The following is a 72,089-nucleotide window of genomic DNA, read 5'->3' as shown; positions in this document are numbered from 1 at the left end:
GGTTGATGTTATCCCCCAGTATTTCCTCTTTCATCCCTTTCTCCCTTTCCTTTGAACTCCTACATCTTTTTTGTATCTACATGGTATTTTTGTGAGATTACCCCCCCCTTATAATTCTTTTTTTTAATCTATAATTTCTGCATATGAGGGAATATTTTTGGTCCTTGGCTTTCTGAGTCTAGATCATTTTACTTAGCATGATTTTCTCCAGTTTCATCCATTTACCAGCAAATAACATAATTTCAGTCTTTTCTATGGCTGAATAAAATTCCATTCTGTAGAACTCCACATTTTTTTATTCATTCATGTATGAATGGACACCTAAGCTTGTTTCATAACTTCACTATGTGGATTGAACATCTATAAACACTAGAATGCATGGATCATCATAATTTTCTGATGTATTTTGTTTTGTTTTCATTCAGTATTAAATAAGAAGAATCTTAAGGGAAATCTGCAAAAATTTGGAAGTTTGATTTGTTTTGGTTTGCATTTTGTTGTTTTAATTAACAGAAAAAATCTTAAACATACTTAAGTAGGGACAGAATAGGGTGATTTATGTTTCTTCAGTATTTTCTATTTCTCTTGCACATCAATTCTAGTTCTAAACTCCAGTTTAATTTATCTACAAAGTATAACGCCCATTTATCCACCTTCATTCATCTCCAAACTCTGCACCCTACTTCAAGTTGCCACTATTTTGTCCACAGGAATTTTTGAAACGATTTTATCTGGATCTCCTACTTTTTTCCTCCCTATTTCTAATCATCCATTGCCTACAAGGTAACCAGACCCAGCTTTGTAGAATGTAAATAATGTTGATGCCACATTCCTGCTCAGATCTCCTTATGAGTGATCATATCCTGACTCGGCCTCCATGACCACGGCTGTTCTAATCTCTTACCTTATTTACTCAACTGGCTTTTCTATTCCTTCAGTCCTTGCTCTGCTCTCGGTACCCTTCCATGGTGGCAAAGGACAAAGAAGCTCCCTAGGGCCCTGCCCTTGTGACCTAGTCACCTCCTATACCATCACATTGTATTTTAGTTTCAAAATATAAATTAGTATTTTGACTAGTAAAATATATTTTCAAACTGATATGATATGAAGAAATACAAAAAAGTTGTAGTAGAAGAAAACATTATAAATGACTTTCATTTTCTAAAATATTTAATATAGTTGGTATTTCATTTTTATAAAGAAGTTTCTACTATGCAAGAAAATATATACTGGTAAATGGACCTAGTAGTATGCATCTATAGTTCCAGCTTCAGGGGAGGTTGAGACAGGAGGATCACTTTAGCTCAGAAATTCCAAACCAGCCTGAGTAACATGGAGAGACTCTCTCTGAAATACACACACACACACACACACACGCATGTGTGTGTGTGTGTGTGTGTGTGTGTGTGTGTGTATATATATATATATATATGTTTCATCCTTTGCCTTGATTTTAAGCTTCAAGCTTTAGAACTTTCTCACAGTAAGACTCAATAGAAGGTATGTTTTAAAACTGGCCAATTACATGTTAACCTTTACCTCATTTGCTTAGATAGTAACTATATCCCCCCAAAGCTTGTATTTTTGATAAATTCTTCCCTTACAAATTATGCAGAGAAACCAGCATTATTAAAAACTTTGGAATTTTGTTTTGAATTTTTTTTAAAGACTGTCAACATGTTATTAATAAATTTTTCCAGTTTGACATCAGGGTGTCCATATTTCCCTAATTTTGAAAGGTTTAAGAGAATTAAAAAAACTAGTCTTTATATTTAAGGAATTAACACATTCTGTGTGTTCTAAAATTTTGTTTTTCCTATTTTTTTTTTTACTTTCAGAGAAAGTTCAATATAATTATAACATTCAGGGTGGCTAACAAGGGTTTAATCTATTACTCAGATCTCAAGGCTCTTTGAAAAAGCAAATTAGCCACAGCTGCAAGTCCCTTCAGAAACATTGTTCTTATGCATGTATTCAAATTTAGAATTATACATTTTAAACATACATCTTTACAAATCCAATCTTTTTGATATTTTCTAGTAGCCAATATGAAGGAAAGAAAATTCAATTTCATCAGCATTTTAAATATACCTGATGATGGGCTGGGGATGTGGCTCAAGCGGTAGTGCGCTCGCCAAGCATGTGTGTGGCCCGGGTTCGATCCTCAGCACCACATACAAACAAAGATGTTGTATCAGCCGAAAACTAAAAATAAATAAATAAATAAATATTTTTAAAAAACTCTCTCTCTCTCTCTCACTCTCTTTAAAAAAATATATATATAGACCTAATGAGGAAGTGTAGTATCATGAGCAATGATGTCAAGTGCCCAGTAACAAGACATCATGTAGATTTAGCACTATACTCATGATAGAAGCATATTTTCAGTGAAAATGTTACAGGGGTATTTATATTATTGTTGTGCTATGTAACTCAGATTTATCTCAAAGTCTGTGCCTGACTTACTGAAAAACACAAAAATTTTAAATTCTTTTCTCAGTCTCTCAGTCCTTTTTTATTTTTAACTAAGGACAATAACATTGATCATAATATACATTGAATTCAAGTAAAATAAATAAATAAATAACTTGTTGAATTTCAATATTCAGTGTGAAATAATGAATATTCAGCAAGGGCCAGTTGTGCTTCATGGTACCAAGAACTCTGGTATTAAGACTCAAAGTACTTCATAATTTGTTGCAATGATTTGGATAATTGCATATGAACTATTTTAAATATTGAATACTTTGATAATATAATTAAGTTTGCTACAGATGGCAAAATCAGAAAGCAAACCTGAATTTTCTGGTGGAAGTGATGAATATAATTAGTTAAATTTAATGAAGATAAGCACAACATAAATGAAAGAGGCAGCTTCAATTAAGCCTGTTAGATTTGTGATACAAGAGTGAGAGCTTTGCATGGGTTCATAGATTATCTCATTTAATTTTCACCACAATCCTGGGGAGTACAAACATGTTTTATAGATTTCAAAGTCAAAGTTCTGAAGGATAAAGTACTTCTTGATATCCAAAATAAAGGTTCTGAATAGAGCATGATTTCAGAATATATTATGCACTTTGACTGAAATTCATAACTATGCAGATTATAACAATGAGTAGAAGATAATGGTTAGGTAGTAGCACACATGAAAATGGCCTAAGACAAACAACAGTGAATAAATAAAATGTGAGTCTTTACTGAGAATTCTAACATTCAAGATTTAAATGATCTTAGATAGCAAAGACCTAGACTGCAAGTCTAATCAAGGCAACTGCTATTACCTTCGGAGCCTTTGGGAGAAAAGAAATTCAAAGAAAAGTGCTTCTCCAAGGAAGGCTGAATGGCAAGAGCTGTCCTCTGCTTGATAGACCCAAAGGATGCAGTTTTTTTTTTTTTTTTTAGCAAACAGGTGGAAAAATGACAGCTTTCCTCAGGGTGGAGAGCCAGGGCATAGAACCTGAGTAGATAATCATTTACTGCATTTCATCTCTCATTCAGTGATGCTGAAATACTTCCAAAATATATGTATTGATTGAATTTGGTGTTTTGTATGGATAGGCATCTAATTGAACTTTTTTAAATTTAAGGACAATCATTTTGTCAGTACCATTTACTTACTAGTTCATCCCTTTCCACAAAGATCAGCAACAGGTGATATCATTTATAATCAAAATTAAGTTTTCAAAGTGCTAATTGCTAAACTAAATGATAACTAGTATAAACTGGACTGTCTCAGAAAAATTGAGATAAATAATTACTCTACCTTCAAATTATAATATATATCTATATATCTATATCTATATATATATATATATCTATATATATAGATATAGATATATATTATATATTTAATCTTTTCCCCTGTGTTTATCATGATTCCACACAGTCTGAACTAGCAAAGAAATATGTATGCTGGGAACTGAATGTGAGGCCTTGGTAACCTATAAGGCAAGATTTCCTTCCTCATTTTTTCTTTTCACCAGTGTCTTTGACTATTTGAGTGTAATCAATTTTTTTTTTATTTTAAGTATTTATGTTTCATACCCAAAATCGAATTTTTAATACATGTCCTCATTTTTTACTTTGTTGGGGATACTTTAGCAAACTATCACAAACTGGATAGTTTAAAACACAGAATTTTTTTTCTCTCTCACATTTCTGGAGGCTAAAAGTCCAAGATGAAGGTGTCAGGGGTTTGCTTCATTCTGTGACCTCAATAGCTGACTTGCAGGTGGCTGCCTGTCTATGTCTTCACATGGCTTTACTCTGTCAGTGGTACCCCTGACATCTCTCTTTGTATTTAAATTTCCTCTTTTTACAAAGACATCAGTCATATTAATCTAGGAATCATTCCAATGGCTTTATGTAACTCTACCACCTCTTTAAAGGCTCTGTCATAAAATAGAGACATAATCTAGAATACTGGAGATTGGGATTTCAACATACAAGTTTTAGGGGAATGTAATTCAGTCCATCAAAATTCAGTCTTCATTATATGCTTAACATGATTTTTTAAATTTTCTTTAAACACGTTGAACAAACTTTAATATTCTTTGACATTTCAAATGTCTGCAGTTTATACAGACCTGAGTCTGTTGCCTATCCTTACTTCAGCTTCATGTGGCTTATTTCTTCTATGCTCCTTTTGATTTCTCTTTGTGAGTTTGCATTTCTTAGAATTTTATGCATGAGGATTTTTGATATCCATGTTTAAGCATGGCTTGCCAAGACTGTCATTGTTTCTGCTAATATTTAGTAGATACTAATAAATAATAGATACTCCCACTAAGTAGCACTAATACGTAGAATCACCTTAAACAAAAATTTTGCTTGGATTTTCAGGGTCCTAAAAGCAGTTTTAATATAGATTCCAAAGACCTATCATGGTAGATGTGTTAATAGTTAAATCTCAGTGGATATAATTCTCAAGGTAGGTTTTTGTCCAGAGTACTCATTGCAATAAGATGTTAGGCTCCGTGGTATACAACTATAATCCCAACAGCTCAGGAAGCTGAGGCAGGAGGATCAAGGAGTCCAAATCCAGCCTCAGCAGCAAGGTCCTAAGCAATTCATTGAGACTATGTCTCTAAATAAAATATAAAAAAGGGCTGCGGATGTGGCCCAGTGGTTAAATGCTCCTGGGTTCCATCCCCTGATCCCCCCCCTCAAAAAATGATTTAAAATTCCCTAGCTTTATAAAAAATAACCATAATCTCAGCTTTTATTTTGCTTTGATCCATGTCTTTCTTTTTCCTATTAATTTGTGAGCAACAAGATTTAATCTGTCAGAAATATATATATATATATATATATATNATATATATATATATATATATATATATATATATCTCCTGTGAAAATCTACTGTGTTTCTTATGGACAATATAATTGGCTTGTTCATTTGACCCTTGTTTCTCTTATTTTTCAGATGAGTTGAACATGTATTTGTAAAGTTTTTTTTTCTTTAAATTTTGCTAACATTCTGGGTTTTCTATATCAAAAGTGTTTTTTCTGGATAGCTAGTCTACTACTACATTAAAAGAAGAATGAAAAAAAATAAAAGTGCACTTTGTTTTTTGTTTCAGCTTAACCTAATTGTTTGATAGTTCCAAATGTCTTGTAAATGCATGTATCTGGCTCCCTATTTATCCAGTCTTGATTGTTAGTAAACTATTCCACTTTCATATTAGTATTATGAAATCATAGCTCCTTTGACTTATTTATCATTGTTTAATGTGGATAATTTTCATCTAAGTAGTTCTTTTTAAGCTATTTTGAAGAACAGCAATTTTTATTGGACACTCATTAAAGGTGGGGCAACAAGCTCAGTGTTATCTGGATATTATTTCATTTACTCCTTAAACAAACTTCAAGATAAATATTGCCATCTTCTACAGTACTGGTATGTTTTTAAAGCTTCCCCCAAAGTTCCATGATCTGGAAGCTCTAGTGTAGCAGTTTGGGAGCTGTGGAAACTTTACATGGTGAGGTTTCATAGGGGGTCCCTGCATCATTGAGGCATCTGCACTCAGAAGGGAATATTGATCTCCTGGAGTTAATTCTATTGAGGGTAAGCTATTATAAAAGTTTGAATTTGGTCACTGAATTTCTCTTTGACTCCCTAGTCTCCCTATTTGGCAATGATTCTCTCTTCCTGAGCATGTTCCCATCATGTGTGATGAGGCCCTCAACAGACCTACCAAAACAAACTATTTTTTATAAAGTTAGTTCACCTCAAGTATTTCATTACAACAATGTGAAATGGACTAATCTAGAAAACTGCTATGGAGAATTGAGGCTTTCACTATAACTGTACCTGAAAATGGGTACAGAAGCAGGCTGGAAAAAAATTTCAGAGTGCACTAGGTAGAGTGTTAAGGGAAATTCTGGTGAAGGCTCAGAAGACAAGGAACCTAGGTAACCAATTGTGTTGGAAATGGGACTAAAGGCTACCCTGTTACAACATGAAAAACAGGCTGATTGAATTTTGTCCATACCCATGACTCTATGGTATGCCCAGATTAAGAACAATTTACAGTGCTATTTCAGAGCAAAAGGGAACTTAAAGGAAAGATCTGGGAAATTCACAGCCTGGCCAGGAAAGAAATTAAAAAGCATATTTGAACTGCAAGGGTATATCTAATGCTATTTTCTAAAGAAACTATTATGGATAAGAAGAAGCCAAGTGCATTGTTTTAGGACAATTGGAAAAAAGTCCTCCAAGGCAACACAATATCTTCAGGGATGCCTCTCTCATTATAGGATCAGAAATCTTCCAGGGCAGAATTGTTTCATGAAACCTCAAGGTGCTCTCTGGTAGCTAGGTACCCAGGACCTCCTTAGGATTAATTTCACATATTCAGTTAGCAAAGTATTTCATGGCTGCACCTGTAATTCAAGGGAGCCCAAGCAAAGCTCAGAAATTTGTATCCATGTACTGCTAGTTTTGCAAATATGCAGAATATTGGAATTATTGGGTCATGATGGCTTCCACTGAAATTTCAATAGAAATCCTGGGATGCTAGCAGGAAGTTCCATTTAGAGTCAAAACCCCTTCAGAGCTCCTCTGATTGGGTGATGGATATTGGTGCTGGTGGAGTAGGGCTTCTGTGCAGACTCCAAACAGGTAGAGTGACCAGCGACATGTCACTCCCATGATGGTACTTATAACCACATGCAGACCAAGAAAGTAGCCACGTGGATAGCAACCACCAAAGTCATAAGGACAGGGCTTCCCATGGCTTTGGGGCCCCAGACCTCGTCACAGTGTACACAAAATACAGGACTTGAAGTTTTAGGATTTAATATTTGTCCTGCAGGGCTGGGTTTTGGTCTTGTTTGGGGTCAATTAACCCTTTCTACTTGCCTATTTATGACCCTTTTATTGTTTTATTATTGTTGGTGGTGATAGATGTGCCACATTTTCGATGTTTTCTAATTAAAGAAACAATTAAATTAACAATTAAGCTAATATTAATTAATTACATATTGGCAGATCACAGGTACAGGCACACATGCACATGAGTGTGTATTTACATATTTAAATGTTCTACCTTAAACCCAGAGAAAATATATCATCACCAGTTGGATCCTATCCTTATTCACCAGGCAATTTCAATATAGAAATCAAACTTTTAGCTAGACCAAGAAAAATAAAATAATAGAAAACCCAAAAAAATAAGATTAAAGATGAAAAAAAAGACCTTACCTCTGATACCATAGAAATGCAAAGGATTGTTAGAGCCTATTATAAGCAACTATTTATCCTTTACCTTTCCCACCATTGTATTCTAGAAGTTTGAAATTGGGTTTTAGTTTAGTTTAGTTTTTCTTTTTTATTATAGGAGCTCACAGTGGAAATAATTTGCCTTGAGTTTCAGAAGAGATTTTAAACTTGGACTTTTGAGTGGTGCTGGAATAGCTAAGACTTTGGGTCAGTTTTAGATAGAATTATTACATTTTAATTGTGAGATGAATATAAACTGTGGAGAAGAAGGAAAGATTCTATGTTTCAAATGTGATTTATCCCTGAGATGTTCATCTGTTGAAAGATTTCTCATTTTTCCAAGTGTAGCTCCCCTTCTAGGTCTATCAGGTCTTAGAAACTTCGGGAAGGAAACTGTAAGACCTGACCTTGGTCATTGGGGGAACTGCCCTTGGAAAGGTCTATTGATCTCCCAGAAAGAGTTCTTGAGTGAACTTGTCATTACAAAAACCTATGTCTGATCTCTCTCTGCCTTCTTGTTTAGCAGTGTGATTCCATTCTACCACCATGGGCCTAGAGACATCTCAAAAGCCTGCAAGGTGTTGTTTCTACCTACTTTCTCCAAAACAGTAAGCTAAATAAACTTTTCCTTTATAAAGTCTACCTCAAGAATTTCATTTTCACAAGGAAATATAGACTAGTACTTTCTTATCTACAGGTGAGTAACTGGATGTGGCATATGTCACACTGCTAGTGGTATCTCACACCTCTTCCAATATATACCACACTGATCTTGAAATGTATTTTGTCTAAAAATACTTAAGAAGTTGTGTTTGTATTTATTAAAATTTACTGAATTTTATTCTGTACAATTTAAGGTGGGAGATAGTAGTCTTGACACCTGATTAAAATTATATAAATAAATAATGTAATACATAAAATGCTCTTTCTGGAAATCTCCTATGACATGAAAGTGTATTCATACATTTTATTGATAATAGCATAACTACAAATGAAAGATGTTTTAATATATTTTAAACGTTTCAATTCGACTGGTTAAGTTCATTTATATTAAAACATGTCATTTCTGATTTTTATTTTGTTAAATGCGGTGGTTTTGATCTTAAGAGAACTTATTTTAATAAATCAGTTTTGATATTACAGTTATTATTGCATTTCAAATTTTCAAATGCATGTAAAGATAGATGGCAAATTTGTCTTTATCCACTGAATTCTTGACAAGTTTGAATAATAAATAATCAGTGATAGAAGCCACTACAAATGTTGAAGCCCATTATCTACCATATATACTTGTAACATAACTAAAAGTTGGGAAATAGCTGGGAAGAGTGGGTTACCTGAAAAATAACTGGTGGAGGTACTTTGTGTGTGTGTACATATATATCTATATATACACATATATAAATTTTATATTCATATATGTGTATATATGCTTATTATTATTTGAGGAGTTCCAGGGATTGAACTCAGGGGCTCTTAGCCACTGAGCCATGTCCTAAGCCAATTTTCTGTATTTTATTCAGAGAAAAGATCTCAGTGAGTTGCTTAGAACTTTGATTTGCTGAGGCTGGCTTTAAACTTGTGATCCTCCTGCCCCAGCCTCCCTCCTGAGGTGCTAGGATTACAGGTGTGTGCCACCACACCTGGCAATATATATTTTTATTCTACTTACTATTTTTATTGGTTAATCCATACACTGTAATTCCTTTTTAAAAATCGTTAACGATACCAGCAGGATATGTTAGATATTAACAGGATAGTGTGAGCTTCTGCTGATGACTTGTAAGCATGCTCAGTCAGTTGGCTGAATGCAGTGGGAATGAGAGAAGGAATGTAATACAAGCCTTAGTGCTTCAAGGCACTACCCTAGGGAACACAATGAGGGAATCTCAGCTCTTAGCCTGGCTTTGTGGTATTAAGAGATAATACACAATATTAAGATTCCCTCTTAGAAAGAAAAGAGAAGATAGAGTAAAACATCCATAGAAAACATATGAAAGAACCTCAGAATATATAGCTACACTGAATGATGAGGTTATTTCTCTTTCTGAGCCAGTCAGTTTCCATCCACAAATTAAATGAAAGCAGTGCAAGACTTCAAAGAACATGACAAACAAAGAAAATGTGATACTTCCAAAGGAGCCCCCAGATTTTCTAGTAATCCACCTTAAAGAAATTCAGATCTGTTAATTGCATGACAAAAAACTGACATAAATGTTCTAAGAAAACACAGAAATATAGCTGAATTAAATCAGGAAAATGATTTAAATGAACAAAATTTGAAGTTTTTTTTTTTTAGAATCAAATGCTGCAGTTTAAAAATATAATGAATAGGGCTAGGAGTGTAGATTAGTGGTAGTAGGGCTTTTCTGGTATGTGTGAGGCCCTGGGTTTGATCTCTAACAATGAGAAAAATGATATAAAGAATGAAATAAAAGTGGAATGAAGAGTTTCAGGAATAAGCTTACTCAAGTAGAAAGAATTATCTATGAATTTGAAAACAGGTAATTTGAAACAGGTAAGCCTCAGCAACTTAGCAAGGGCCTAAGCAAGAAGAAAGAATGAATGTAAAGGAATAAAGGAAACACCAATAATAATTAGTATATACATTATGGAGATCTCCAACGAGAAGAGGTAGCTAAAAAGGCAAAAATTTTATTTAAAAATGGCTGAAAATTTCCAAAATCATCTGAGGTATATGAACATCTGGTTTTATAAACTCAAAGAACCTCAGATTTAACTGAAGAGGGCTTCACTGAGACAAATTTTAATCAAAATGTTAAAAGTAAAAAAATTAAAATTCTTAAAGCAGCAAGAGAAAGGAGAGATTTCTCAACAAAAATGTTTTAGGCTAAGAAAGAGTGTGATGATATATTTAAAGTTAATAAAAGAAAAAAAAAACAAAAAAAATCCTGTCAATCAAGTATATTTTATGTGTCCATCAGAAACAAAGAAAAATATAGGCACTCATACAAAAAAATCTCTCAAGGAATTAATAATGACTAGACCTGTCTTATAATAAATGCTAAAATTTCTTCAAACTAAGATGAAAGAATGCTAATTAGTAACATGAAAGAATGCTAATTAATAACATGACTCTATGAATCTCACTGATAATGGTAATCATGTAGCCAACTTCATAATGCTCTAATACTGTAATGATATTTTTTAACTCCAATATAAAGGTTTAAAGCAAGGTAATAAAAGTTTCACAGTGGTGCACATCTATAATCTCAGTGGGAATATCACAAGTTCAAGACCAGTCTGGGCAACTTAGTGAGACCCTGTCTCAAAAAATGAATATTAAGCAATGGAAAGGGCTGAGTTTGCAGTATATTGGTAGGACACTTATGTGAGGCCCTGGGTTTGATCTCAAGTGTGACAAATAAATGAATAAAAAATTCATGTCTATAACAATTTTTTGAATGCATGAAAAATTTAAAAAGTATATTCTGACATTAGAAACAAAATATAGAGGCATGAAAAAGTGTAGAGCTTCCTGTGTAATTGAAGATAAGTTATAATGAGCTTAATTACACTGTTATAAGATGATTTATGTAAGCCCTATGAGAACCACAAAATAAGAACCATAGTAGATACACAAAAAATAAACAGGAAAAAAATCAAACATTGCTACAAAAAAAAAAAAAAAAAAAAAAAGAATCATCAAAACACAAAACAGAGAAGAAACAAAGAAACTATGAAATGGTCAAAAACAACACATTTTCAAAAATAAATAATTCCCTATCAATAGTTAATCTAAATATAAAATAAGTATATTCTTAATCAAAATAAATACAGAGTAACTGAATAGATTTTTAGACCTAACCATATGGCTCCATAAAGGAGACTCGCATTAGCTTTAAAGACAAACACATAAGCTAAAATTTAGGGATGTAAAAAAGATATTCCTTGCAAATGAAGACAATAGAAAGCAGGCATAGTTCAAGTCAAAATCTGTAACAAAGTCAAGGGTCTCATTGTATAATGAAAAATGAGTCAACTTATCAAGAGGATATAAAAATTATAAATATGTGTCCATCCAACATTAGAATACTTAAATATATGAAACAGATATTAACTGATCCCAAAGATAGTTAAAAGAGCAATAAAATACAACAATAGTAGAAGACTATATACCTTACTTCCAATAATGGATGGATCATCATAAATTAAAAGCAATAGGAAGCAATTGAACAGGAACTACACTTGAGACTAAAAGAAAAGTATGAATATTCTCCCACTCTATCCACAACAAGAAATACATATTTTTCTCCAGCACACATGGAGTGTTCTTTTGGGTATATCATACATTAAACTGAAAAACAAGTTTTAGCAAACTTAAAGACAATTGAAATCATATTAAGAAATTTTTCTAATACAATGGTAAGAAAGCAAAAATCACTCATGCTATAAAAAACGGAAAATTCACAAATACATTGAAATTCAACAACATGCTCCTAAATAGCAACCAGGGGTCAAAGAAAAAATCAGAAGGGAAATCAAAATATAATTGAGGCAAAAGGAATGGTAGAAAAAACATACTCCAGCTTATAGAATATAGCAAGAGATATGCTAAGAGGAAAATATATAGTGAAAATCATCTATAAAAAAAAATCTCAGCACCCCCATAATCCCAGCTGCTTGTGAAACTAAGGCAGGAGAATCATAAATTCAAAGCCAGCCTCAGTAACTTAGCAAGGGCCTAAGCAACTAAGCGGGACCCTATCTCAAAATACGATATAAAAAGATCTGGGTATATGACTCAGTGAATAAACACTCCTGGGTTCTATTCCTGGTACCAAAATTAAATGAAATTAAAACAAAAATCTCAAGTATGCACCCTAAGTTTGAAACATCAAAGACCTAAAAAGAAGTAGATGCAAAATTAGCAGAGTATTCAGTAGTATAGCTCAGTGGCACAGTGCTTACCTGAAGTGCAGAGACTCTGGATTCCATATCCATCACCACAAAAGCAAAAGCAAAATGAAATAAAGAAATGAAGTTAGCAGAAATTAGAAAATACATATCACAGCATACAAAAAATAAAGATAAGACTAACAACATAAAATATCAACAAAACTTGGTGTTAGACATTTTAAATCAACAAATGTTTTCCTAGCCTAACTAAAAATAAAAAAAGGAGAGAGGACCCAAATAAATAAAAAATGAAAGAGACATTTTATATGATACCAAAGCTATATAAAAGATCATAAGACATTGTTATGAATTATTTATCCTATGCTAACAAATTGAATATACTAGAGGAAAAAAAAAACCCTAGATCCACTACTAGAAGTACACACCCACAAAGAGTGAATCATGAAGAAGTAGAAAATCTGAACATACCAATGATGAATTTAAAAATCGGATCAAAAATGAAAAACCTACAACCAGATATTTTACTGAAGAATTCTATCAAACATTTAAAGAAGAATTAATATCTATTCTTCTCAAACTCTTCCATAAATTGTAGAAGACATATTCTTAAAGTCGATTTATGAGACCATGATTACCTTATATTAAAGTGAAACACCAACATTACAAGAAAATTACAAGCTGATATTGACAATGAAAATAGATATAAAAATTCTGTATTAATAGTACATTAAAAGTTTCATACACCACGATCAAGTGGGATCTATGTCTGTGATTCAAGGATGGCTCAACAAAGGCAGATCAAAGTGATGTACTACATTGACATAATGAAAGTTAAAACGTCATATAATCATCTCAGTACTTATGGAATATGATTAAGTTCAATATCCTTTCACAAAAAAAGTTATTATCAAATTAGTAAGGAGAAATACAGTTCAACATAACAAAATTCACATATAACAAGACCACAGATAACATCATGTTCAATGGAGAAATGCTGAAAACCTTTCCTCCAAGACCAGAAACTTGACATGGATACCTACTCTCTCCATTACTGTTCCACATAGTACTGGAAGTCCTAGTCAAAACAATTAGATAATAAAGGCAAATAAGAGGTATTCAAATCACAAAGAAAGAACCAGTATTGCCTCTTTTTACAGATGCTATTATTTCCTACAGAGAAAACAGTGAAGATCCACCCAACAATTGTTAGAAATAATAAACAAATTCAGTAAATTTAAAAGATACAAAAATAACATGAAAATCAATTGTTGTGTTTCTACATAAACAATGACCTATCTGAAAACTAGTATAAGAAAGCAATACCATTTGCAATAGCATCAAAAAGAATAAAATATTAAGAATAAATATAACCAAGGAATTGAATGATCTCTGCACACTGAAAATCAAAAGATATTGTTGAAATACATTGAAGATGAAAATTAATTCCAAAATATTCCCTATTAGTGTATTGGAATAATTACTTTGTTAAACTATCCCTACTGCCAAAAGTAAACTACAGATTCAATATTATCCCTATCAAAATTCCAATATCATTTTTCATAGAGGAAAAAATCCTAGAATTAATATGGAACCCCCAACACGTCATATCATTAACACAATCTTTAAAAAGATTAACAAAGTGGATACATCACACTTTCTTATTCCAATTTATCTTAAAAAGATATAGTGCTCAAAACAGTATGGTGTTAGAATAAAAGCAAACATATATACCAATGAATGTAATGCAAAGTTCAAAAATAAACCCACACATACACAGTTAAGTCTTCCTTAAACAAGGATCAAGAATACAAAGCAGCAGAAAGAGAACCTCTTTAATAAGTTGCTGGGAAAACTCAATATCTACTTGAAAAAGAGTAAAATTGAACCCTAATGTTATAGACAAAAATCAATTGTAAAATGTATTAAAGACCTAAAGATAAGAGCTGAAACTATGAAATTCCTAGAAGAAAACTTACTTGACATTAATCTTGGCAACTATGTTTCTGCATGTGATGCTAAAAGTATAAGCAACAAAAACAAAAGTAAATAAGTAAAACTGCATCAAATTCCAGTGTCTTCACAGATAAAGAAATGACAAAATGCATAGACCACTTACATGATAAGAGAAAATATTGGCAAACCATATATCACACAAGAGATTAATGTCCAAAATAAAATTAAATTGGAAAAAAGATTAACTAAGACCTGGATATTTACTCCTACAAGAATACAAACGAATATCCACAAGTATATGAAAAGGTGCTCAACATCACTAGCTATCAGACAAATGTAAATTAAACTTGAGATATCAATTCCCATATGTTTGGATGGCCATTATCAAAATGAGTGAAATAGTACCTGTTAGATAAGATGTGGCAAAAGGGACTCCCTTGTCCACTCTTGGTAGGGATATAAATTGGTATGGTTATTATAATATGGAAGTTCTTTAAAAAATTAAAAAAATAACTCCCATGAATCCCAGCAATGCCGCTTCTGCACCTATATTCAAAGAAATTAAAATCACCATCTTAAAGAGATATCTGCTCTCTCATGTTCATAGTAGCATTATTCACAATAGCCAGGGTAGGAAAACAGACAACGTATCCATCAATGAGTGAATGAACAAAAATACATGATATATTTACACACACACACACACACACACACACACACACACACACACACACATATGAATGTAATATTATTTAGCCTTAAAAAGGAAAGAGATCATTCCATTTCTGACAAAAATGGATGAATCTGGAAGGGATGATGTTAAGTAAGCCAGACAGAGACAAATACTGTAGGATATAGCTTATATTTGGAATTTAGAATAACAGAAATCATTGAAAAATAATAGAATAGTTGTTACCTGGAACTAGAGAATAAGAATAAAGAGGCAACATTAGTCAGAATACCAGCTTTTAATTATAAATTGAATAAATTCTGGAGGTCTCACGTACAGTAGTGTGCTAAAGTTAATTATAATGTATTATGTATTTGAAATGTCTTAAGAGAGTAGTATGAAGTCTACTATTCACCATCCACAACACATACACAAACAGAAAAAATACTGTGTGATCAATCAGTATATTAATTTTCTAGATAATTGCATCATTTAATCATGTATCATATTTACACCTTAAATATATGCAATTTTTGTCAATCGTGCACTCATAAACCTGGAATAACATGGCCTAAGCTTAAAAATTAGTATGTTTTCTCCATTAAATAAACTTGTTCCAACAGAAAATATTTGCTTTTTTTGACCCATCATCTCCAGAATAAATTAAAATAAGAAATCTCCACTATCTACTTGTTTGCCTACAGAAACCGGTTTCATTACAGAAAATAAAAATATTGTAAACAACACCAAAAGCGTAACTCATTTTATGTATTTTCAAAGTTCCATTAACTTCAGCCTGAAGCAACAACTCTGTATGTATGTTGACTGTTTCATTATGGTCTCAATCTTATGTGACTAAGCTACATGCAGTTTATTATAATATCTGAAGTGTATTATAACACCTTTACTGGATCCACAAAGTAGGATAAAGTGAAAAAAATCACTGTATAAAATGTTTTCCTTCTCATGATTATACAAATAGATTATACATTTCTCTTTGACTATGGAGGTAAGCTCACCTAATTTAAGCACTTCCCTAATCTGATCGATTCTTACAAAGATTAATTTTGCTCTAGTAAGTGGGTATCAGGTGGCATCTGCTTTGGTAAATGGGATATCCTTGGCTTCTTTTACCATGACATTCATCTATCTATTGATCCATGACAAACATCTATTGTGATTTGCAACAGAAATTGTAAAATGGAATTGCTGCTTTATCATTTTTATAGTAATCATATTTAAATAATTACATGACTTATTTTAGTGCTTGCCTCATCCACAGTAGAAATGAGAAGTGTAGAGCTACATGTATTTTATTCTTTGGCATATCCCAGCACAAACCTGGTTTGTTTCAATTGGAAAAAATCAATACACAATTGTTAAAACAGAGTAAATAGGTGCAAGAATTTAAATGAACCACTACGAATCAAGCTAACACACTAGTGGGCAAACAGTTAAGTGTGCTGATCTTAACAATCAAGAAGACATGCTAAGGGTGTAACTGTTAAACATCACCATAAAACATCATTTGAAGTACATTATATATAATAAAGGCATAGACAAAATGATAAATGTAGAGTTGATGGCCAGCAGAAAAAATATATCTAAAAGAGATTTGTAAAGCACCTCTGGGGGACTCTTTTCATCCAAAACAGTACATTTTAAATCAGAGATTCATGAAGTTTTCCCCTCTGGCACCAGTCAATGCATTCTCCAATATCAAAGACTTCCAAGGGCAGCTAGAACAAAAGACACTAGTGTGGTCAGGGAGAACTGCTTGGGTGTGCAAAGTAAACTGCATTATGGAAGGAAAGGAAGACTCTGTTGATGAGTTTACACACACAAAGAAAAAGAAAGAAAGAAAGAAAGAAAGAAAGAAAACCAAAAAAGTATATCAACTCATTGAGACATGAATTCTTCATTAATAAAAATATCATATATGAATATATTTTAATTGCATATTAAATTTACAATAAAAGTTTCACTTTTAAAAACCTGGAAATATTTAAAATTAAATATGGGTATTAGTTTATTAGATACTATTGATCAAAGACAGATGGTATAAAAGACACATTATCTTATATACTTCACTATTTCAGCCTGGATTATTGCTAAGGCCCACACTAACATCTAGACATTAAAGTCTCCTTGCTTCGGATAACCTGGTAGAATATTGCCTGTCTCCCATCATGAAATCTGTTCTATTCTGTATTTCCTCATGACTGTTGTATATCTTAGAAATTCAATATCTTTCTCAGATATTGGAAAACTGTACTTAGTTTACCACAGAATATACTTAACTAAATGAAGGCCTCATTTTTTAGTCTGAAAATATTTGGCAAAGACAAAGCATATACGAAGGAAAAAAATTTCAAGATATTTACTCAGGAAAATCACTGTGTCCACAACAAGGTTTCTGACACACCCAGATCATCATCTTGATGGGATAATTTGCATAATGTGAGTATAATAAGCAATTGAGCAGGAAAAAAAGGATGAAGAGTAATATAGATGTCAAGTGCACAAATAAACTTCATAATATGCCCTTTCTATCTTGTATTAATAGTAGCCAAGGGATCAAGTTGCACACTAACTATTTCAAGATTTTACACTATATGAGCTGTGATCCTGTGGTCTAGCAGCTGGATCAATGTGTGAAGTTCAAGTTTCAAATCATGTCAGTTATAAAGAATCAACAGTACTAAGATGTGCAGAATGGATGGAAGCCTGCAGAAAATCTTCTTAGGAAATTACATAAAGAAAATTGATTATCCTTAGATATTCAAGTAAGATTGTTTAATGAATCTTTGTGTTTCTTGATTGTGGAACTTAAAATATCAGAGATTTCACAGTAATTTTCCCAATTCTTGTCAATAGTGAGTTCTTATTGACATCTCTGCCAAGCTTACAGATGGTGATAACCAAATATAATCAGACTTCTTCAGGTATTTTCACTTTATGAGAGACTTCTATATACTTGATACTCAATTTTCAGAATTTTTTGATTAATATTAAAGTTCTTACATTAATAAAATACTTAGCATGATTTATAGCAGTTCATTTATGGCAAAGATATGGAAGTTCTTGAAATGTCCAGAATACAAAAGCTGTTTGTTATCTTCTTATACTTATCTTTTATACATCAACACTGTTACTGACACTTTGAAATTCACCTCATCTTTCTCGGGAAATAATACCTCATTTTTTTTTTTCAAATCCTAAAGCCCTCTTATTCTATCAGCTCACCTTATTGCATTAAAGTTTTTCTTTTCTTTTCTTTTCTTTCTTTCTTTCTTTCTTTCTTTCTTTCTTTCTTTCTTTCTTTCTTTCTTTCTTTCTTTCTTTCTTTCTTTCTCTTTCTTTCTTTCTTTCTTTCTTTCTTTCTTTCTTTCTTTCTTTCTTTCTTTCTTTCTTTCTTTCTTTCTTTCTTTCTTTTGTAGCTGTATATGGACAGAATAGCTTTATTTTATTTATTTTTATGTGGTGCTAAAGATTGAACCCAGTGCTTCACACATGTCAGGCAAGTGTACTGCCACTGAGCTACAGCCCCAGCCCTGAAGTTTTTCTTTGGAAGGTGACTGACATATCTTAAAGCAAGAAATTGCCTTATAATCTTTCTTGCTAATGTGGGCAGTATTTAAATGATCTTTTTAAAAACATGGCAATCAGACTGTTGTTTCTATGGCAATAGTAAAACAATTATAAGCTATAAAATACTTCAATGTACTTTAAGTGATTGTACCCAGGTTTCTTTTAAGACATGTGACTCTCAAGTTATAAAATTCACCTCATTGAGCTTGGGCTTCCAAAGACAGAATTATACAAACTAGTTAGGTGGAGAAGAGCATTCAGTTTGTCATTATTTTTCTAAGAATGGTTGTTCAGTCTTTTATCTTCTGGGCGCTTATATTGTAGTGAGGAAAATGGGGGGGAGAAAGAAAAAGGCCAAATGAAACAAATATGTAAACAACATAATGTCAAATAATGACAAGGAGTAAACAGAAAATAAAGGTGCCTATGTGGATATAGACGACCAGGATAAGGGAAGATGGTGCTCTTTGAGCAGTCGCATAAATAAGATGAGGGAGAGATGCTGGAGTTTTCTAGGGAAGGGTACTTTCCAGAAAAGTTAGAATTATGCTTCACATGTTAGAGGAACAGAGAAGTGGTCAGCGTGGTTGAAGTAGATTGGGGAGAGTGAGAATAAACACAGGATAAAATTGGATGGGAGCATAAACTGGGTCATATCAAGGAAAGCACTTCATGAAAAGAAGTTGGAATAACTTTAGAGAGTTGGGAACAAGAATTTCATATCAAAATAGTCAAACTGACTATTGAATGGCAGAATAAACTATGGATAGAAAGAAATGTGGCAAGACCCAAGACAAATCAGTAGACTGTTGCTTGACCAAGGCAAGAGATGATGGATGTTGGCTTGCTGCGGGTAGCAGTAGTGAAAGTGATGAAATCTACCTGGGGTATATTTTTAATGCAGTGTCATTTTCTAAAATTAAAAACATGTGGGAAATAACAGAAATGTGTGCTAATGTGAGACTTTAGGCTAAAGCGAATACATTAAGATGCCTACTATATCTAAGCTGGAATATCCAGTAGGCAGTTCGATCTGTAAGTATACAAAGGAATCTAAGCATGGGTTAAAAATTAAGTCTTAGATTTCATCAAAGCTACATATGACTAACAATTGTTCACTGGAACACTGGGCTTGGAGACATGGGGCACTATAGGAATTCATGAAAGTGATTTGTGAAGTTTAGTGGAAAGAAAAATCAGATGGAAGCAGGCATCACATAAATTGAAGGATAAAACATTCACAGATGGAAATATAACTGAAACACAATAATTGCAATAGCATATCATCTTTAAAAATATAAGCTTTAATATTGGGCAAAATAATTTTTTGTTGTTGTTACTGTTTTTATAAGTCAGCCAGAAAACTGATCATTGTCCAATAGTAAAGAGATTATAATGCCATTTGACCAAGAAAATAAATGAAATTTAATTGATTTTTAGAAATAACAAATTTAATTGATCAATCTGTAAAATAAAAAAACAGAATTAAAGTTTAATCATATTGTAAATAACATCTTATCCATCATGAATAACTGGCTCCTTTGAGGAATGAACTATAAGAACTGTGATTTCCCTATTTCAGTAATGTCTTCACTATCTTCCAGGTTCAGTGTGTGGGAGTTCAATACCTACATTTCTTAGGGTTGAAATACAGACTTGTTTTTATTTGGAATCACTTTGTACTGGAATTTGTTTCCAAAATGACTAATCCAATAGAGACTTAATATATTCTCTAAATTTATCTAGTCTTTGTTTAAACTAGTTCTTCTTCCTGGGGCATCTTTCCTACCATAATATTCAGGAGAACCTGATTTTGACCAAAATATTTAAGCCTTGTATTTTTTCTCCTTAAAGTAATGGAAGGCAAACCTTATGTTTGCAGTAAGAGCTTTTGCTTCTCTGTTAACTTGAGCCTCATTGCAGGGCACTCTGCATTATCTAGCTATGTCACTCCAATTACCTGCCAACATGACTATGTCCCCTCCAGAGTCACAACATTTGCCTTCTGTTCAACCTTGTAATTCACTATTGCTGGCTGCCCTAGTGGACGAGTTAGCACTAAAAAAGCACCTAAAATTATTAGAGAAAATATTTAATTAATTATCATGTGAATTTCCCAAATGGCAGAACACACAAAGAAATGAAGCAATTCATAATATTTATTTGTTTTAATAGTTATGATGAATTTAATAATTGATTCACAGATTAACACTATTTATTTACCTTTCATGAAATTTTCAGAGTGTTATATATCCCAGAACTAAGTGGATAAAGTTTATTAAGTGAAGAAGTTGTTGTAGTATCTCTGCTTTATGCTTTTGTTAGTTGTCTTAGTTATTTTTTTTAATTTGTTACTTTTCACTCTATATTTTCACGTGTTTTAATTTTTTTTTACAAATAGATGTTAAAATATTTAAGATATTTGTGTAGTCAATAGCAATTTTATATGTTAAAAACAGGTTATTTCCAATTCACTACTTATCAGATAGAGGTTTGTACAAATAAAATTTTAAAGAATGCTTTAAATGCCTTTATAAGGTTTACATTTAAGTTAGAAAGGAAAATATTATATTTTAGAAGGACAGCAAATTTACTCATAAAACTAAGATAAACAACATCTTAAATTTGTAATAATTTAATCTTCCATACTGGTGGGAGCAATAGGCTAGAATGATTCTAAAAGTATCAATTAAAGAGGGGCTGAGGTTGTGGTTCAGAAATAGAGCACTCACCGAGCATGTGCGAGGCCCTGGGTTCCATTTGCAGCACCACATATAAATAAATAAATAAATAAAGGTATTGTGTCCAAGTACAACTAAAAAATAATTTTAAAAGAAGTATCAGTTAATGATATTTCAATCTTACCTTGTTTAAATAGCATCAATTAAATAATATCATTTATTCTGTCACTTTGTAAGGCTAATTATGTGATAAAACCATTTCCATCTTCCTCTATTCCTCTTCAAGATGAAGTGTGGTCCTAAGATAAAAATACATGGTCATTAAGTATTTAAAGGTCAGAAGTGCATGGGATGGGGGAGGGTTCTCTATATGATACGCATCCTTAAATGAACCAGTCAGTTCAGTGATGTGCATGCGTGCGCACACGTGCACACTTATGCACACACACATTGGATGGCAAATTCTATAGAGTCTATTCCTGGCTCTCTTGATGCTTAATGTCCCAATATTTCTGCTTGGTGGGATTCAACCCATGGTCCCCATGCTGAGAGAATAACCCAAGGTGGCTATCTCCTTTTACTGACTGGTTCATCTCCACTCTTCCTGGCACTGTATGACTTCAAGATCTGACCATGATGTCTATTAAAACTTCCTAGGCCTTAATAACTCTCCCTATAGCTCTGGACAAATGCTTACCATGTCTCTTGGCAAATGCATTCCGAGTGGCAATCCCATCACCACCACCATCCATGAATCAGTTATTTTTTACTTACACAGAGGCAAAGTGGATCTTTTGATGCCTTTCTATGCCACATAGGAACCATGGTTGGGCAGAAAGTGCTGTCTCAATCTATGTCTTCAATCAACCATTTCCTACATGTTCAATACCACAGAATCCCTGAAAATTATGTTTGAAAAGGAAGTCAGAGCCAAATCACCCATGATTTGCCCCCTTTGCATCGACTATATCCCTTCCTCTGAAATTTGAATCCAGAGAATTGAAATTATTCACAGTTGCTTCCTTAACCTCTATGGTATTTTTCCTTCCCTTAGTTCAATGGGGCTGGAGGACAGGCTTTATAAAATTTCCCTAATCCAGAAGGAAATTTTGATGCATTATGTTCACTCACTTGTCACCTTCAAGGTGACTTTCATTTTGATTTTCCTGCAAAAATATTGATGAGAACACTAGGTGAAATTAAATGTGCCAATTAATGAAAATTTTAAAAAAATATTTTCTCAATACCAAGATTATTAGAATGAAGTATATAACTATCAGTGATATAGAGCTTTTAAGCAATTTTATAGTCCTTTAATGTTATTTTATCTTATTTGTTTTTATTTAATACTTTTTTTCTAGACATCTGGATTCACTTTTTTTCCTAAATTGCTGATGGCTAGAATTTTTCCACAAAGAAAAGTAGTCAAACCAGAGCTTTTTAGGCTTTGCTCTGGACATGTTAGTCTGAGACAATAACGTGAATAATTTAAAGTCTGTAGATTATTTTCACTTTCTTCCTTATTATTGGTCTATGCTCCATCTCTTACAAAGTATTTAATTTGAGGTCAATTAGAGCCATCTGTGATATAATCTGGTGTTTAAATTATAGGTTTGAAGTTGATCAAGAAAGTTACTGAGTGATATATATACAAAGTAACTAATATTGGCATTTTAGCCTGTTTCATAAATTATTCTACTTAGAGCATAGAAATAACACAATTTTGAAGTGAAATACTTTCAAATCAATGTTTATGTTACTAAACATTTACTTGTAATAAGTGTAGTAAATACTGATTAGAACTGATGAAATATGCATCTTTTAAAAAAGTAATTTGTATTGTTTGGTTTGTTCTTCTAAATTTAACAATACTAAATTTTTATTGATCATTCATCTAAAAGGATTAAATTTTAACTTTCTGAAAACTAACCTACCCAATTCATTCTTCATGTAAAGTTCTGGATTTATTTTAGGAATGATAAAAAAGTCTATTAATTATTATAATTATTACTCAAAGTGACAGAATTGGAGGCTTCCAGATTTTGTGATTTTATGAGACCACAAAAAGATCAAATGGTTGGTGGTTTACTTAAAAGTTCATCGGAAACAAACTGAGTTTTATAGCTATAGAGTATCTTCTTGTTTATTGTGGGCTATAGTGATTATTTTTTCATATCACTATAGCTATACTGAATAATAAACTACCATTTTAATACTGTATCATATTAAGTTGTCTTTGTGTTGCAGTCTAACAACCATTTTATCTTTTTAAAATAAATTTTATCAGAATTTTATATTTGAGAAAATTGAATCTCAGAGAAATTAACTCTTGTTACATTCTCCATTTAGTAAATGATGACCATTATATCAGGTCAAAGGAGACGGAGCGGGAGGGAGAGGGCATGGAGGCAGGAAATATAGTGGAATGAGAAGGACATCATTACCATAGATACATGTGGACTACACATATGGTGCAACACTATATCATGTACAACCAGAGAAATGAAAAGTTGTGCTGCAATTGTGCACAATGAATCAAAATGCATTCTGCTGTCATATATACCTAATTAGAATAAATAAATAAGTTTTTAAAAATAAGAAGAAAAAAAAAAAGATTTCAGCACACTCACGTGCCTGACTAGAAAGTCCATATTCTTCTAGTTAACCATTTACAGAACAATCAATGAGAGCATTTTTCAAAAGCATATGATAATATTTAAAACTGAGATAGCCTTATTAAGCCCACTAACACTTCAGGATAAACTTGTAAGGGTAAATTTCTCTGCAGAAAAGTTTGGAACAGCATGTTGCAAGGACACTAAATCCAGAGAAACCTTCAGAGAGTGAGGGCTTGAATAAAAACAGTGAAAGTCACAGAATCCTCAGGTCAGTGAACATTCACCCTTATTCTAAGAAGATTTCTCTGAATACCACCTTGCCTTATTCCAATGGACAGCTGACCTTTCACATTTTTGTGCTACTTGCTGTTTGAATCTAAAATATCACCACAACCCCATGTATTAAACAATTTGTTGCCAGTATGGATACTACTGGGAGTTGGAGGGACCTTTAAAAGGTGGAGCCTAGTGGGAGGAGATTAGAAGAGTGGGGGTTGTGCCCTTGGCTCCTTCTACTCTTTCACTTCCCTGCTCTAATGCGGAAGCCTCATCTACTCCCACCTTGATGTATGTCCTCTCCATAGACCCCCCAAAAAGTGGTGCCAATTCAGCATTGAATGAAACCTCCAAAACTGTGAGCCAAAATAAACCTTTCCTCCTTTTAAGTTTACTATTTCAGGTATTTTGTTACAGTAATGGAAAAATGACTAACACATTTTTATCCCTGTTTTTCTTTGTTGGTGGTGCTGTTTTTGTTTTTTATCTCTTGCTTTTCCTAATTGCAATTTCCTATATTAGGATAATATAACTAAAATAATTTGTTAGTGACTATTTCCCTCATTTATTTTCTGGCTTCAACCTTTATTTTTCCCGCTTCTAATTAAAAGTTAACCTCCTAACTCAAAGTGGTTCAAAGACATAAGAATTAGACCAGAAACCATGCAAATCCTAGAAGAAACTATAGGGTCAACACTCCAGGTTTTAGGCACAGGCAATGACTTTCATAATAGGACCCATAAAGCTCAGGAAATAATGCCTATAGTTAACATATGGAATTTTATCAAATTAAAAATCTTCTACACAGCAAAGGAAACAAGTCAGAATGTGAAGAGAGAAATTACAGAATGGGAGAAAAATTTTGCCAGCTACTCTTCTGACAGAGAATTAATATCTAGAATATATAAAGAACTTAAAAAAAAACTTTACACAAAAAAATCAAATAACCTAGTTATTATATATAATAAATATGCAAATGAATTAAACAGACAAGTCTCAAAAGAAGAAATACAAATGGCCAACAAATATATGAAAAAAATTCTCAATGTCATTAGCAATTAGGGAAATGTAAATCAAAACTACACTGAGCTTTCTTATCACACCTGTAAGAATGCAGTCATCAAGAATAAAAATAATAAATGTTGAAGGGGATATGGAATAAAAAGAACACTTCTACACTAATTTGGTGGAATTGCAAATTAGTTGCAATAGTGGAGTTTCCTCAATAAAAAAAAAAAACTAGGCGTGGAACCACCATATAACTCAGCTATACCATGTTCAGTTTCTCTCCTGAAGAATTAAAAGTCATCTTACTACAGTGATACATGCATACCCATGTTTATAGCAGCACAATTCACAATAACCAAACAGTGGAACTAGGCTAGATGTCCATCAATGGATGAATGGATAAGGAAATATGGTGTAAATAAACAGTGGAGTTTTACTTAGTCATAAATAAAAATGAAATTTTGTTATTGGCAAGAAAATGGATAAATCTAGAGACCATTATGTAAAGAGAAATAAATAATACTCTGAAGTTTAAGGGTCATTATGTTTTGTTACATATGTGGAAGCTAGAGGGGAAAAAGGAAAGGAAAGGTGGGGGTGATTCTCAGGAAAATCAAAGGGAGATAAGTAGAGAAAAGGGATCAGGGGTAGTGAGGAAGGAAGAGAGGGAGGAAGCGCCAAGGAGAGATATTGACAAAATTACCTCTCTTATAGTATATTGTGTGCATGTACAAATATGTAATGAAAAATCCCATTAGTATGTAGGACAATAATGCTTCAATTTAAGCACACACACACATACACACACACACAAAGTGCAAAATGTTTTGAAAAAAATTAACCTAGTCTTCTGCTGATTTTTGACTATAATAAATCAAATCTGATATGTGAAAAAAAGGGGCACACAATTATCAGAGAAAGCTGTTTTTTAAATTGGGTCCCTGAAAACAGGAAAGGACAGTTTAACAAAATTTAATAAATGAGTTATCATACTGGAACAGGATAGATGTTTTTTCTACTGCCTGTGCGGATAGAAGAATATCAGAGTAACTGTTTTTCTCCTTAACACATTAGCACTGTGTGTTTCACAAAGAAAGAAAACACAATCTCAAGTAAAGCCACGGCTGGGTGGAGTAGGAAAATGAGAAATACAAAATTATAATCATAACAGAGGAAATAAAATTTAACAACATCTGACTCAAAATCAGAAAAATGCCTTTCATTATACCTAAGTGATTGGCCAGATAATGTCAAAACTGCATTTGTTTACATACATATTTCACTCTGTAGCCTCAGGTTATTTCAAAAAAGACCCCGAATCAGTCCCAGAAGTTAATATGGGATCTAGATTAGGGTAATGATCCATTAAATATTTCAGAATGAAATAAATAAAAGAACTTCAGAAGGAATAAACAATCTTCTGTTCCATCCCCAAATTTACTATAAAAACATAGTTTCCAACCCTGCTATTATGGAAGATGGTATTTCAAATCATATTTCACTCAGAACAATAAAAAGGAGAGTAAGGTAATTATTTTTGAGGATAGCATAAGATTTTGAAGCTTTTTTAATCTATGAAAATCAAATTTAAGCATTTTTTTTGTAAAAATCAAAATGCATAATAGTATATAGTTTTACAACATATTAGTAACCAGCAGTTTTAACAGTGAAAGGTTTAAAGAAAATTCCAATATAGAGAGGTGATGAAAACAATTCGGAAATTTCAGAGAATTCAATTGTCTGTTATGTCTAAATCAGCAATATCATATACATACTTCTATGTGCTTGATTTACCATGAGTATTCCCAGTGTTACTAATAGCACCACTTTACAGAACAATAAAAGTATTCATAAATTTTTATTGCAGAAACAATACTTGATAATAGTAAGTCTTCTGTTAGGTGGATATTGCAAATTCCTCCTAAGACTTATTTTAACCCCCCATGTTGCCATCGTCTACTTCTTTATTATTATATGACAAATCTAGAAATGAGTCTCAATAAGAAAAATCACTTTCTTTTTTGCAACCCTTATGTAGCTCTATCAAATTTAATCATTCAACCTTCTCCCATTCAGTCTCTCCAAAGCTACTATTGGTCCAGTTTCCTCAGGTTAAGTGTGATGAGAAACAGATCCAGAGGTTGTGAACCTTTCTGGGATGAAAGATGCCATGTGACCAAAGTAGTTTATGATTAATGTACATTCATTTTGCTTCCTATAGCATTCAGTGTTGATTCAAGTTTTTGAAGTAATTAAAACACTGGACTTGCTGAGTTACTGCTATGTGTAGTTTGAAACACTGTGATCTCTGGAATATTTTGGGCTAATATGATTTAAGGAGTTGGCTTGAAGTTCATAATTCCCGCTCTTTTGCTTTCTTTTATTCCACAATTCAGCTCATAAAGAACACCCTGTTTGAGCTTAAGCTTTATATTTTCTACTTAGGGACTCCTTGTAAATGCATAAGTCAAGAACAATTGGGGTTCTTCCTGAGAGAAGAGGCAGCTATAAGAGACATCACACAGATCAGGTCATGTTTGAGTCCTTATTGTGTGAAATCTTGTCACCCATTCCTGTGGCTGTAGGTTCTCCCACACCTATCCATGAAACCTCCCTGCCCCATTACCCATTCTCATCTCCATTTTAGAATTCATGGCTATAAAGCCCTGTAAGGAGGGAAAGATTTACCTTATTAGTATTACTTACCAGTAGTTTATGTTTTTCTTGCCTGTTTGCATTGTAAGCCAGATGGGATGGGATATCATTTATCATTTGGATTTTAATTTCTTATAAATCCATATGACAACCTGAACTATTCTAAAATGGAGAATACTACCTATTTTTTTCTACAGTTAAAATAATGAAGTAAATTAATGTTGGTGTCTGATCATAGGAGTTTATGAACCACTTGAAGAAAGAAAATGTAATATTTATCTGTCCCCCATACCTTGACTTTAAGGACAAAAGGAAACAAAAAGAAGGAGTTTTGATAAAGCAATCATACAATTTATTCTACAATTCTATTTTTAAAAATACATTTACTCATTCTAAAGCTATAGATTCTCTCTGTACACTGTCTGTATTCTTCTTCAGTTTCCTTTAAAACTTCTTTATTTTTTGTCTTTGTTATTTATTTGATATATAACAAAGAGTTAAATAGGACTCATTTTTACTTCACTTTAAAAAAATATTTTTTTCTTTTTAATTGACATAATAATTATACATATTTTTGGAGTAATGTGATAATCTAATCATGTATACAAGGCATAATTATCAAAACAGATAATTACCATCTCTATCACCTTATCATTTATGTTAGAAGCCTTCCAACTCCTCTCTTCTAGCTCTTCCTCAAATTTTCAATAAGTTGGTGTAAACTTGTTCACCTTACCATGCTGCAGAATGCTAAAATATATCCCTCATATTTACTTGTATTTTGGTAACCTTTCTCTATTTTATGTAACTTCCCTGTATCATACCTGCTCATTATCCTTCCTGGTTTCAAGTAATTACTATTCTACTCTTTTTTTTGAGATCCATGTTTTTGGCTTTCAAATATGGGTAAGAAAATGAGACATTTGTTTTTCTGTGTCTGGCTTATTTCACTTAATGTCTTGTGGTATCATTTGTGGAAAAACTTAATTAAAAATTCTTTTTCTTATTTCAATGTATGGTTCAAATTAAGACTCTTTGAAATGCCTTGAGTCATGACGTTAAAGTGAATTGTCTTATTTAAGAGCTTTCTTGACCTATTATTAACCTAAAATAAACTGGACATATATAAAACATAGAATTAAACCTTCCAACGTATCCAAGGTAATGAACATGCCCTTCATTCTAAGAGTCTCCTTGTATGCTTTTGCAATGTTTCCCTCATTCATGTGCTTAAATCCCCCAAATGCAAGTGACTGATGATCTTCTTTCCATCATTCTAAGTTAGTTTGCATTTTCAAGAATTTTATGCACATGGAAACCAATGATACCACCAGAAGTATATCCAGTTTCTTGATCTTCTCAAAGAAATACCTTTTGCTTTTGTCAAGATTCTTTTTTATTGGTTTTCTGTGTTTTTCCTTTGATGATCTGTTTGATATTCATCATGCTATTTCTACCACTCATTTTGGCTTCAAATTTCTCTGGGTTTGTTGTTTTCTAAGAAGTAAGCTGAAATCCTTGATTTGAGATTTGCTCATAATGGAGACATTTATTACTACAAATTTCCACCTAAGTACTGCTTTAACTGCTCCGTAATGTTGATATCCTATGTTTTCAGTTTCATTCAGTTAAAAATGTTTTAATAACTTCTGATTTCTTCATTATCTCATGAGTAATTTAGAAGTATGCTATTTACTTTTGAAATATTTGGGAATTCTCCAGATATTTGTCTTAATTAATTTCTAATTTAATTCCATCAGGTTAGAGAACCTACTTAAAACTTTTTAACACTTGGTATTTCAGTCCACAATATGGACTACTTCCTTTAATCATAATATTTGTATTATTTTCATTTAACATTAAGTTGGACATGGCTAAGCTTAAAACTACCTACCATCTTACTATGTTTTTTTTTAACTTTTCCTATATGACCTTATCTTCCATTTCCATACTTAAATTTCTCTTTATATATTCATAATAAATATTTTAAAAATTGTTCCTGTTCCTATTAATTGATATTTTCCTCATAATAGAGTATATTTCCAATGTCTTCACACTCCTGAAAAAATTTTTATGAGTTACTAGATATTGGAATCTTACCTTATGGATGTTTGATATTTTTATTCCTCTAAATATTCTTGAACTTTGTTCTAGTACACAGTAGCTTCATTTGGGGACAATTTTACCCTTTTCATAGTTTCCATTCAAATTTTTATTTAGATACAATCAGAACAATCCTTCTCTATGCTATTTATTCTCCACCTTTGTAGCTATAAAATTCTGAGCATTATTACTCATGTCCTCTGAGTTGGCAGGAGTTTTTTCCTTTCCAGTTGGTAAGAACATGGAATATTCTCACTCTTATAGGATCTCCACGAAATTGTTCCCCTTATCCTCTTGGGAGCTGCTTTTTCTGGACCTAGTCTCATGGGGACCACTAGAAGGCTTTCTTTATATATTTTTTGTGTGCTGGAATTTTTCTACAGTGCTCCATCTTGTAAATTCCTGCTGTCTTTGCTTCCCTGGACTCAAAACCCTATCTTCTCAAATTTGAGTAACAGCCAGGTAGGGGTGTGTGTGTGTGTGTGTGTGTGTGTTCCCTCTCACTGTGCCATAAGTTGAAAATTCATTCTGGCCATTAACCTGACATAAATGTTGCCTGCACCTTGCTAACTTTTCTTATCTAAAGTGTTTTTCTTATCTTTGGTATACATTGACTTGCCATTTTTCTACAAATCATCGTTTCGTACTTTCATTTTTTTATTCATTGTTTCGGGGAGAGATGTAAGTATGTTCTCTGTTACATGATCTTCATTGAATGTGTAAGTCTACTTTTTCAGATCAGCAATGTAGTTTTGAGGAATAATTCAATAAGGAATACATATTAAAGTTTTATTCTTTATCATTTTGTTATAGTATTAGATGCTTATTGCAATATATAATACAATATAAATTGTATAAATCCCAACTTTCCATCTATCACTATGTAGGTTGTCATGGAAACAACCACAATGAAAAATTGAAAAATATTATTACTGCTCCCCAAAAGCTTTCAGAGTCTATATAAAAAATAAGAAATAATTAGTTATAATAAAGGCTTCACAAATGAATCATTAATTTATAAATCTTAACCTAGGTAGGGATTAATAAATTGATATTATTTCTGCCTCCAAAACTACATTTCTGTTAAAAGATATTGTTTGAGTTATGGAAATTATAAACAGTAAAATTCATGAGCTATTACACTCTATTTATATGAGTCTCCTGAAAATTCATTATAGGTTGAAATCATAACACCCAGTGTATTAGGAAGGGGTCTTTGGGAGGTAATAAGGTCATGACTATGGAACTCTTATGAATGTGATTAGTGCCCTTATGGTAAGAGACATGAGAGAAATTACTTTTTTTAGGTCATATGAGGGATCAGAGAGAAAAATGGTTGTTTCTAAACTAAGAAGTGAGCCTTCACCAGACTCTGGGTCTTTCTGCACATTGATCTTGGACTTATAAACCTCTTGAACTGTATGAAATAGATCTCTGTTGCTTAAACCATCTGGTCTGTAGTACTCTCTTGTAACAGACTAAACAGAATAATATACATAACTGTATAAATATGAAGGTTATTATTGACTTTATGATTAGAACAATTCATTATTATCTTAAAAATCACTCTATAAAACTGAAATTCTTATTTTACTTATGACTTAAGCACATGTGATTGTGCTGAAATTAGATAAAACAATCTGGTATCTAAAGGTATACATATGGGTTATATAGCACATCCCTTTCTCTTTTGTTATTTAAACCAAGTAATTGTTCATTTATCAACTTTAATTTTCTTTAGAAATCAGAGAGTATTTTTTTAAATAATAATAGAAGCTGTGAATGTCAGTAACTTCTTGTGCCATGGATGTTAAAATATGTATCCTCTCGGGGTTCCTGATATCCTAAGGTTCAATGATTCCTGAAACTCTTATCTTCTTCCTTTGATCTGATTCCACTTTTCAACTCTTTCCTCTTGTGATGCACAGGAAAAATGCAGTTTTCAGAAATCATTAGTTCTTTCTCAAGAATTAGCAAAATTCACTGAATGAAGATTCAGTGTCTAGAATTATAGGTTTTCTTTAAAAAACATGTTAGATTACTGGTTATTGTTTCACTTTGTTTAAGACTATCATTTGCTAAATTTTACAAAGCCAAAGCTTACCAGGTAAGTTTTTATTTTCTCTTCTCTCCCTCCCTCTCCTCTTCCTCTCTCTGCCACACACACCTACTCTCTCTCATTCTCCTATTTCTTTAACTTAGTTATTTAAAGTGACATTTGTAACAAGTTTTCTTTTCTTAAACTTATGCATATTACTTGCACTAACTCAAATATGTCCCATACCATTTATCCTGCCAAATGAATGCTTTACAAAGGGACTGATTGAATCTCTATTGTATTTTACTTTTCATAATTTTACTCACAAACTCTGGCATGTTTAAGTTATAAGTCACCAGTCAAAATAAAATAACTAGATGCTGAATTATTGAATGCCATCTGGAGAAGAATGAAGTTCTAGGTTTGGAGAAAGACTACCTGGTGCATACCCCTGTTGTGAACCAGTATTATTTATAAGGGCAGAGCAATCTGAAAATATCATTATGGAAGGAATGTAACCCTGGTTCCTATAAGGGAGACACAGTCTTGGTTTCTTCCTCCACCTTGAAGTCACTAAGTCCAATGTCTGCTATTTCCCAACCACAGGAAGGCATTATAAATGTGATTAAAAAATGGTTTTGTTGGATATCTGACAGAAGAGTTCCTACTGAGAAGGCAGACCCCATAAAAATAAAAGTAGTTTAGGATACATAATATTTGTGGAAAGAAACTTTACAAAAAAACATGTATAATTTTCAGAATCATGAACAAACTTGAAACTCAAATTATTATGAACTGAAAACACTCTTGATTAAGTCTTTGTGTTGATGGGCTAACAGCTAAGTAGATCACATGGCAATCAGATTGTCACAATTTTTCTCACCATTACTGCATTAGTAAATACTGGTAATCTTCCAGGGCATAGTATTCTTGGTACATTTCTAAAGTAAAGAAGTTAGATTAAGTGTCCAAGATCATGTATATTTATATTTACACTGAACCTTGGAACCTTTTGTGGTTCACCCATTGTAAGTTAATATTTCTAAATTTTGCTCATGCTGGGAATCTCCCTACCACTAAGAGTCTCACCCTATTTTAAACCCCAGAGTTTTAAATCAAATCCAGGGTTTGTTATAGTTCTGGCCCCTCTAAAAAAGAGCCTCAGCTGTCCAACACTGAAATGATGTGCAAGTTTAAAATGCCAGAGTTTTCGAAAGTTGTCCAAATGTTTAAGATTTTGTTATTAAATTAAAAAAAAACAGTACTAAACAATACTATCCTATAATACTGGAAAATAAACCAACCCAAATATTTACAAATATTTAATGAGTTTACTTAATCACAAGACTTGGACATCAATAAAATGTTAACTCTTCCTAAATGATTTTAATTGTTGTACCTATAAAACATCTAATTCTTGGTACAATATAATGAAATATCCAATTCTAGGTAGGATCATGCCAATGACCTTGATTAATTATTTTGTCTAATTTCTCAGTTGCAAAGCAAAACCCTTTTATAAATGCATTTCTTTTATTTCTTCTTTATTCAGAGAAAGTTCCATATCCTGCACATTAAAGAATTTTAATGTGCCACTCAACCTCAATCTATAATTTAGTTACGCTACTTCATTTTAGGGGCAAAGGCAGATTTCCCCTCAAACTTCTGAACGTTTGCTGGAATGAAATGACAAAAGACAGATTTATTAGGAGGAAAGACACACAAATCTATCAACAAGCAAAAGGGCAAAATCAAAGCATGAGAGAAAATCTGAGGAGTGTGATTATTCCCTATCCCAATGTAATTCAGAAACAAATATATCTCCTTTTCTGTAGTGGAGGGAGATGATGAGGAATACAGACAACTTTAAGAAGAACAGTAAGTGGTTCTTAGGGGAACTCAAAGTGCTTTGAGAACATAAAACAGTGTGTGACAAAGTCCCATGGAGCCACAGGATAATGGATTGTAAATGATTTTTCACAGGAATGAATTAGAGGTCAACTTTGTGTGACAAGTCTGACCAGGTATATTGACCAATTTCAGTCTTCCTTCCTGACATCTGAATTTAGCCCTTTCTGGCTAATGGAATTTCATTAAAAAGACTGAAGGCAATTGGGTTCCCCTCTTATGTAGATAAGATAAATATGCAGAGTGCCTCTCGATTCTGGGAGGGGGACAGAATGAAGGTAAAGTGAGAGGGACTTTGATTCTGAGGTGGGTCTTTAAATGTCTTGTATGCTCTGTATGCAAAGCATCATTCTTTTTTTTTTTTTTACAGATTTGTACAAATATTTTTATTTTTTTATTTTTTTTATTGGTTGTTCAAAACATTACAAAGCTCATGACATATCATCTTCCATACATTTGATTCAAGTGGGTTATGAACTCCCATTTTTTACCCCAAATACAAGTTGCAGAATCATCCTGAGGCCCAACACCGTCCACAAAAAAGAGAAAAAAAAAAAAAAAAAAACTCCTTATTTGGGACATATCCATCTTGGCACTTATTGCTTAAACATAAAATTAATCTTTAGCTATTCTGCACAAATATTAGATTATATTAATTATTCAGTGAGTAGTGGTGAATATGATATATCTAGAGTATTCTTATACCTTGACTATTTTCTATATTGATATAATTGAAAATCAGTGTAAGTAAGAGCCTATATGAGGTGTGTGCAATTGAGTTTGCACTTTATGAGTACGTAAGACTTACTAAGCCTCTAGACTTGGTCTGCCTTCAAGCTACACAGAAGATGCAGTACCCTAGTTGATATGACACATGCCATAGCATGAGAAGTGACTCCCTTTGACATGAATATGAGCAAATTACTACACACAAATTATAGATATTCCATCTCAGTGTCATAGAAACTTCCTTCTTCCTCACTAGACATTTAGTAAATACTGAGCAAGACATGACTGGGAATATTTTTTTTCCAATTTAAGCAATTTCACACAAGGTTAGATTGCATACAGTTTCCTGGAGAAGATTATTATTATTTTTTAAATATAGACATCAAAACCCAGCTTTGATGTGAGTCTGATTTAGTAGTCTAAAGAGAGTTTCAGTGTGTCTTCAGGTTTTATCATCAGCCCCAATGATTCTAATGGAGTGGTCCTGGCCCACAGGATTTTGATGGCTATTATTGTCAATTATAGAAATTATCTGATTTGCAGTCATTTTAGGGTCAAATGATTATTTTCTCCTGTTCTATTATTACAAGATAGTAAGACACATAACTTCAAAAACCCAGTCATACAGAAGTCTCTTCTGGCCTTTTCTATGTAAGATAAAGAAATTATCACTCTCATGCAGTGGTTAGATATATTTGTTTTCATAATATACTTCACGTCCAAGACTTAGTGTGACCGACAAAGAAGAGAATCCATGGTAATCCATGTAAAAATATCTCCCAACAAAATGAAAATGATTCAAACTTCCTGTCATTCTCTAATGGATTTTATGTTTTGAATGTTACCAATTACTAAAAATCATGTCATATCATATACCATGCCTTTCTGCAGAGGTGATATTATCCCCAAAAGGACAAAAATGAGTATTTAGGATGCAAAAATATCTTACTCTTTTTATGTAGTAGATTACTCTTGTGCTTTTGTATTTAATGTAAGTTTCTTATACACTATCTGTATTTTAGTCTTGTGCTTTTATCTAATTTTAAAATACCTTCCACTTAAGAGGAATGATTAGAGCATATCAATGTAATGGGATTATGAGTGCATTTGCCTTAAATATTCCAATTGTTTTTCCTTTCTATTTAGCTTATCATTTCATATTCTATTTTTTGCCTGCTGTCTTGAATCTTTTCAGAATTCTATTTTATTTTCATAAAATTTCTCTTTTTTTTTCTTTAGGAATTAATTAGAGACTGTGTTGCTGTTATTTCCTTTGTTTACTCATTTGTTTTGGTCTAGTTAGACCTCTTGAAATTCTTAGACTTTTTATTTAATAAAATTTAAAAATACATAATTTTCAAATTATGTTTTATATAAATTTAAAAATATATGTTTTAATATATAAATGTATATATATATTATGAACATCACAGTATATAATATATGTATTATAGTTATTGTATATATGTAATATATAAACAAAATATATTTAAAAATTATATACAAATTTTATATATAAATATATATATTTCTAAATTTGTATTATGCATTATGCAAATATTAATATGTAATAAATTATTATATTAACCATAAATTTGTATAAGTATACTGTATTTCTGTATTTCTTCACCAACTGTTTTGTTATTACAGATATATTAATCTACTTTATTGGCTCAGAAGTTTGTCTTAATTTTTTTTCTTTTTTCAGCTTATTTTCTATTGTTTTCTCTTCAAATTAATCTACTATGCTTCCTCACCTACTGCTAATGTTATCCAGTTCAGTTTAAGTGATATTGCATTTTCCATCTCTAGAAGGTCCTTTGTGGTGGTTAATTTATATCTTTTATTTCATCTTGTGTTTTGTGCTTGGGATTGAACCAGGACCCCCTGTATGCTAAGCATGTACTCTACCACTAAGCTACAATCCCTGTCCCTATTTCTTTCGTTGATGTTCAACTATTCCTTTAGATATGTAATCATGACATTAACAGCTATTTTAGCATCTTGTCCTCTTACTGTTTCTGGAACTGTTTTTATAGGTTGATTTTCCTTCTGGTTTTATTGGATGCTAGCATTGTGAAGGTTATGCTGTTTGTATGTAGGGTTTTCTTTGTATTGTGTTGAAAAAAGTTAAGCTACTTTTTTCCTGGTAATGAGTTGTTAATGTGATTCAATATATTATTTTAAGCCTGGATTTTAGCATTGGTATCTGGGTCTAGCATAGCTTTACCATATGAATATTTGAGCTCCCAATAAAGTTTGGACTTTTTAGGATCTTTACTAAATTCTCTGAGTGATTAAAACAGCCTCCCACTCAGGTTGGTCCAGATCTTGATGTCTTTTCATGGATGTGACCTGGGGACCCCTGAGCTTCCAGTGTTGTGACATGTCTTCAGGTACCATCATGGCAATTTTGCCCTTTTGCATACACATTTTACTTTTCTGCAAAACTCAAAGTGAATCCTATAACAATTTCCGAATGGTTCCCTGTATTCTGATCTCTATGTTTCAAACTCAGCAAGAGGCCTGTGCTTTATTTGGGCTACTTTTTTTCTGCTGTGTGTTTGTAATATATCTCCAAATTGTTGGGGTGACTATATAACTCGCCTCACTTTTCTCATTTATTTTAAGGTCATACCTATTATTCAATGCCTGAAAATAATCACTCCACATATTTTCCTTAGTTTTTCAGTTGTTTGAACCATAAATATGAAAACACTCTCGTTAATCCAACACAGTTGGAAAAGGATATTCTTTTAATTGGTAAGATGTAAATTGGACTATTTCCTAAACTTCTTTAATTTTTAAAAGAAAAAAAATATATAATTTTTTTAAAGTTTCAAGTGCCAAGTCTTGTTTTTCTTTTCTTTCTTTTTGTTTTATCAACTTTTATACCAGCATGATACCAATTTATGAAGAAGAAAACAATATTGTCTTGGATATTCGCTATAAGTCTTTTGTTTTGTGCTTTGTATCTTCTGTCTATCACCTCCCTCCCTATGGCTGACTATAGTATTTGTTTATCATGCTTCTTGATTTATAAATATATATATTCTCAACAACTACCAACAGGAGTTTGGAGCCTAGCAGGATATCTATGGGCACTGCACACATTTTCTAAAAATTTTCAGCACTGTAATTTCCTCTATTTGGTTTGTCATTACTGAAACTTGATCCTGATTCTGCTAGTGATTTCCTCCTTTTCTGTACATTATTATGGATGTATTATTTTAAATGCATATAACTCTGATTCCCACTAGGTGTAAAGAAGGAAAATGTCTTCTGTTTTTCTCTCTAAAAATTGATGACCATACTTAAATTTCGGTAGATTTTTAAAAAGATTATCCTCTCAGCCTTCTCTGCTCCTAACTTGTTAAGTCAACAATGACATCTATTTCTATAGTGTTTATTTTTTATTCAGCATCCAAATATTTTACTTTCTGTGTGACCCAACCCTTTGATAATTCCTGTATTGGGCATGAACTAAATGTGATTTCTAATTGTTCAATGTGGACATCTTTCTGCAGAACTTTATTAAATATCCCCTGTAGCTACAGCATCCCAAGTTTTCAGGTTTGAGTATTTTGTACCATTTTTGGTGGAAGCTGCATTTCTATTGCTTATTCCATCATTAAAAGTGGCTTTTCTGTGAATCTGTATGGTTTACATTTTCCAGAAGGTGCATAATTGGCAAAATATTTTTTTAAAGTAGAAAAGTGATTAAGAAGCTAAGTGTTCTAACTTGTGAAACATAAGGTTTGTGTTATTCCCTACCTAAAGTGGTTTGCAACACAAGTCATTTAAACTAAGTAACATTTTAAATTTCTGTTCTTAAAAGCATCCACTTTTATTTCTCACATTTAATAGTTTCAGATTAAAATAAAATATAGTCCAGCCCGTCATCATTAAAATATTTCTATTTATTTCATTATGCTATTTATGCATTCTATGAAACCATTTTTTTGGAAACATAATGGAAGACATTATATATTTAATAAATGAGACACAAAGTCAAAAGACTTAAACATTTTCCCTTGAATCAGAAAAATAAATTATTACTAATAACATGTATATGGAAAAAACAGAATCATAGCACTAAAAATTAAGGTGCTAATTTTGTCTTAATCCTTACAAGTAACCACAGAATACAATAATTAAAATTCTTTAGACTGATGAGTAGAGAAAGGAATTACTCTCCTTGAAACCTACAGCATCAAGCTACCTGTCTCTAAAAAATGGTACAACACTTATTCTGTAAGTGATATAAAAAATGCTTTGGCAAAATCTTACAGAGTCCTATTAGGAACAACCAAGTTAAAGCTATATACTGAATTCAACCTTAACATGAGTCTATTATCTCTAACCTTTATGTCATTGCTATTGTAGTATGCAAATGATTGTAAAACCTTAACTGCAGGAATTGATTATCCTTTTGATGAATGTTCAAGAAGATAATAACAGTTATCATACATTTATACTTGTCATACTTGGATCACATATTTTTAAAGGATATCCCAGGGATTTTGGCTATCTTATATTGAATTGCTAATACATTGCCTATTCCTTTGACATAGTATTAGCTTTCACTAAACAATTAGAATGATAATGCCAAATGTATCCATCATGCTCTTAGTCTTTATAAGATTTTGCAAATAAAGTAATCATCTTATTGCAACTATTCATCAATTTTAATTTTACATTTTTGTTAAAGAGTCAACTAAAATCCAGTATATCATTTAATAGTTTTCCAATAACCAATAGATGATTATTAAATGATTCAGGCATATCTATTAATGTTGTAGCAAAGAACAATCCAGTTCCCTGTAATGTCTTAAGAAACAAATTCTAGTTGAATAAAAAGTTCAACAAAGAATATTCCTACTCTTTTTATATAATTTATTTTAGTGAAATAAAATATTCACTAAAATGGTAGCTAAATGAACTACTATTAATAACATAATTTATTAATTAAGAACATATTTTATTAAAAGATCTGCTCTGCAACAGTGATTAAACTGACTCTTTTCAACATGCTTATGTTATGTTGGGCATTATTGATTGTACCTATAGATTGGTTTGTTCTCCTTAAATAAAGGTATGCTGCCAATTTATTTACCACTGATGAATTTAGGGTAAAATTAATGTTTCAAGTCAGTTTGACTTCAGTGCATCTGCCATTTGGCTTTCTCTTGAAACATGTTTTTCAATACACATTAATATTACCTTTAAGTTTTTCTGTGTTTTTTGTTAGAAATCATGGCTTATATTTATTTACTAGTAATTTATGATCCTTAAATTTGGACCCAATTAAAATACATTTTTATATCCTCTTAAATTTTTAAATAGCATAAGAATTCTAATACAAGGAAGATATTGAGAATCATGCACAAAATCTCAATATGATTGCTGTTTGGAAAGATTTTAATAAGGATACATCTTTACCAGACATATGTCTCATACAGCAGCTCTTCTGTCTTGGTGTTTCAAAGGGAACCATGCACAGCTTCTCTCCAACGCAAATGACTTTGGTAGGAAGATATTATTTTATCTTCTTAAGGACAAGCATTCAAATTTATCCAGTAGCTAAAATTTCCTACCTAATTTGGGCTATAACATTATCCTCTAATTCATTGAAGTTTCTTCTTCAGAATCCTTTAACTGAGCTCACTGGTATGCATTCAAAATCACAGGCAAACATCAAATATTTCAGATTTTCGTGGTGAGTACACAAGCTTCAGACATTCTCCAAACATTTTCTATTCAAGGCAGATAATCCTGCAGTGGCTACCATTTGAATATTTCTTCTGGTTATATAATTGTCTAATGCTGAATATAGGAAAGCATGTCTAAATTACCTGTGTGTCAAAGTTGCCTAAATTTATGTGCCTATCATGTACTAAATTTTCTGAGATTTGAAAATAAGTTTTTCAGGAACTGAAAACTTCAGCAGTGGTGTAGAAAGTAGTCAGGATGATGATGGGAGTGAAGGTTTCGGTGGTGAATTATATATTCTAAGCATCCACCAGTCAGTGAATCGAGTTGGTTAATCTACTAGAAACAAGAGTAAACATAAGGCTTATTGCGTAACTATTTGAATGGCTTAAGAATATTAATGTGTGATAAAAGCTAATTATAAGGCAAAAAGAGAATGTGTGGTTGCTAAGCAAAAATAAAGCTTACTCCCAATATAATTTTTATTTAGGCAAGACTTTTGACATTTTTTTCTCTATATATGAATTGATCCAAATGACACACTCAAGTTCAGCATGTTATTTCAGAACACATTTTTAAAAAACTAATTAATTGTACAGATACCTACGAGCAGGAAAAAAAAGGTTCCTTCATTGTTCATAAAATAAACAAAAATTTGAGCCCTTCTTCCAAGTAAGGAATGAAAAGATAAATCATAAGTGATTGGATTTGTTTACAAGTATATATGATTACATATGATTTGTTTACAAAGTATCGGAGAAATTCTGTTTTTTTTCTTAATTAAACTATGTAATTCCTTTGCACTGACTACAATCCTTTGGGACTGAAATTTAAGGACAGTTAGAGTACTCCATAGAAAATTGTCCACAAAAGATTAAAAGGTATATAGAGTCACATATTTTGAGTAATCCTGTATAATTCAGTAGATATCAGTTATTAAAGTTAATATTGCTGAACCTGATATAGTTACTTTCCACTCAAGAGCATCATGGGGGAGTACCATTATATTAATATGAATCCTCTGACTACTTGGACTACTGCTGCAATTTTAAAATCTACCTCTCATATCTACTTTCAGGTATAAAGAATTGTTCAGTACCCACTTTTTAAAAAAATGGTTAATTTCCTTTGGCTCTGAGTAATTTACAGTGACTGATATCTGAAGTCCATTTATGAAAGGTTGATTATCAACACCTCAAACTTCTGATCTTATTTTTGCTGTCATTGTTACTTTGAACAAAATTGTCTTCTTTCATCAGATTCACGAGTAAAATGTTTAGTCATATCTATGATGCTCTTTGCCACTGAATAAGTTTTGCCATTTAAGAAAAAATGGGCATTTGAGTCACCTGAACATAATTTATGAATCCAAATGTAACATCTAAGATTTTCCGTTATGCTTTCTTTTAGCCATTAGGCCTTTTAAATACCAACTTTACTTACCACGATCCAAATAGAGAGCACAGCTCACATTAGATGCTAAAAAATTTACAGAAAAAAAAAAATAAGTACTGAGAAAAACCTTGGTGACTTTGTCAGGGAGGTAAGTAGCAGTCAGGTCTCTTCTAGCAATGTCATAGTTATACCTGCATTATAAAATTATAGATATTGAAAATAAAGAATTGCTTAACAGACCAAAAAATTCACATTCATAGGGAAAACAGGAGAGAAAATTCATTGTCTCTAAGTTTTTTTTTCTTTTACTATTGTCTAAGAAAACTGGATCTTAACTATTCATTGAGAAATTATCTACACAGATGATGCTACTGAAAAATTTTTTCAAGATTGGGTATATGGCCTTTTTTATTGTGGGCTCAGTCAGAACTCTATTGTTGCCAATGGTTCCTACAATACTTAATAGGTCCCAGGGTACTTATAAAACAATTTCAAAATCTATAATGAAAAATAAATAGAATCAGCAGGAGGATTTCCATTAACAATCATGTTTGGTCCTCATTTTCATTTTCTAGATATCACACAATTCCATCAACAGAATTTTCTAGCAGTGTCTATAACTTTACCACTGATTGTTGCAATAATCAATGGAAATACTTTCTACAAGTTTCCTAAGTATTTATATAGCACACAGGACTACTCACCTTTATGGATCTTGCTTCTGAGAATAAAACAGTGACATAGAATAGTCTTGAGTTTGGGCTTGGTATCAGAAAGACATGGGATCAAATTTTAGTTCTGTGCCTACTTACGACTCTACCTCAGGAATGCGTTCCTTTCATCTCCTGTGTGAACTGGAACAACGGCATATACCTGGAAAGTTTATCAGGATTAATAAGTTAATAAATGAATTGCACTTAGCATTTGATAAGTTATAGCTGCTATTATGTTATTATAATCCCCACTTAAGTTGTGGAACGATTCCAATAGGTTAAAAATAATGTGGATATCCTTCTAGGATAGTGGTCTCCTGGTATTCATAAATTTTCATTATTATCTTCTTATGAATATTTTGAGAACAGTTTTTGCCAAAGATATAATTCAGCTTAGGAAAATAAATAATTGTGGTCAAAAAGTTTGATCAAACAGCTACCACAAGATCAAAGACTATCAAAATAGATGGATCAAGAAAGTTACTTTGAGTGAATATAGTACCTAGAGATTATAATGAGATTACTCTGTGTCATATCTGCACAAACATTATTTTATGTTCAAATTATAGTCACTGCAATGTGTCAAAACAGATTTGACATTCGTGGAGATTGTTTCAGCTTTTCTTAAATTGAGCTTAACCTTTTATTTTATTTTTTTTTTCCTTTTAAAATTGAAGAAACAAGAACAAAGATGGTGAGCGTCACATCATTTTAACTGTGATGAGAAATGAGTTACTGTTGTTGGATCTTACAGTCTGATTATGCCTATGAATTATCCAAGAATATTCATCTTGTGTATTTTATTTTTAATATTCAATGTTATGCATATAAGAAAAGATAACAGCTCTGGCTATATGTGTCTTCTATTGTTATTTTTTTTTTTTTTTTTTTTTTTTTGCATCCACCTTGCTTTGCATCCTGGCCTCTGATCCATTTCCTGTCTGTCCTGAAAAAATGTGTTTTGTGAACACCTCTGCCTTGAGTGAAACAGTGGCCACATCCTCAGAAAGTAAAGTGTGTCACTGATGTGAGGCCCAGCCTGTATTCTCAGTCTCTTCTCTTAATGCTTCCTCTACATCTTCACTTTACCTCAAATAGCCACACCATGAGAATACCATTTCCCTAGGGTGGGGGCTGCTTTTTTGTTCTTTCACATAGACTGTGCACTTCACAGTGAGGACAAGGGTAGATACCTTCCCAGCTACTGGTTTCCTTGTACAAATCACTTACCCCTCCTGTTCAACATAAAAGTCTTGCTGCTTTAATTGTCATTTTCTTCACTAATCTGTCACTCACTGAGCTCCAAGTCATTCTGTTCAAGGAAGTTGATATGATCTCTCTACACAGGTTGTCTCCAGTTTTTCTACTATCACAGTGGGGATAAATGCTTTAATATATGAATTTTGGGGAACTGTAGACATTCAGTTCATAGTAGGGTATAATGGTGAACTGGTAGGAGTGCAAAAGAGAGAAGGTTCTAAGAAGCAGATAATTTGGTACTCAGCCTTACCCATCTCAGAGTTATTCAGAACTTTATGCTAATGTATCAAGAATGTTTGGTACTGATGCTGAATATGTCAGTTTGCCAAATGCATAAATAATTTAAAAGAAACAACTGTAACACCTAAAACTAGGATTTCCCCCCCCCCCCATAGAAGCATGAAAACTTGTCAGTCAATGCTAAGTCTCAGCATCAGGGCTCTAGTCACTGTGGCACCATCAACTCTTTCTTGCATTTATAAGCTCAGAAATGTCTGCTGTTGAACTCCCAGAACATTCAAGATGAATCCAGATAATCTGGTCTTTTGTAGCAACAGACTAGCCCAAGTCAGCATACACAATAGGAATTCATTGTAGAGAAGCCATCTTTATTTTTGGCAAGAAGAACCATTTTCCACAGAGTTGCAAGGACAGGATTACAACCTGGTATTCACCCAGAGGCTATTTATGTTTGAGGATCCCAAGCCAATGGATACATTATATTGGGTACAGCTCCACTATCAGTCTTGGGTCACCAGAAAGGAAGAAAATGTAAAAAACTCAAAATAACAAATATCTTAGAAGTTAAGGTGGGGTTACTAAAGACATGTGTATGTGGAAGAGTGTACAGGAAATGCATTAACTAAGTCTTTGCAATTGTCGAACATTCTCCAGGCACATCTATTCATCTAAAATATATAATTGTGTAAAGACTTATTGAATGGGTGTCTCTCTTGAAAAATCCCAAATTCTTTCTTAACACAGATATTGATCTTTCATACCTGTATCCTGCTGGTTGCCAGGGATATTTAGTTTTAAATAAATAAACCTGTATTTTGCAAAAAGCATATCAAGAAAATGGCATTAGAGAAGTATGAGGCATAAAACCCACTATTTTTAAGAGAAATTCCATCTCCTGAATTGCCCTGTGTGAAATTGCAACCATAACCCTTTTTGCAACAGCAAAAAGTGTGACATTCAAAACTCTTGCATTTCTACAAGAAAATGCACTGAAAGACCACTGCCATTTAATTCTTGAATGGATCTTGGATTATTCATCTCTGGAGTGAAGGAAACCTACCTGAGAGTATCGTCATGATGATCATATAAGAACATGCACATGTGAATGCCTTAACCTCTATAAGCTTCAGCGTAACCCTGGCATAACCAGGGAGTAGGCCAAACTCAAGTTCATTAGAGGCACTTAATAAATGTGTTCTTAATTGAAATCAGAGAATAAGACATGAAGGAAAGTTATCCTTTTTATTTGTCTGAGTGCATGTAAGTAAAAGAGGGAGAAATTAAATAGGAGCGCAATATAAAGTACCAAAGATTCATTCTATTTTCACATCCAAACATTATTCAAATTGTATTCTGATTCTATAAACAAACATATGTCATATATGTCAGGAATTCATCAGATTTCACTGAGTATTTAACATTTCAATTTTTTCCACTATTAGCTCTTTCTCATTAGATTCAGTAATTGAATTACTTTGGTTGTGGTGCAGTTTTCTATCACGGATAAATAATAAGACTGACAAAGATATGAAAAACTGAAATTGTGGCTTTCTCTTCCAGTCACAAATTCCTCTCTCATCCTTTATGGAAGGTCTATAATCACCTGAAACTATTACGTAATTCTTCAAGGAAAAAAGTTATCCATCTATACACTCTTCAATAATTAAAAGGGAATTTTTAATGGCCCAAATTTTGTAGAATATAATATTATATGACTGCATATCTGTAAGTTTTATGTTCAAATTTCCTGTGTCACTTAATAATTATATTATTTCTCACATGATTCTATAAAGTCATAACATATTTCATTGGAATTTCAAGTGTATCAACATGTTTATGATTATAAAAACAGAAGTTTACAATCAGCCTCAACCTCTTGTAATTAGAATTATAGGAATAAAATTCTACCATTAGTTAGAATTACTGGCATTTATTGGATTGATTTGTCAACATTTACCTATTTATTTTTATTGTGCATATATATTGAACTTAATAATAGCTGGTTAATATAAAATTAATATTGAAGTCCAATAATATCTAATTATTGGTGAGTTACCTGTATATAGTTTCTTAGAAATATTTGGTGCATCTTGAGATTTTATTATAAACTTGAAAATAAAATCAGCCTATAAATGATTATGTTTGTCATTTACACTCATAACACAGATCAGATGTGTAGAACGTTTATGGATCCAATTGGAATTATCAACAAACCTACTGCATATAATTGCTAATATTTTAAAATATATTATTCTTGATCATTTTCTCTGTACAAATACAGAAGCAAATCCTCCCAAGTCCTTGGCCATACTCTGTGGGTGGGCGTTGGGGAAGTCTAGAGCACAGGTTTGGAGAATAGGGTGGTAGCAGACAGTGTTTTCCTTGGGAATATTTGAAAGGCTTAGAGCCAGCCTGAAAGAAGTTGGTAGGCATGGCCAATGCAAAAAAAAAGAAAGAAAGAAAAAAAGGATGTACGAGAGACTGGAGAGATGCCCATGTGACAGGTCACTGGGACCATGGAGAGAAGCTTGGTGGTGACTATGAGAGCAATGTGAAAAGAAGGATTCCAGGAATGACACCCAATGACCCACACTCTTTCTAAGGCTCTCCCCTTAAGAAAACTAGTGCATTCCCAGGATTATGTTACTTCATGTGACAAAAAGGTAGAACCAATCTAATCACATTAGCTGTTTGGAGTTTTCTCCTGCTGGTAGTATCAGCAGGAGCAGAGAGATTTGAAGCATGAGAAAAATTCAGTATACCATTCCTCATTCCAGTGTTTGAAGGGGCCTCATTCCAGGGTGTCTAGGCAGCTCTAGGCGATGGGTGTCATCCCTGGCTGTCCTTCAGTAAAGAAGCAGGGACTTCAGTTGTACAACTGGGAGAAACACAATTCTGCCAGTAACAGGAACAGGGTTAGAGATGAATGTCTTCCCAGTCTCCAGATAAGATCCCAGCCAAATGACAGTTTGATTTGGACTTCGAGATAATGAGTGGTTAATCCAGTTGAGTCTATTTGTATAGCTGATCTATAAGACTGTAAGGTAATAAATGGGTATTGTATTAAGTCACAAAGTTCTTAGTAAATAATAATACAGCAATAGAAAACTGAAACAAATGGAAAGTATTAGACAAAAAATGTGTTGGAATTTTATTTTCCCTCAGAAAATTTCACTCTCTAGGGGAGAGGAGAGATAAAAAGGGAGAAGGAGACAGGAGGGAGAGGGAGAAGGAGAGAGAGAGAGAGAAAAAAAAATGAATATGAAAATCCTGAGCATAAGCAATCTAGGAAAAAAACAGAGTGCTGTGAGCCAAGGATAAAAGATGCACCAGTGCATATTAAATTTTATCAAAAAAAAAGGTGTCCATAAGATCTGTGTTTTATATCTGAAATGTTCCCCAAATGCTCATGTTTTGAATGCTTGGTCCAAAACTCCTGGTGCTATTGGGGCTTGAAGTTTTGTGAAATGGGGCCTAGTAAGAGGAAATAGGCCACTGGGACCATTCTGTCAAAGGGCATATTTCTTTTTTCTTTTTCTCTCCTGGGCCATCATGAGATAAGCAGCTTTTGCTCTCTGCCGTGATGTTCCATCTCACCTCAGGCCCAAAGTGACAGGGTCAAGTGAATTGACTAAAAACAATGAAACCATAAGCCAAATCAAATTCTTCCTCCGTGTGTGTGTGTGTGTGTGTGTGTGTGTGTGAGAGAGAGAGAGAGAGAGAGAGAGAGAGAGAGAGAGAGATTTCTCAAACTCCAGAACAAATCTTTTCTCTTCAAACTTGATTAACCCAGTTATTTTGTTACAGTGACAAAAAGCTAACTAATATAAGAAGGGATGTACCATTTCATATGCAAATTCAATTGAAGATGTTTTAGAAAATGTGCTGTGTAGTATGGATATAGAGAATTGTACTGAAAATGTTCTGTCTCTTTGCCATCCAATCTATACCTGCCCTGTACATCTGGAGGCTGATCTGTATGGACTCCAGAGATTTTCCTACCTTCTGGTTTTGACTTGGATTTTACCAATGAAGATCCCTGGTAGTGGCCTTGAGAAAGAGAAGGGAAGGAGAACAAAAGTACTCATTTTCTTTGTTCCCATGGTGGTCATTGTAACGTGGCTACACCACATAACCAAAAATCATAACCCCTATTCAGTGGCCCTCTCCCTACTCTTCTTTCTGAATCTGCTATATCCCCCCTTCCACGTTCTCCCTGTCGACCTAGAATGAGCTACCAAGTGTAGGAACTGCACCATTCCAGCCTGGGGTCATTGAATGCAAACAGTACTAGTCTCAAATTCTCTTAAAATTATCAAAGGATTGTATGAATTTTGGACATGTATTTTAATGCATAATCCATTTGCTTAGCACTTTTTCACAAGAGCATTGATGAGGTCAAGTATTTCTCACACAAATGATGATCATAATAACTGTGCTAGGTCAACTTAGAAGAGAACAAGATATGGAAGCATTTGGGTCTGTGTTAGGCAAGACAGTAGAGTTGGTTCTGATTGGATATGTTTCCTTCAATGTATGACATCAATTTATAGGTTAAAATATTCAGTAGGATTTTGAATATCTGCATCCAAAATGTAACAGAGTGGTCAGGCCTGGAGATAAAAATTTTGTATGTATTTAAAAATTGGATCCATAAGAATTATGATACTTTAGAGGAAACAAAATATATAAAGGTGAAAAGGCCTAGGGTCGAATTTTAGAGAATATAAACACTTTAATATTAAAAAATATTAATAATATAACTTATATTTACTAATCTAGACAACATATTACATTTTAAGTAATGTAGAAACTAAACCTTGGAGGGGAAACTGTTTTTCTCATAGTCTTGTATCTACAGAGTGACAGAAGGGAGTCTGAATCCAGAGCCCCTCAACTGCATAGAGATGATCCTGAGGAGGAGTCAGAAAGCTGTAGCCCAGGGGAAGTTAGAACAGCACTCAAATGGAGCAGCACTTTCAAGGATGTAGATGGCCACAGTGTCAAGCAGTTCTATTGAGTCAAGTACTATATTATGGTATATCACATGATATTCATTGGTCTTAGGAATATGAAGATTAATTCATTTCCTTTATCTTTTGCTATCATAAATAATGTCACAACAGAGTTCTGGCTTATACACATTATACGCTTATCTTTATTCTCCCACTAATAAAGTTGGATCAATGAGTATGACTTTTTAAAATTGGCTGTGTTGATTGTGGCCCAGGAGTGGTAGACATTGATATTCCTATTAGTAGTATGTGACAAGTATGTTGCATCAAATCTTTATAATACTATGGTCTACTTAATAGCCGTCATCCTCAAAAGAAAAGAATAATGTTATTTTTTTTTGTTGTAACAGAATGTTATTTTAATGCTGCTTAGTTTATGTGTATTTGAATATTAAAGAAAAAACCTTTGCATATAACTATTAAATTTTTTTATCCCTATGATTGTGAATCTGATAAAAGAAAAACCACAAGAAAAGACTATAAAAATTTTCCATGTAAATGTTACTAGGTTTCCAGTTCTTCATGTGAGATTTTCCTCAGTGTTCTGATGCTTTGTATTTAAAATGTTTTATCCTAATTGGCATCCATTAGAATTTGTGTGATAAGTCAGTTTAGTTTGTAAGTAAATCAAAAACTAAACTAGTTGAATGAAAAAGGAATCTAATCACATCATTCCTGGAGGGAGTTCTTGTGAGTTATGACTTGATACAGAGATGTAAAAAATATCTTTAAAACTCATTCTAGTTCTTTAAGTTAAACTTTCTGTCAACACCCCCTTCAGGCTGATGCAAGTTTTTCCTGGAATGGATTCAAGCCACTTGATTGCAAATAGTCTCATTCTTAAATTCTTTTAAAATTATCCTGAGCATGCCATGAATTTTGTACATGTATTTCATGCATAATCCATTCACTTAGCACTTTCTCACAAGAGCATGAATGAAGGTCAAGTATTTCTCACACAGATGGAAGAATCTCAGGGCTGTCTCTCATGAGCTCGACTTCTGTCCTCTGTAACACTCCAAAGCACACCAAGGTGATTGGGTGATATGGGGCTCTGGTTTGTCAGACTGTTTGATATGCCCAAGTGGTTGTCCATTCGAACCAAATGGATTTAGATTAGGAGAGAGTTGTGGAAAAAAAAATAATACTTGTATCCTGAAATATCTTAAGAATAAGTATATGTGAGCTATTTCTATCTGATCCATAAATAAGGAATGCTGAAACTGCTGAACATTCTTTCACAAAACCAGCCGTATTTTCTTTTTTCTTCTCTTGAGGCACAAGAGGCTCATTAGTTTCAGGAAAGCACATTAGTACTTAGATGTAATTTAATGTGAACCTTTCCTGGTCAACCATGATTAAAGGCAAAGTGATTAAACAGTGAAGCCCTAATTGCCTCAAAATGGCCTCTATCATGGGGGTAGACACAGGTGAAAAGGAGACACATAGGATCAGGTGGAAAGTGCAGAAATGTGGTGGTGTAATGAGACGTGGCCTAAGTTAGGTGTTCATCTGGAAAAGCAGTGGTTAGAGCTGCTGTTTATTTTAATATGTGGAAACCAGGAGACAGCTTAATGAATGTGAGGTGGGATCAAATCATATTAAGCACAGGCTGGCAAAAGGCTAATAAAAAGTTAACCCATAGAATGAAAACTTAAGAGTCAAAATAGTGACCAGAGAACAGAGCATGCTTTAGTCAGTATGAAAAGGGACATTAGATTGCGTGTCACAACTCTGTTCTTTAGAATCACAGTTCCACAAAGTGCTGATAGTCCTTTAATGAAAAATGTCACAAGGACTTATGGGTGAAATAATGTTTGAAAAATCGGAGTGAAATGAAGTTTAAAAGATTTCTTTATTCCAAAGTATCTCTAACTAGGTGCTAAGCATTTGATGTCTTGGCAACTGGCCCAGAGGTCCAGAGAGTAGCTGGCATCAACATTTGGCTGGGCTGAGGTCAGGTAGAAGTAGGTATTAGAAAGTACTGGGGTTATCTGAGGTCAGCCTATATAAAGTTAAACTAGATGCTGTGTGTGAGGTACATTTTCTTTCTGATAGATCAGTTGCAGACAACTAAGAGCAGCGGATTAGTCACAAACCTAAATGAGCCTTTGGATTAATAGTTCGGGAAAAGGTTTTGGCAGGCATGGATAGATTCTAAACACTCTTTGAGATTTTTCTTCTGTGTCACTCTGGGTTAACTTAAAACAGACCTTACTCAATGGGCCACAATCATCTGCTGGGCATTTAATAAAATAAGGACTAAGAGTCATAAATGCATACTGTTCACAGCTCAGAACCATCTCTCAAGGACCTGACAGCCATTCTCAAGATTATAACCATCAAAAGAAGAGTCTCAAAGATCCCATCCCTCTTCAGAGTGGAGATTCCCTAGTCTCTAAAACTCCACAGGAGGACAGCATCCTGTCTTTGATAGTTAGTTACCAACCAAAACCCACAGCTGGCCAGTGTCATTTACACTAATCAACCCTCTGTCCTTTTTACTTCTCTTATTCTAACCCTCCATGCTACCCTTAGCTACTTGCATTTTGTTGACCTTAAAAATCACTAGTTCTTCAGTTCACATGACTCTATACGATTATTCTTCTGTATAATAGCTATGTAATATTATTATATATAATAGCTATATACTATTATTCTTCTATTTGAAAACTTCTGACATGTAGATTGTGATGGAAATGGTGGCCTAAGTTACTTTCCAGAGACTCAAGAGCCACTTTCATTGAAACCACCAACTGTAACTGTGCCTGCACTGGTGTCTGATGGGTGACATTCTGCTATCAATAAGCCAAAAACTCTATGTTCAGATCATGCCAACCTGGCCATTTTATGTAGGAGTTCAGTGTTTGGGATTGGGGTCTCTTATAAACTTCCTGATTCTGGCATGCTGGTGACTAAGAAGTTTCTGTGCAGAGGGACAGAATGCCTGGCTGCTAGGAAATTCTTTTGCAAAGACACAGGATGCTATAGCAATCTTCTTCTTGAGGAAACTCTGTGCTGGAGCCTTTTCAGTTTTAACCTTCATCTCAGGCTCACAGATCCTGGGAATATAGGGACTTGTAGGTATTCTGACTGTGGAAATATACAGGGAAGTGAGCAAACTCTCAGGGGGTAACAGGTACTCTGTTTCCCACACTTGGAATGCCCAGCAATTTCTCCTTGAAGCTAGTAAGATAACTATACAGGTGCACTATCTAGTTCTTATGGTAATGTCCTTAGAGAAAAGGGAACTCTCTTAATTAGCCCTGACTTTGATCTCTATTATCTAGCACCTGGGATTAAGGGAATACTTAATAATAATCTAGTCATGGTACTAATGGCTACTTGGAGGGGCAGCCACTCTTTCTTACCTTTCCTGCCTGTGCATCTTGTCTCTGTGTCTCCTTTTGTTTTTCTTACAATTTTAAAACATGCAGTCTATGAGAGCTATGCAGTTTGATGAAACATGCCCAGACCACCAGTTATTTCATCTCCAATCACCTTTCTTCATTCCTCAGACCACCCTGCTTCTTTATTCCATAAATGTCCGCAAATATTATACCTGGGAAGGTGGATCTAAGATATGAATCTCCCAACTCCATGCTTAACCACTTTGCAAATAAACTTTCTATTTTGTAAATCTTGTTATTTTAGTAATGATATTTCGTGTATTGGTTAAAAGGGACTTGGTTTAATAACAGTGGTAGAATATTCTCTAGCCTCTAGCTTATTTCTATTTCTTTCTGGTGGTCCGATTCATTTTAAAAGAGCTTATTTCTTTTTATTAAGGAAATAATATTGTATTAATTTATAGAGTGCTGACCAGAGATAAAGCACTTGTGATTTAACTTATTTTATTCTAGAAGTACCTTATGAAGTAGGTAATTTTATTAGTCTCACGGAGGAAACTGAGTCATAGATACAATAACAAGTTGTATGAGGGACAGAACTGGATATTGAACCTCTACAGTCTATCTCCAAGGTATGTATTCAACCACCTTGAAATCTCATCTTATTCATATCAGGGTTCATCACTTTTTTGAGGAGAGGGGTTACTGAGGATTGACTCCACAGATGTACTTTCTATTTATCTACATTCCCAACACTTTTTATTTTAATACAGATAGGGTGTCCCTAACTTTCCCAGGCTGGCCTTGAACTTGATATTTTCTTGCCTGACTCTCCCAAGTAGCAGAACTACAAGCATGCACTGTCATACCCAGCCACCTTAGGGTTTTCAATACCAGCTTCCCATTAAAAAAATAATGGGAAGCTGGTATTCTGAATAGATTAAAAAATCTATTGTCTTGGAGCAAATGGATCATGGGAGAAGGAAAAGGGAAAAGAAAGGGAAGGTACTGGGAAATTATGTTATGTAAATGATTGCATATGACATAATAAATCCCACTATTAGATACAATTACAGTGTACCAATAAAAAACAAATTAATAGTAAAGTTAAAAAATCCCCTATCTTCATATTGCTCAACAAAAAAGTGTTATACATATTTTTTCCTTAACAAAATACACTTCCAGTTTGCTGTCCTCAAGGACAGAGATGGAACATTTAAATATATAAAACTAACAATTTCCTCAGGACCATATATGTTTTTTTGATCCAAAGATTTCTACTCTTACTCCAAATTTTAAACACACACACACACACACACACACACACACGCACACGCACACAGACATGCACACGAGTCCTCTGTATCTTGTTTCCTCCTTCTCTTTCCAGAGCATTGACACTGTCACTTATATGGATGAAATGAAATGAAATGTTTCTTTTACCTTTATTTATCAATGTGTACCTACTCCCAGGATTAGGCTTGAAAATTGGTCAGAAAAATAATACTGTCAGGTCTCAGAGAGCTAGAAAATGGGAAAGAGACAGATTTTCAAAGATGAAGGCATTGACAGTTTTCTCAACTAACAGACCCATTTTCTGCTCTCAGGGAGAAAACCATATATTCAAAGGATCTAGGAGAAAAATGAGGGACAATGATTCTAGCAATGGGAACTTGCAGATACAGCAGGTCTTGCTCTACCTCCAGAAGAGTCCCCAAACAGTTACTACCCATTCAGGTAATACAAATGTCTTAGTGATAATAATCCCATGCTATGAATATCTTTCCAAATGGCTTACTTATAGATTTCGAGGTCTTTTCCATAAGCCTACAGGACTGCAAGGAGAAATAATGACAGGGAATTGGTATTTCTACTAGCCTAGTACAGTAGTCTCACTAGAAAGTAATTTTTGACATGGGGGTCGGGGGTGGGTATTTGGTAATCTTTAAATATAATTTTGTGTGGCAGCTAGGAGTGGGTGTCATTACAAGAATCTTGTTGTAAAAATCAAGGATACTATAAAATATATATGTACAATATAGCCATCACCATATATATATATACATACTCGTACATATATGCACACTCACCTACACAGATATTGGCTTTGCATCAATAAGTTTAAGTTTGAAAAATCCTATTCTTCTAATAAACAGCTCCAAGGATGACTTGAGTTAATTTCAAGGTGTAGAAAAAAAAGTAAAAGAAACATGTCATTTCATCCATTTCATCCATGCATCCATTTCATCCATTATTAATATTTTGCCTGTAAAGAAATACCTGCTACAGTAGCTTACAGATATTCACATTTGATCATTATAGGTTTGAACTAAGAGGGTAATGATTAAAATAAATGATTCTCAAATGCATATCATTATATTAATGAATCTATTTGTGCATAGAATGAGTGCAAAAGCAACAAGTGAGATGGGCAAAAAGGGAAATTATATAATCAGTTTAACATTTTATTTTATTCTCTTCAAATGAAAGAAAGCATTACCTTAACCTGGCCATCATGACTGCTATCAGCAGTGCAGAACTAATGAGGCCCCATCAACTTAATTTAGGCCACTGGACATCATGATCTCAGGGCCACTTCATAGATGCAGCAGAACATCTCTAGATAGCTTATGCTCACCTGTGGTCAAACCCAGGTATAATTAGCCAATCAGTAACACTCAGGAACTCCATTTTCCTATTATGGAATAGGAACCGTTCAAAGTCTTTCTTCCCTTCAACCTCATTGCCTAGAGCCTTAATTCTGTTCTACATTGGGAAAGAATACATGGCTGTAGAATATTCCATTCATCACTCAATGTTGATCATTTCATACTTTTTCTATAACAAAAGCATAGCAGTATTTTTTTTTTGTAAATCCAAACATAGGTGATGGAATTAATGGCAATGTCAAGGAAAGAAAGATTTGACAGGAAAGATTTAGGGATAAAATATTGAATCGTTTTTGAAGGACATTTATGTTCTACTTTTATCCTGTTAACAAGTTAGAATAAGGAAATGCTTATAAGAAATGCAGAAGTAGGATAAGCAATAGGAATATGAAATAGTATTAAGTTATAAACTTATATGAAAATTACATGCATACATATAAAAATGTCATCTATTGATCCATAGAGACATTTGGGTAAGAAAGTAAATAAGCCATGATAGCAGTGCTTGACATTAACATCCTCAGGGATTTTAAGATTGTGATATAATTGCTTTTTAAAGTCCTATGTCTATGTGAATTTCCACTATTAAAGTATATCTTAAAAACAATATTTAATATATAAATGTAGGTATGATAGACAAAGCATGACATTGTGAGTTCTCAGAGTAAAATTTGCACTGGGACAGGAACCTATCATTTTGTCAAAATGCATAAAATTCAAGGAAAATTTAAGCTCTATCAGGCCACAAGACCAGGGGAAGGGAAATTAGTCTATGCAATTCTGTACATGTAAACGTTTTGGTACATTCTGTAGAACTAAACTCATTCAAATTAGGTATTTGTAATCATGTTTTGTGGTTTTCTTGACTGTATATGAAACACAATTTGGAAATTCTGATGTCAGTTATTTAAAATAAAAAGAAAGCTCAATATTGAGGCATATAGATAGGTTTGGAGCAGTTAAGAATCAATCAACCATTCAGAAGGGAGTAGATATTTGATCCTGGCCATAGATTAGTTATTTAAGCTAAATGCTGTGGTACACAACTGTAATTCCAGCGACTTGGGAGGCTGAAGCAGGAGGATCACACATTCAAAGTCAGGTTTGACAAGACTATCTCAAAACAAAAACAAAAAAATATGTGGGGTTGTATTTCAGTGATAGAGCACCTTACTGTAGTACTGGAACAAAACATGTATATAAAACATAAGAAATCAGATGTGACTCCATCAAACATATCATATCATCATGAAGACCTGATGCTCTTTGCATGACATGAAAATTGGTGATATAATAAGCATCCTGATACCAGTCACTGTGTAGAATTCTTTGGATTAAGAACTTCTAATCCAAGTTATAGACATAATACTATGTCTAGGCGCATAGTATCCTCCATTTTTTCTCTCAACTCTCTTTCTCAAAAACAAACAGAACATGACACTAGACGAACAAGTCTCTAGACACGTCTGCCTTTCAAATAACCAGCATCTGAGGACAGAACTTCAGTTTGCATGGTGGTTATGAATTTCTTCTTTCTTTTTATTTGATTATTATTTATTTCTTTGTCACTCTTCCTTCTGAGATGTAAGCTTGCTGGAGATACACTTGTCCCTGATGAATGTCTAAATATCCATGGCCTGGCACATAAAAGGGCCTCAAAAAATGTTGGCTCTATGAAAGAATGATTGTCTTTATTTTTTATGTAGTTCTAACGTAGACACAAAAGACCTTTCTCAGTTGATCAAGGAGGCCACAATAAGGAGAGGATGGTGAAGTCCTTGATCTCATCCCTTACCCATGGAAATTTTCCAGAAAAATAATACAATGATGATAGAAGAGAAACAGGCAACCTGAGCTGTGTACCAACGGGAAGGGCAAGGTCTTTAATAAATTACTTCTCACGTGAAAGATGGTTAGAAGTAGAATTACGTGTGCTTCCAACAGCAGGGCAGTGAGTGTGTAGTCAACACAGTGTCATATATTTTATGTACTGAGAGGCAAGGTTGGCCCCTGGGAACCATCAACTACTGAATTAAATTTAATCACCTATGTTCATTTATTATAGATCCCCCCAAAGGCTTTTTTTTTCTATGGCCTGGGCAGCTGTATTGGTTTCCATTTAGCTTTTTCCTCACTTTTTAACCTTGTGGCTATTTTTCTTCTCTCCACTTTTATTCATGTCTACTTAAACCTCCAAAGTAGAAATGTCTACCAAAGTGTTTTGAAAAGTGAAAAATTCAGGTACTGGAGCACAGATATTTTAATCAAGTGCTTTCAATTAAGTGAATACTTATTTTGGTGAAGATATCTGGTGTCATCACGGGATTGCTTCATTATAATGAAGTTTCTTCCTTGTTAAAAATGCAATTTGCTAAAGGATTGAGTAGTGAAGCCTGGAGAATTGGGGTGTTTAGATACATTGACATGGCAGCTGCACTGTGGCCACTTAACTGTAGGTCACGATTTTTCATTAACCTCTTGATAACCCACACATTCACCCTTGCCCTGCTCCTTCCCCTTATACAAGAAAGTCACTGTTTCATTGCTCTTATAGACTCCATTGAATGAACTAAATTGTTTTCAGATTGTTCAAATAATTGTCCTTTATTTTCTTTCCATTTAGTCTCCTTTGATGTTTTCCATCATTTCTCCATCCACCGCAATTCTCTTGCCTAACACAGAGGTAAAAGACTTTTGTTCAGTGTCAAGCATGCATATTGATCATATTAACATATCCATTCATCCATCCATCCATCCATCCATCCATCCATCCATCCATCCATTCATTTAATAAAATCCCTGTATTTGTGATGCCCAGTACAGGGCAAGACATAATTCTTGCCCTCCAAGTGTAAAAATTGTGCAGAGAGAAAACTTTTGGTAATGTACAATATATCCAAGGAAGAGAGAAGAGAAATGGTCATCTTGCTGGGAAGAGTTGGGTAGGATAGCTAGTTTTGCAAATGAAATTTATAATTTGAGCTCTGATGAATGTAGAGTTCTTTCCACCAAACAGAAAAAGTAGTTTGTGTGTAGGTACTGTGTGTGTGAGTGTGTGTGCACGTGCGTGTGCACAGTTAAGAGTTTTTCAAAAGAACCATATAAATTTGTAGAAGATATGGTGATAGGGAAATCTTGAGAAATCTCATACCACTAAAAATTAAGGGTGCCCTTTTTCTTTAAGAAACATTAATAGATGAGAAAGAATGAACAGAGAAAAATTAAATGTTGAAGAAATACTTACAGACAACATAATATATTCATGCTCTAATTCAAAAGAAGTTGCACCTAGAGAAATATTATATTAAGTCTGTGTTTCAGGATATATGTCTAGTTGTTGTACAAAGATGTAGAGAGAAAATAATTAGGATTTTTTTTTCAATAAATACAGTACCAGTAAGAAAGATATCTTCTACCCGAATTATTGCAATTTTTATTTTTAATTTAGTAACATCTCAAGATTATCACATTTGTGTGCTCAATAAATATTTAGCATAAAAAATAAATTTTGGAATTTATTTTATCAAAGGATTATTTGTTACTATATTTGGGAGATGAAATTATTGGTAATTTTGTGATTCTTCTAGTTTTCTGATAGTTACGGTGGTTGCTTTGATAATAAAAATTAAAAAAAATATATAAGGGAGGTAGAAGAAAGAAAGAAAGAATGCAGGAGGCAAGAGAAAAGAGATTGAGTGTACAAAAGGAAGGAAGGAAAGAACAAAGGAAGAAGGAGGGAGGGAGAGAAGGAAGGAGAAAGGGAAAGGAAAGGGAAGAATTGCCACTGAATTTGTGAATTAGAAGACCTTTTGAGTATGTATATATCCTCTATTTCCTAAATATTTCTTCTGCCATTTAAATAAATTATTTTAAAGCAGAAAACATTACAAGACAAATTAGCTCATGATTTGCCTTAATTGAAAAGAAGATTTAGAGAATAATAATAATAAAAATATACACAAGTGATAGGAGCTCTACACGCTGAATATAAACATTAAAGTCTGCTGAATATTTTGAGCAATGTAATGACTGTATGAAGTGATGAACTGGATCCTGTGCTACAGTTATTCTTTTTTAACTCTTGCTTCTATTTCCATGGAAATGAAATTTAATGATACAAAATACATTTTTTTTTGTCTGCAGGTTATGCCTAAATCCATGCACATTTAAGCCTATATACAACATATACTGCCCAACTGGCACAACTACTAAACCTCCCTTATGGTGATCCACCATTTCTGACCTCTCTACTTTTGGCATAGTTAAATATAAAATGCTGAATTTATGCAAACTAAAAATAAGAACATTGAAACTTATATTTTAGGAAGAATATAATTCTGTTTTACAACTTTGCTCACTAATTCCCAGTGTTAAATCTTGGCAGAAACACTGGAGGTTCACATGATACCATAAAGAGGAGAAAGAGTCTATTCATCCAAACATTTCTACTAATTTTTTCAATGCATTTTTTTATTGTTTGTTATTCCCCAAAGGATGAAATTCAATATGTAAAATACATGTTTTTTTTAAGGGACGAATCAGTTTCTAAAGTCAAATTCAATAACCTCAGTCACTGAATTCATATCCCGTTATTATAAGAGGGAAAAATAAATGATGCCCCAAATTTCAAATATTTTTCCCAGAAGCTTCAAGCTAGAAATTAAAGGTAAATTATTGGAGTGCTTAGAAACCAAATTGATATTTGGAAAATAGAACTCACATAATGATTTTTCCATCCAGTTTATTTATTCTGAATCCAATAGCCATTAATACACTTTAAACTCCAGGGAACTGAAGGAACCAATGTGAGTTACTTTATTATCTCATTTAGAGGGACTATACGACTTCAGAAAGAACTGTGATTACAGAAAAATGTGGCTTCACCCTTTCATTACCAGCTGCATGATGTATTTATTCTGGAGGTCTTTTCTAGCTCTGGTATGGAACTACCATAGGCAACTCTGCCCTCGCACAGTTACAGGAATCAATGCCTTAAAATTTCTCCAGAAAGAAAATCATCATCCACATTGTCTATATAAAAACCTCCTGACAAGAAGAAGCTCTCAGAAGAGCCCTCATCTTTTCTTCTGGGTTCTTTTGATTGCTAATGTTAACATTTGTGTTGGTAATTCATGATTAAAACAGAAGTAGACCACACTTTATTAAACCTTCAAGTTTGTGTTATGATCTTAGCTTGTTGAAACCAGACGTCTTTGAGTAAGATAATCTATATCTACTATTTGATCCTTTGAACAACTTCTTCTTATTCCCATCTCAGAAAGAGCATACAAAAATAGGGTGTACAAAATAAGAGTGCAGAGAATTTCAGGTCGGGGGACCTGGGTTCTAGTTCTCTGTCCTATGCAAAATGACTCAAAGCAAGTTCTTAACCTTCCTGGATTTCTGTTTCCTCCTGGGTACCATCACGGATATCCATTAAGATTATAATTCCTAAAAACCTTGTAATGTTAGAAGTCCATCTTCTAGCTAGGTGTGGTGGTACATGCTTGCAATCCCAGAGACTGGGGGTGGGGGAGGGGATGAAGCAGGAGGATCCCAAGTTCAAAGCCAGCTTTAGAAACTTAAGGAGATCCTCAGCAACTCAGGGAGACCATGTCTCTAAATAAAAATATAAAAAAGGGGTTGGGATATGGTTAAACACTCATGGGTTCAATCTCAGTGGTTAAGCATTCCTGGGTTCAATCTCCTGTAAAAAAAAAAAAATCCATCTTTTATGAATTAAGATGACATTATGAAGTACTGGTTTCATGATCATGCCTTTTGACAAAATGCAACTGATTCTTAGAAAATCCAAATGGTAGAGCTGGACAGAATTATTCCATTGGAATCTTTTTTGTTTGCTTGTTTTGCTATCCAAATGTGGACAGTAAACACAGCCAAAGGATTTGATCAAAATTAAGTTTGATTTAAATTAGTTATCAAGATAAAACTGCTCCAAATAGATAATAACACTGCATATGTTGGTTTATCCTGAGCTGTTGGTTGGTTTTACTCCATGGATGTCAACATTTTGGGAGAAACTGCTAAAAACTACAAGTATTTCTGTGATAAGAAATACCTTTGTGTTTATTTTTATTAAACAGTATTACCTTTATTTCACTTAAACTAGCAGCATTTTACAGAGTCCCAATAATTTTAAATTGTTCATCATAACACACTTAAATGAAATGTAAATATGTCGAACAGGTAAGAAAATAATATCACCTTTTTAAAAATTAAATATATACCTTTAAAATTTATAATATAAAATATCAACTGTGTGCTGCAAAAATAATATAGGTAAACAAGAAGATGATAATGACAATAATATCTACCAAATGTGCTTGGTACCCAAAATGATGATAAGCATTCTTTGCTTTATATCACTAAACTTTCCCCTAAGTTATATTCATTGTATGCATGATATGTCAAAATACATTTTATTTTCTAAAATAAAACTTTCCAATGGGAGAAGGGTAAGGATAAATACTTCTTTTCTCAAAATATTATCTACACATTGTACCTAGCAGGCTGTTTTGATCATATTTAACTAACCCTCTCTGACTACAGAACAATAACAAAACAGAAAACTATTATTTCTTTGGAAATTTCTCATCTAGGTAAGAGCTATGCATTAAGATTTTAATATTTTTTACTTTATTTTATTAAAACAAAACACATAAAATGTATTGATATCATTTGAATAATTTTATTAAATTTAAAAGCTAAACATACTAGGCTAGCTTGCACCCAAGGTGTGCCGCAGTCTGTCTGGGCACAAAATCATGAGCCACTTAAGCAGGAACAAACTTTATTTCTGAACTCCACCAGCACACTCCACACACACTCCCGGGGGAAAAATGCCGAACGCCACGCCATTCGGCTCCTCCCAGGACTCACTACTCCAATAGGAAATCCCTCCTCCGGAATTCCCTCCTACCGCACTTCCCCAACCAATGGGAACTCTTCTGGAGTCCTGTGAGAGCTCCAAAGTAGCAGGCCAAGATGGACAGCAGGGGTCTAATCTCCAATTGAATGCACATCTTAACATAATCATTATCATCTCAATGGCTTGCTGGGGGTCACCTTTCAACCAAAAATGCCATGCTTCATTCCTACTTGGCTATGGCTCTCAACAAAGGTGTAAGAGCATTCCTGACCTCCCAGCCACTTGTTTCATGCCCCTTTATAATCATCACCCAACTGTAGAAAAGTAGCTACTATTATGACTTTTAACCTCATAGTATTTTCTCTGTTTTGTATCAATATATATAGACACCATTACATGCAGGTTTTTGTCAGTGACTTCTTTCACTCAAAATCGTGTGTGTGTGTGTGTGTGTGTGTGTGTGTGTGTGTGAGTGAGAGAGAGAGAGAGAGAGAGAGAGAGATTCATCTCTATTTTTTGCAAGTTGAAATCGTCTTTTTATGAATGTACACTATTCTATTATATGGCCACAGCACACTTCATCTATTCAACCTATTAGTGATGGATATTGGATTTTCTTAATTTTATTTGAAACTATGAATGATGCTGCTATAGGTATTCTTGTCAATGTCTTTCATGCACATAGGTAAACATGGCTATGGATTGACACACACACACACACACACACACACACACACACACCACTGAAAGCTATCATTTCTATGTGCATGTGTGAATAGATTAGGCTAGATGTGTTATTTCTGATTATGCAAATGAATTTTGTCAAGTGAGTATAATAATTACTATTACCATTACTAGTATATTTACATTTGCTCAACATGCTACTTAGCACTTGGTATTGTCAGTTTGTTTTCCACTTGTTTTATCTTTATTTTCTTAATTTAAACCATTCCAGTTACAATATTATTGTATATTGTTTATCTCATTGTGATTTTAATTGGCATTTTCATAATGAAGAATTATCTTGTGAAACTTTACATATGTCTTTTGTGAGCTGCCTGAAATTTTGTTTTTGTTTTACCTTGAAGGAGTTATTCATTTTTTCTTTATTGCTTTGAAGACAGTCTATTTTATATATTCTGAATATAAGTTTTCTGTCAGCTATTGAAAACATCTTGTTTCCTTTACTTCATTTTTCATTTTTCTTAATACTTTCATTTTATAAAAATAAATTCTTAATTTTAATTATATTCATTTTATTAAGCATTTCTTTCTTAAATATTGTTTTATTAAAGAAACATTTATAGGACTAGGTGTATAGTTCAGTGGTAAAGCTCTTGCCTAGAAAGCTCAGGGTCCTGGTTTTGGTTCCCTAGCAATCCTTCCACCAAAAATAAATAAATAAATAAATAAATAAATAAATAAATAAATAAATAAATGCAACGTTTGCCCACCCCAAGTCATGAGGATATTCTCCTGTGTCATCTTCTGAAAGCTTCCCCCCGCACAATTGAATTTTAAGTGCCAATGGAAGTGCCTACTTATAACACCTAAATAAATACCTGCACAAAGGCTCAGCTTGTCCGATTTCGACTCACAAATCTTCAGAGTCCAATTAAAGCTATAAACGTCTTTCCTACCCTATAGGAAAAGCATGGAAGAGGTGGTGCCAGCCCCCTTCACTATAATGGCACAATTGTCCCCTGATTTTGATGCCCTGTGTCCATGTTGAATGACAGTTAAGTCTATGAAGACTGGAATCCAGGAAGGTGTCATAATGGCAAACTAAGAAGCCTAGGAGTGATTGGATCATTCAGTCAGCAGAGAAAATGACTTTTAGAAAAGAAAGGTGATGGCCTTAGCATAAATAAATTCCCTGAAACCTTCACAAAGGATCAGCAATGGTTTCTTGCTGTAAATAAAAGCTGCAATAAAAGAAAAAAAGTTTGTTTATGACTTTGGCAAGATATACAGGAATTTTATGTGGGTTACTACAGTACAAAAACCCTAGAAGTTGGCCTTTAATAGTGTGGGCAGCAAAGCAGTTCATTCCAAAGGCCTAAAATAGAGATGTTTAGAGGTTCTACAACTGCCAGGATTAAGAAGTAGTTGAGGCTGCCAAACTTCCCATTTGTTGTTAAATGCCTTAGTCAATATTTTGATATTTATACATAGAAAAGTTGATGCTGAATGCAACCTGAATATTTCTAATCAACTGAATATTTAAAATAATTTAGTGATATCAAACATTCTTACCAATTTTCGACATGGTCAGCATTATTGACAAATGACCCTTGTCACTGAATATTACATAATGAAATCTTTTACCAAAGGAGTTTATAAATTGAAGTGCTATAGAAAGTACTACCATTAATAACCAAAGGTAAGGCAGAAGGCTCTATTGAAAACTTGTTTAGAGTTTACAGATTACATTGTGCTGAGAGCCATGGCCTAGTCTGTATGGCCCCTGGCATTTTGCCAACAGTATTGATTGACAGGCAAGGCATTACTATCCGCCTCTGCCACTACTTTTGAGTTCTCGCACTATTTTAGAGTTCTCATGGGGATTTCCGGGGATTCCCCGAGAGTTCCCATTGGTTGGGAAAGTGCAGGAGGAGGGATTTCCGGGAGAGATTTTTCCGGCTGGGGGTTCCTGGGCGAGATGCGTGGCATTCGGGAGGATTCCCCCGGAGCTGTGTGAAGTGTTTTCCTGCAGTTCAAAAATAAAGTTTGTTCCTGCTTCAGTGGCTCATGATTTGTGCCCAGCCAGACTGTGGCAACATTGAGCAACATTTTATCAACTCCAAGCAAACAATGGTTAATATTTTGCATGAATATTTCTTCAGTTTTTTCAAGGATGTCTTAATGAAGAAAAAAATGTAAATTTAAATAAAGTATTTTTATTACCCTAAATTAAGACCTTTTGCTGGATGATCATCAAGGCTATAATTATTTCTGGATAGAGTTTAGAGGACTGAATATTCATATATATCCATGTTCTTCAGAGGAGGAAAAATGCAAAAAGATGCCCATCCTCCCCTCCAAAAAAATGGGGAAATGAAATGTAGGCTGTGACATCTCAACTAACATTTTAAACATAGATATAGAGATATATATTTGAGTCAATGAATGCTCACCTCAACTCTCCATATTCTGCATGTAAAGTGAAGCATAACATTCATGTGTTTATTCCTCATGAATTCTACTAGAATAAGTCACCAGGCAGCATCCTTCAGAACCAGATTATTAGAGCTTGTGCATGGTATAGAAATGAGAGGATAACACACATAGAAGAAAATGCTTTTGAGTGAGTAAAGTTGTACTGACTCCTCCAGAAAAAAGTATCAAAGTAATTATGCAAGGAAATTATGGGGTTTTGAATATATGTTAATAGGAATGACATCAGTGATGATGTGGAAAAGATGAATTTATGGGGTAGTCAATTAACTCATAAGCACAGTCGGGTAGCTCCAAGAATGTGGGTTCCAGGCACAAGTAGGTTTGTTTGGATAATAGCCTACTCTGTGATGGGTCTCTTAGGTATAGTTTTCTCATGTGTAAAAGCAAGTTACAAATGACCTACATTGCAGCAGACCTGTTTTGTAAGCTAAGAATATATTAAATGCCTGAAGAAATAGTCAATGTATGAATGCTATCATTAGCACTAGTAATGTTCTTCTCTTTTCATAGTTGTCTTTTGTGGTCATGAAATAGGGAAGACATCCTTAAAATTCCTATTTAAATTAAGAACTCTGGGGAGCAATAAAATATGATGGTAGGCTCTTAAATCAGAAAATAAAAATCCAGCAGCTTTCAATTCAGGATTGCGCCGACTACCTGCCTGCCTTGTGGGCAAGGGACACTACAAGCTTTTCATCTAAATTCTGGTATCCTGACAAGTATCGCAGCTTTATTTTCATTGCTTAGTTGACTGGAAAGAGTCACCATCTGTACAAATTGTAATTTTGATATCACAGAGCCACACTGGAATTGTTCAACTAATTTCCATAAATTTACCTCCAGTGGTCACAATTGTTCATCCTTATCAGTCAGACCCAAAAGCTCAACAGAGCCATTGTGAAACTACAGGTGAAATCCTTTTTCAGCCTTCTACATCAATCCCCAGTGACCCCCAATCTCAAATCACCATACAGAACCTTCTGTTTGAGGTACTTATATGCACATGGGACTCATGAATAATCTCCAACAAGAAAGACATTTATTTCAGTGTGAATTCCATCATTAACAGTGCTATAAATAATGACAAGTCAGAGGAAACATTTTTAATTGGAAGCACATGAGCAAGGATTTTAGGTTTCCTTCCATTCCATTAGTGAGATTTTATTTCCAGGGACATTTATTATTGCACTTGACACCTGATGGCTTTATTGGTGATTTTATTGGAGATTTTTAGAATACTTAAACTGGATGAAGTTAGCAAGGAAACAGATGATAATAGCAAGGGAGAAATGACCAGCCTTGTTTAGCAGGGGAAAGGGAGATAAGGTCAGGAGCCTGATTTCCACTTTGCAGTCTTTTTACGCAGGGAGAAAGCTGAATACCACACAACACTGTGGCAATGACCAGGCCAAGCTCACAAGGAAGGTTGAGTGTGTGAGGCTAATGCAAAAAGCAAAGGCACCACAACAAACTTACTTAGACGGCATTGAATGGCTGCTTGGGTGACGTAGTTAGGAACTGATTGACATTCTTCCTCACAACTGTTCAGATTTGGATTCAGCAATGCACAAACTCTTGAACCATAAAGAAATACAAATCTAATATTTTCTGTTAGTATGAATATAGGAATAATTATTAAATACTTAACTTTGTATTAATAAAGCAAATGAAACAAAGTTAACAGTCTTATATATGCTCAAATTTGAATAATTTATTTGCCTTTCAAAAATCAAAACATATATAAGCTATTGTAATACTACATAGTGTTAAGGACTATGGATTTTCATGACTATTGTTTATATTACTATGCTTTCATGCATATACACATATAATTAAGTTTAATATTCAGTGTGACCATATGTAATAGTCACATTCACATTGGATGATAAATAAATAAGTGAAAATGACATCAATATGCCCCCCCCCAAAAAAAAAATGAAGAAATAGAAACAGGGAGCTAATTGATCTCCATGTTATCTGACAGAAAGTCCATAATTTTCCAAACTATGTCAAACTTGGTAAGTGCCTGGCCATGTGAGACATTGAGAGATTGTCCAAGTAAATTAAAAAAAAAAAACACTTTATCAAATGCATAGAAAATATGTGTTTAATAGCTATTTCTTATCATGTTTTATTAAACTACCACTCAATTGTCAAAAAATTTTCTTATAATCAGAAAAACACTAACCAAATCATAAAAGCAAGGAAAATGATTTGAAAGTCCAAATGATGGTTTGGGGGAATGCATTATGTATGTGCTTAATATTTTATTTTTAATGAAGAATTAAAATGATTACTCAGCTAACACAAGCCATGTGAAATCTGCATTGTGCTTCAAAACAAACATTTGTACAAAGCCAGAAAATTAGTGATGCTTTGGGGACTTGAATTTATAAAGCTATCAATTTTATTTTTATTTTTTTGAAGCATAGAGACTAAGGCTTAATAATTACACAAAAGATAAATCAACCAGCTATGTAATTAACTCAAAATTACAATGGCAATAAAGGTACAGTTAAATTCACATTGATATATGAAATTGTAAAGAATGCTAATACACTTAATTGGCACTTAATAAGATAGCTGCTGCAAGTTAATTGGATATCAATTTACATAGTTTATAAATGTCATTTCTTTTAATAATTGAGCTCATATCCTCAAGATAATACTCATAGAGTTTACCATGGATTATTAACATATATCCATTTTGAATATAAAATTTATCTGGGCCTTCCACATATCTTATAGCAAACTGACATTTCTTTCTTAGTTACACATCCTTGTTCATTCATTCGCAGAAACATAATGCAAAAGCATTCATCATTAATTGAAATGACTCGATTGAACCATTACTATTGTTTTCTAAAACCCATAGAATATATTCAGATAAATTGCAATTCTTTACTTTATACCAAGTTCTGGAAAAAGACCTTGGCTTTACTCCTTTCTCTTAAAGTTTTTTCTCAGTTTAATTAACTGGCTTTTACCTATATTTCTTTTTGCCCACTACTCATATTGGGTTTTGTATTCTAAAAATCTAACCTAGCCATAACTACATTTAGATTTTACAAACTTGGAATTGATGGGTAAAGATGAAAAAATGAAGATTCAGAAATAGTTCCCACTTCAATTCATAATTAAATAGGAGAAAAAAATAAAAATATTAAAACTGTCATAAGGTGATCAGCAATATTTTAATAAAGAGGAGCAATAATATGCCCAATACTTGAAAAAGCAGGACCACTAGTTTGTATGCTAGATCAGTAAGTGGTCTAGCATACAAACTCAACAAGGTGTCAAATAGAATTGCCCAAACAATATTATAACACATAGTTAGTATGAACTAGCTGCTCACATTAAGATACATAATAAAAAATCAATGCTCTTTTGGTACTTAGTCTGAGACAACATATAACCACAGAAATTAAAACAAATTCTATGAAAGAGATCTCTGAGATAGTAAAATTTGATGAGAACTTACTGATAATTGGAATGCAATGAAATCTTTACAATGAAAATTTATTTATGAAAGGGTACAATGAGATTTAGAAAGGCATAACTAAGGAGATATATTGAGCATAAAATATTAATTGTGCACTGAGAACAGGAAACATAAAAATAGAAATGGTCCAAACCATTTAATTAAAAATGTGTGTCATGGAAGAAAACCTTGAGACAATCACTGTGAAGGAATATTTAAAAAAAATAATACCATAACACAAAGTGAATTTAAAAAAAAAATAATACCAAACACATAATCCACATAAACATAATTCACATGTATCTCTTGAAAGTGCAATGTATTTGTTATTGATGTATCTACAATTTGTGTGTTTAGGTGTGTGCACACACAAGTATATATAGCTCAATATTTGCTATGGTATGAAGGTTTTTGTCCTCTCAATGTCCTATCAATTCATATTGTTCAAACCCTAACCCCAATGTGATAGTGTTGGGAGATGGGGTTTTTAAAAGATAATAATAAGGTTTAAATGAAGCAATAAGAACAGGATCCTCATAATAGAATTAATGTTCTTCTAAGAAGAAATAGCAGAGAGTCTGCATCTTCACTCTTTCTCTATTATGTAAGGATTCAGGGATAATGTGGCTCTCTGCCAGCCTGAAAAAAAGCCCTCACCAGAACTCAACTACATTTGACCTTGACCTTGGACTTTCCAGCCTCCAGAACTGTGAGAAATTTAATTTCTGTTATTTAAACTACTGAGTCTCTGGTGATTTTCTATCTCAGCCTGGGCTAACAAATACAACATTGAGCAAAAAATATTATTCAGAAATAAAATACACAAAAAGTGTTATGAAAATGCTAATCAAATCCATGGTGAAAACAGATATGATACATATAACAGAAAAAAAATGATTCAGAGTGCTCAACATCAAAACATACTATAATTAAACTATTGAATATCAGAATGAAACAACAACAAGAAATCCGCGTTTTTAGGTACCAGGGAAGAAAGAATAGAATGTGTTTAAAAAGCAGCAAGACTTGTTTTATAACACCACATCAACACCTAGATAAAACCTGGTTAAATTAATTAAATTGTCAGAAAGATGAATGTGTTATTCATTCAGGCCTCCAGGTAGGCAAAAGCCTGACACCTGCAAGAGGTAAAAATTAGATTGACATCAGACTTCTGTAATATCTAAAGTCAGAATGCCATAAGTTGATACCTACTCCAGATTTGTCCATTTACTGGCTAATGTCATAAAGTCATTCTTCTTTATGGCTGAGTAATATTCTATATTGTATATATACGCAACTTTATTTATTCATTTATCTATCAAAAGGCATGCATGTTTGTTCCATGGCATAGCTAATGTGAATTGTGCTGCTGTAAACATTGATGTGGCTGTGTCACTATAGTATGCTGATTTTGAATCCTTTGGATATATGCCTGGGAGTGGAGTGAATGCCTTTAAAAATGGTTCCACTCCTAGTATTTTTGAGGAATTTCCATACTGCTTTCCAGAAGGGTTGCATCAATTTGCAGTCCCACCAATAGTGTGTGAGAATACCTTTACCCCACATCCTCACCAACATTTATTTTTACTTGTATTACTTTTTAATTAAATTTATTTATTTATTCTAATTTGTTATATATGACAACAGAGTGCATTTCAATTCATAGTGCACATATACAGCACAATTTTTCATGACTCTGGTTGTACACATATTTTTGATAATTGCCATTCTGGTTAAGTGAGGTGAAATCTCAGTGTAGTTAATTTCTTTAATTAAATTAGAGAAATAGTAGTATTTCTCTAATTGCTAGACATGTTGAAATATTTCTTGTTGTAGTCATCTTTTTTTTTTTTTTGAATGGGTGATTGAACTCAGGGGCACTTGAACACTGAGCCACATCCCCAGCCCTATTTTGTATTTTATTCAGAGACAGGGTCTCACTGAGTTGCTTAGCACCTCCCTTTTGCTGAAGCTGGCTTTGAACTCATGATCCTCCTGCCTTAGCCTCCCAAACTACTGGGATTACAGGTGTGTGCACTGTGCTCACCTGTTATTGTAATTATTTTTTTAACAATTAGAAGGTCCATTCAGCTACTTTATCCACTGTGTGATGAGAATTTAATCTCATCACATTTCGGCTATCCATTTTACTTTGATTTAGTTTCTTTTTTCTTTGGATATATTCAAATTAACTTGATGGAGTGAATGTTTTCTTAACAGTAACAGTTATAATTTGATCCATTCCTTCTAATTATTGTCCCATCTGCCCATCTATCCTGTCATTCATCCTTTTTATATTTTGACATCAATGATTTTTTAGCACCATGTTAAATTTCTAGCATCATGTTAAATTAACATTTAACACTAAATGTTAATATTGGTTGCTTTAGAGTACTAGAACTCTAAATATTTCTTTACTTTCTTTCTTATATCTGTTTTTATTTTCAAAGTTTGATAACTAACATGTATTGATTGCGTACGTTATCCTCAACCAAACACGTAAATCAAGCAATCTGTTTATCCTGACCCTGCCACTTACTTTACTGGCTTTTTGATTCATGTTCTTGAATTATACATACAAGAAGTTGAAGTATGCATGAGATATCAAATAGGGAATTTTGAATATTAGAAACTTTATCCATATCATTTTTATATGATACACAGAAGTCTTCTCATAATATATTGTTAACCTGATTAGCTGGCCTGGTAAATACCCTTTGATATGCATCTACTAGCACCTTCTGTGTTCATCATTACATTGATTTTAGCAGTGGAATGGCACAGGGGCAAGGAAGGAGGGACACTATCTCAATTTCACAGTATAAAGATATGCTCACAACTGATTAATCTCTAGACTGGTCCAGCACGTTTCCTCCCTCTCCATGAAGCCCACATTTTTCTATGCTTTTGGCATAGATAGGATCTTTCAGTGATTCTGAGTGGATCTTTTTTGTTTGTTTGTTTGTTTGTTTGTTTACACCTAAAAATGACAAGCTCTTTATTTGGGCAGATTTGGGTGGTACACGCTGTTCAAAAATCTTGTGACAATACTATTTCTAGTACTTCTCAGAATTACAATGTCCTTTTAATTATGGCAGCAACTTTGGAGATACACATGTTGCATAAGCAAAGATACATAGGTGTCAGAAATAATCCCATAATTTTATGTCCACAGCATGTTAAAGAATTGATTTCTATTTTATAACAGAAAGCTACCTTGAAACAATGTAAAATTCCAGTTTCCTCTTTTACTGCATTTTTTCCCCATTAGTCAAACACATTATTTGTCTAGGGCATAAAGTTGATTTGTATTTTTAAACCTCTGTATTTGTATTTATTCTC

This window comes from Marmota marmota, unplaced genomic scaffold, assembly GCF_001458135.2.
Source record: "Marmota marmota marmota unplaced genomic scaffold, marMar, whole genome shotgun sequence".
NCBI classification, from domain to species: Eukaryota; Metazoa; Chordata; class Mammalia; order Rodentia; family Sciuridae; genus Marmota; species Marmota marmota.
Note: the sequence above shows the minus strand (reverse complement) of the source record.